Here is a 72,089-nt window from a genome sequence, read left to right as displayed (position 1 = left end):
TAAATATAGGGCCATTGCAATAGGCTTAAACTCCAATTACTACGTGGGCAAATGGGAATTTATAATCAAGGGCTAGAGTCAGCGACAGGGGATGGAAAATTAGTAAGAAGAAACATCAGATAAAGAGGATTCTGGCTAAACTGAGCTAACAGTATTCTTGCTGAAGACAGGCTAGGATGAGGAAATATCACCAGGCAGACAGTGAAGCGTGAAGAACCTGATCAGATATTGAGTGATCAGATATCAAAGGGGCTTTTTGGCTAAACTGACTTATAGTTCTTTTGCTAAAACTGGATCTTACAAGAAAGTACACAGATGACTAAAATTTGGCCTTTAAATATTTAAACCTTAATATTTTCGGGTTGAGATTGAGTATAGTTAGCTGAAGCCATGGAAAGCAAAGCTGCAACTAAGAGACACTCCTATAGAGTAAGCTTGAGAGCCATCTTGGAGTACACAGATGACTAAAATTTGGCCAAGCAGTGAATCTTTGTCAATGGAGGTACACAGAATAACTAATGCTATCTTAGTATGCTTTATTCTAAAAGGTCTGAGAGCGTCCACAAAAAGGAGGTGCACTGTCAATATTTTGGTCTGGTTTATAAAACAAACAAGCATTCATCAGTAGTTTTACTTGCATATGTGCTTACTTTTGACTAATGACAACATCTACCAAAATAAAATACACCTGGTGATTTTTATTGTGTGCACATATTTACAAACTCTTGCTTTAAGTGAGTTATATTATTTACAGCATTTTGCCATGCAATCTTATGGCATGCAGCTTCTGCTATATTAAAATTAGATTAAACTAACTGAATTTTAAAATACTGTGTTAATCAAATTAACAGAGTAAAATGCATCCCAAATACATCTTTTATTTTTTATTCACATTAATACTCTAGGATTAGAGACACATAGTGTTCATGCACTGACGTAGACTTTCACACACACAGAGCCTCAGCCTTAAATGTGGAAAATGATCCTCTTTGGCAAAGAAACACCACTGTGTGAAATTTAAAGAGGTTGGAAATACAAAATATTTGTTTTCTGGAAAAAATAAAAGCCCACATTGCCTTGTTTCCTTCAGGACATGGTAGGAAGCCTTTCCACTCAGGCAAGGGCTAATTGCTCAATAGAAAATGCCAGTGAGTTTCATTGTAATGGGATTCTATCCATCTGTAATTTCCATTCCCAAAACCAAATACTTTCATCTGTTCCCATGTCTTCCAAAAAATTAGTACCCTTGGTGGTAAAGGGAAACATCTACAGATTGTCATTTCATTTTTGAGAGCCATTCAGAAAGAAGGAATCATACCACAAGCTTGGGACCAGGAACAGATTGAATTCATAAAAAAAAAGGCACAAGCCAAACTGTTCATCTCTGGTACATGAAAAATTATCACTGTTGCTGTTAAAACCATATGTTCTAGGTAAGAGGACAGGTTTTGTATTCACTCTGACATTTGTTCTGAGGAATGTTAATGTACTTAATGCTAGTACGTACTTAGCAGTAATTTGCAAATTTGAAAAGTAACCCAGAGTTCAAAAAATGAGTAAAGAACATGAGAAATTTAATCTGCAATATTTCTCAGTTATTATGTCTGTATGTTACAGTATAGGTGAGGACCTATGACATTTGTCAAGGTTTCATAGCTTCAGCTATGCAGACGTAAGCTTTAAAAGAATTTGTTCACCAGTAAAACATCTCCAAAAATTTTAAGCTGCCATAAAATGAAATTAGCAGTGATTTTTATCCTTTCTTATTGACACACAGGAGTCCTACATAAATTCTGAAAACAATTTATTTGTTGGTTATGTGTATGACAAATATATTCTTTATTTATGTAGCTTTTACAGCTTCTAAAACTAACTCACTAAGATATTTTGATGAACAAAAATTTTAATGGTGTCTGATTGATCACCTTTCTTACTTAATGTTATTTATTGCCTTTATGTCCTAAGAAATATTTCCTTGCCCTCCAATCATAAGAAATGTTGTTTTCTAAGGGCTTTATTATTTTACTATTTTACTACACATAGAATTGATTTTTGTGAATAGTGTGAAGTTAGAGTGAAGTTTTATATTGCATTTTATTCTTGAAATAGATATTTAATACACTTAACACCTCTTACTGAAATTATTATTTTTCCTCAGGTCTCTATTTATAAAATACAAGTGTCCATATATATGTTTGTCTGTTTCCAGACCCTCTATTATGTTCCAATGGTGATTTTACCCATTTACACCAATACTACACTTAGTGTAATTACTATAATTTTCTTACTATGTATATAAGTCTTTCTACAAAGTAAAATAATTTCCTCCCATTCTTGGGATTAGCTATTTTTGTTCTTTTCATGTCCATTTATATTTTTAAATCAGCTTATTGTTGACAATAAAAATTATTGGACTTGGGCTAGGGATATAGCTCAGTGGCATAAGTGCCCGCCAGGCAAGTGCAAGGTCCTGAGTTTGATTCCTGGTACCGCCAAAAAAAAAAAATATTGGACTTTTAATTCAGATTGTTAGGAATCTATAAATCATATTGGGGAGATTTAACACTTTATAATATTGACTCGTACAATCTATTAACAGAGTATATCTATCAACAGTAAATCTTTAGGCCTAGTATCTATTCAAATTATTTAGGTTTTAAATTTAATCATTTTTAATTATTAATAACTTAGTATGCTTTTAGATGTTTATATGCATCCTAAATACCTTATATTTATTCCTGAATATTTGCTATTTTATGGCATTGTAAATGATACTTTGTAAATTAGTTTTATAGGGTTTTGTGTGTAGAATATGTTTGATTTTTAAACTGACCATGTATCAAATATTAATAAATGTACTTACAAATTCTAACAGTGTATCTGTATTCTTTTTTTTAATTTTATTTTAAGGATAAAAGGAGGGAAACATTAACAGACATACAACATTTTACAACATATCACAAGCACAATACAGACAATACAGAGTTACAAACAAAGTGGTAGGGAATTAACAATGGTGGTTGTATTACATATTGATATCTTCAAAGTGGCTTCTCATGAAAACAGATATAGACATGCAATACTGGTCAACCAAAGACTCATTGACAGTTTCTTTCAGCATAGTAACAGCAGATAGAAGAACAATCATGTTATCTATCCTGTATATACATACATACAAAATTTCTCCTTTCCCTTCTCTTTTCCCACATCCCAGAAGCCCTTTACTCTTCGGTGGTTTCCTATCATTTCACAGTGTCTATCATACCTCCGAGTTTAAATTAACTCTTTCAAGTTTTACACTAGTGACACAATGCGGTGCTTGCACATGTATGTTTGATTTATTTCACTTATGAGTATGGTCTCTAGTTGTGACCATTTAAATATAAAGGCCTCGAGTTTATCTTTCTTTACAGCTGAGTAATATTCCATTATATAAAAGTACCATAATTTTCTTATCCAATCCTCGGTGGATGGACATTTGGGTTGCTTCCACATTTTAGCAATTACAATTTGTGCTGCTATGAACATAGGTGCACATATATCACTGTGATATGATGTTTTTAGATCTTCTGGGAAAATACCCAGCAGGGGGATAGCTGGGTTGAATGGGACCTCTAAACCTAGTTTTCGGAGGAATCTCCAAACTGATTTCCACAGTGGTTTCACCAGTCTGCATTCCCACCAGCAGTGGAGAAGGGTTCCTATTTCTCCACAGCCTCGCCAGCATTTGTTATTGGTTGATTTCTTAATGCTAGCCATTCTTACTGGGGTAAGGTGGAATCTTAGTGTTGTTTTAATTTGCATTTCTCGAATGACTAATGATGTTGAACATTTTCTCATATATTTATTTGCCGTTTGTATCTCCTTGTCTGAGAAATGTGTGTTCATCTCAGCTGCCCATTTTTGGATTGGGTCTTTGAATTTGGAGGGGCTGAAATTTTTTAATTCTTTATATGTTCTAGATAGAAGCCCTTTGTCTGAGACTTACAAATTCTAACAGTGTATCTGTATTCTTTTAGATGGTCTGTATTATGGCTTATATTTAGAGTACCCCCAAAGCCTCATGTGGTCATAGGTGGGGCTTTTTCAGAGGTGGCTGGATCTAGCGATGATGCTGGGATTAAGGATATGTGCTTACTAAATTAGTCCTCTGATTCATTTGGCATAGCTCAGGGTGTGTGGGAAAACTGCAGGGACAGAAAGAAGATGCTGTTGCCACTTGTCGCTTGCTACTTCTTTGCTACTTCACTATTCTGCTGCCCCCTGCCACCCCCACCCCCACCCTCACCTTGGAGTCAGCCAACTATAGACTGAAGCATGTAGGAACTGTAAACTAAATAAACCTTTCCTCCTTTAACTTTGGGTGTTGGGTATTTTGGTTCAACAATGAGAAAAGGAACTAAGATAGTCTGCATATACAAATCATGCTGTTTACAAGTAACAGTTTTATTTCTTCATTCCAAAATGTGTATCTCCATTTTTTTTGGTCTTACCTTATTGTATCGGCTAAGACCTACAGTGAATGACTGAACAGAAAAGGTATTAATAAGTATTTTTGCCTCTTTCCCAACCTCAAAGGGAGAGCTTCTAATGTTATACTGTTACATGTGATGTCTGCTTCAATTTTTTGATAGCCCTTATCAAATTAAGATAAAGGATGTATAAATAGATTCATATTTCTATTCCTAATTTGACAAAATTATAAAAATCACAGAATGAGTCTTGACTTTGATGAAATGCTCTTCTGAACTTGTTGAGTAATCTTATAAATTTTTTCTCTTATTGTTTTAACAAGTTATGATTCCTCAGTTTTTACTTTGAAATCTTACCTTTTTTGGGGGCAGTGCTGATTGAACCAGGGCTCATGCATTTTAGGCAAGGAAAATTTCAAACATAAAATAGTTGAAGGAACAATTCAATAAATATCTTCATATCTTTCACTTAGTTTTGCCAGTTAGTAACATTTTGCCATTCCAGATCTAGTTAGGTAGTTATTGTCTACCTCGCTGTCTGCCTACATATCTGCCTATCTGCCTGTCACTTGGACTATACCAGTATTTAAAATTATATTGCAGGCAATGGTTTTTTGATATGACACAAAAAGCAAAAGAAACAATGAATAGGTTAATTGTACTAAATCAAAATTTAAAAAATTTAAACATCAAAAGACATGATAAATATATTAAAAAGACAACTAATGGAATAGAAGAAAATATTTACAAATTGAATATCTGATAAAAGGTTAACATTGAGAATACATAAAAATTCAACAAGACAAAAATTTTAAAAAATCTAAAATAGGAAAAAGACTCCAATGATATATGTGACAAAAAAAGTACGTGAAAAGATATTCCACATCACTAATCATTAGGAAAATGCACATCAAAACCACAGTAAGATACCACCCCCACACCTATTGAGATGGTTACTATCAAAGAACAAAACAAACAAAATGGAAAAGAACTGATGTTAGTAAGAATATAGAAAAATTGGAACCTATGAGCACTGTTGATAAGAATTCAAAGTAGTGCTGCCACTACAGAAAATAGTACAGAAATTGATTTTTAAAAAGTTATCATATTACCAAATGATTGCACTTCTGGATATATACTCAAAAAATTAAAAACATGGACTCATATTTATATGCCCAAATTCCTAGCAGCATTATTCACAAAAACCAAAAAAGTGTAATCAGTCCAAATGGAAATTAACAGATGGGTAGGCAAATGTGGCATATAAATACAATGAAATATTATTCAGTCTCTAAAAAAAGGAAATTCTGACACATGCTGCAACATGGATAAACTTTGATAACATTATGCTTAGCAAAATACGCCAGTAACAAAATGGCATAGACTAAATGATTTCATTCATGAGTACATAGACAAACATACAGAGACAGAAAGTAGAACAGTGGTCAGCAGGGCCTGGAAGCAGAAAGGAATAGGAGTTATTGTTTAGTAGGTACAGATACTCAGTTTTGCATGATGGAAAAAATTCTACGGATGTATTTATTTAAAAATGATATTGTACGATTTCACTTTCAGGGTGTCAGTATGAGTAGCTCTGCATATTTATATGCATATTTCCAAATGAAATAAGCTTAATTGATTAAAAGTACATGTGTGTGCATGTGTGTGTGTGTGTGTATGTGTGTGTTGCTAGCAATTGTGAATGAGCTACATTCATAATCTCTGGAATGTTTATTTTTTTAAAAATTCGCTAAAAATATTCTTAAAGGCATATTGCAAATTAAGAAACATTTGTTCAAGAAAATCTACCAAAACTTAGTAAGAATTACAAGAGTTCATGGCATCTGATACAGCTCTTTCCTGACCTCCCCAATTCCAGTTCAGCATAAAGAAAACTCAACACCAGGCGAGTACAGCTAAGAATACAGAAAGAGAAATGAACATAGTCTCAGAGACAGAAAGTAGAACAGTGGTTTTCAGTGCTCCAATAAACCTAATGGAAATCCAAAAGCATGGAAGGACAGAGAGGAGCAGAACAGCATTCAAAGAACTAATGATGAAAAAGTTCCCAAAGTTGGTTAAAAAACTGTATGTTCCAAAAGCTCAACAAACTGCAAGCAGAATGAACACAGAGATACATACACAGACCAACTGTAGTTAAAACACTGAATGGCAAAGACAAAGGGAAAATCTTTGAAGCAGCAGTTGAAAAACAATTTATCACTTACAAGGAAATCCCAGCAAGATTAACAGCTACTTCTCATCAGAGACAAAGGAGACCATAAAGCAGTGGACTGACATATTCAAAATGATCAAAGAAAAACTGTTAACTGATACACCCAGTAATATTACATTTCAAAAATGAAAAAGAAGCAAGTTATCACTAAATAAATAAAAACAGAATTTGTTGCTAGCAGAGTCAATTTACAAGAAATACTCAAGTAAGTTCCTTAGGCTGAAAGCCAGTGATCTCACAGAACAATTCTAATTCACATGAAAAAACAAAGAACACCAGTAAATTAATTATGTCATTAGGAAAGAGTAAATTTTTTTTCACCTGTTGCCCCCGTAACTGATTTGGGAAACAACTGGATAAAATAATCTGTGCATACTGTTGGCATTGTAACATATAGAAATCTTATATATTTCCCAAAAACAGCACAAGAGGATGAGTAGGATTATTGGAGAAAGAAAATGACACCAGATGATTTATTCTAACTCACAAGAACAGATATAGAGAACCAGAAATGGTAAATGATAAGAGTAATAACAATAAATGTTATAAGTACATATTTGTTCTCCTTTATTTTCTCAGTTTCTTTAAAATATATTAAATTATGTTTTATGTTAATTATAGCAATGTATTACCGGGTTTATTACATTTATAGACATACTATACACAGCAAAAATAGCACAAAAGGGGTAGAGAATAGAATGATATAGTTGTAAATGCCCACATAGAAAGAAAGATCTCAAATCAATGACCTAAGAGTAGCCCAAACATAAAATAGAGATAAAAATATTAAAAATTAGAGTAGAAATGAAAGAAATGAAAAAATATAAAAACAACATAGAAATTTAATGAAATTAAATGTTGATTCTTTGAAAAAAAAAACAACAAAATTCAAAAGGGTTTTAGTGAGGTTGAAACAGAGAAAGGACTCAACTAAAATTAGAAATAAAAAGAGGGAATACTCTGAACTGTATATCAATAAACTACATAACTTTGATGAAACACAACTTTGTAGGAAGATATGAACTATCATTACTGAGTAGAATTTGAAAATCTGAGTACATAGATACCAACTAAAAACATTGCACTGGTAATAATTTTTTAGACTTTCTACAAATAAAAGCTTAGATCCAGATGCCTCACTGGTAAATTCTACTAAAACATTTAAAGATTTAGTAGCAATTCTTCACAAAGTTTTCTGAGAAACAGAAGGAAAGGAAACACTTCTCAACTCATCCTGTAAGGTCAGAAATACACTGATGCCAAAACCAGACAAAATATATAAGAAAATAAATCCATAAGTTAAAATCATTTATGAATATAAATGCAAAATTTCTCAATAAGGTGCAAGCAAACTGAATTAGACAACAAATAAAAACTATTATATATCGGGGCTGGGGATTTAGCTCAGCGGCAAAGCGCCTGCCTGGCAAGCGCAAGGTCGTGGGTTCAGTTCCTGGTACCGGAGAAAAAACAACAACAACAACAAAAAAAACTATTATATATCATGATCAAGAGGGTTTTGTCCCAGGAACACAAGGTTAGTATCTGAAAATAAATTAATGTAATATATTTTATCAATAGAATAAAAGGAAAATACTACATAGTCATTGCAATAGGTGCAGAAAAAAATTGAAAAAATCCATCACCCTTTCACAATAAAGTCATCTGGAACTCCACTTCTAGAACAGACAAAAATGTAGGTCCATTCATAAGCTAGAACAACAATATTAACAGTGGCATTGTTTATAAAAATCAAAAAGTGAAGACAACCAAATGTTCATCAATGGATGCGTAGAGAAAGGATAGTAGTACATCCATGCAATGAAATATTACTTATCAATAAAAACAAATTACATAGTGATTATGCTATACCATGAACAAACTTTGAAAAATTGCAGAGTAAAAGAAGCCAATCACAAAATAACACATACTGTATGATTCCATTCATACAAAAAGTGCAGAATAGGAAAGTCTCTATGTGCACAAAGTAGATTGTGGTTGCCTAAGGTTAGAATGCATATAAGGATTTGGAGATGATAGCTAAAGTGCAAATGGCTTGGGGTTATATTAGTTTGATGTTACTATAGCAAATCCCTGAGATAATTAACTTATGAAAGGAAAAGGTTTATTTTGGCTCACATTTTAGAGGTTTCAGGTCAGGGTTTGTTTCTCTTGTTTCTTTGGGTCTCTCATGGTGCAGCATGGCAGAAGCACAGAGCAGCACAAGGGTGTGGGGTACAGCAAAACTGCTCACTTGTTGGCTGGGAAATAAACAAGAGGAAGAGAAAAAGAGACCTGGGTCCCACAGACACCTTTGAGGGCAGCCCCCAGTGACTTGAAGACTTCACACTGGGCCCCATCTCTTAAATTTTCCATTTTCTCCAGCAATATCACATTGGGGACAGAGTGCTCAACACATGGACCTTGGCAGGGACCACTTAAAATCCCAACTATAGCAGAAGATGATAAAAATTTCCTAAAATCAATTGTCTTGACGTTTGCATAATTCTGAATATGCAAAGAAACCCTTCAATTTGTACAATTTAAATGTGTTAATTATCTCATAAACTGTTGCAAAAAATTTATTGTCATGGCATTTTACTCCTAAATACTTCAAGGTGCATCTACTAAAAATGAGTGCTAAGAGTTCTATAAGCAAATAAATGGTGTTCTTCTCTGATTCAAAGGTCCAATGTTCTGCTTGTGTGTGGGTCTGCATGTGTGCATTTTTGCCTGTAGTGTGTATTATTGTGAATATAGGTGTAGGATCTGGTGGTCTCTTGGTAGTCCCTGGGAGCAAACAGTGAGGGGATTTAGAAAATAAAGACAAAAGACAAAAGCTGGGGTCAGGTGGAGTGGCCTCTTACTTGATGGGCAAGCAGACTGAACAACAATAATAGGGACGTTTATTTATACTCTTGCAAAATTAATATCATGAGAGGCACCATTGCTTAGCAACTAATGACTGAAATTGTCCAGGCAGGATGTTTTTCTCAAGACTGAGGTAGCTTGACTGCTTGAGGTGCTCTGGCTCTGTCCTGCCCTCATACATATGACCAATTTCCAGCTCCAACCACTCCCAACATATAGGGTCACATCTCAGACCCTTCACACTTTCAAAGTCAGCAATCCATAAAAAATTTCCATATCCAGATCTGAGATATAGTGCAGAAACTTGCTCAAAAGACTGGCAGAGCTAGGAACTAGATTTTCTCCAGTTTGATCTGCCCAGTTTAGTTCTTGCAAAGAAATGACACAAGAAGTAATGAGTAAAATGATCTCTCCTGTTACCTAGGAGAAAGGCTCTAACCTTGGAAGTGTCTTTCCATCATTTCTACCAGCTAATAGTCTACCTTATCCTTGGAGGATGTGTCCTGAAGATGATAGAGCCACTCTCAGCTCAAGTTCCTGAATGACATGTGGAAAAGAGCCATCTGTTGAGCAGAACACATGCCCTGAATTCAGACCTATGTGAAAAATAAACCATTACCTGTTTGACTCACTGAACGTTTGTGTCCTTTGCTACAGTTGACAATACTACTTCAGCTAATGTAGCAGTCTCTGGAATCACAAAGAAAAGAAAGCTACTGTTCTGCAGCATTACTTTCTATCTTCCAATATAAAATTAAAGGAAATAAATCCGCCCTCTGGAACGATGGCTCGCAGTACTCATCATCTAGCAGGCCTCTTAGTTACTTTTCTCACTGCTGAGACAAAATACCCAACAATCACAAGTTACAGGAGGAAAGGTTTATCTAACTCATAGCTTGTAAAAGTTTCAGTCTGACACTGGTTGGCTCCAAGGCAGGGAGGCGTGGCAGACAGGCATCACAAAGGAGAAACAGTTCATGTTAGGCAGAAGGTAGCAAAGCGAATAAAGGAGAAGATAAGGCTCTTTCTGTCCCTTATGTTGTATCCAGGCTACTGAGATTAGGTCGGTACTAAACCAGCAGTGGACTGATTTAGTAATCACACAGCCTTAATCCCAGTATCACACACTCTAGATTCAGCCACTTCTGCTCCCCTCCCCATGACCACATGAGGCTTTGGGGAACATTTACACCCAAAGCATAACAGCAAGAAAAGTCACCTGAGAAGCCAGGAAGATTTGAAGCATTTTTTGACAAGAAAAATCACCCATCTTGCCAGCCCCCAACCATACACCATAAACCTTCAGTCATCTGTGACATCATCCCATAAACTTACCAAGGAATAGTTCTTTCCTGTATTCCCTATTATCTGTTCTCCCATTAGAACCAATAGCCAGGAAATGTCCTAGTAAGACAACAGGCTGAAGCTAATTTTTAAAAAGTAAATCTACTTAATGTGAGTACAGTTTAAGCTTCCCTAATCCAAAAAATCCAAAATCTGAAGTGTTCCAAAATAGGAAAAAATTTAAGCCCCAACATGATGCCACCAGTGGAAAATCCCATCCCTGACTTCATGTGACAAGTTGCCATCAAAACGCAGGCACACAAAATACTGTTTATTCAGCAGTCACGAAGGGGAAAGACCCAGCCTCATTCCAGTGTGATATATCTTTTGCACACATGCCTAGATTCTTCTACACAAGCACACCCACTGTCGTAGTTATTCCTTTATTGCCAGGACAAAATGCCTGACACATGCAAATTAAAGGAGGAAAGGTTTATTTTGACTCATAGTTTATAGAGGTCTCAGTCCATAGTCAACTGGCTTCCAGGTAGGATGGCATGGCAGAGGGGTGTGGCAGAGGGGAGTTGTTCACCGCACAGAAGACTGAAAGCAGAGAGTAAAGGGAGTGGGGAAGAGATGAAGCCTTCCTGGCCACACCGCCAGTGACCCACTCTTCTGACCAGATCACATCTCCTAACACCAAGCCCACTGTAAACTCATCAGCGCACTAGTCTGCTAATGGTAATGAAGCCCCCATGATCTAACCACACCCCAAAGTCTATCTATGAGTGCATGAGGCTTTGGGGGCACATCTAGACACAAAGCATAACACCACTTATGGCAATAAAATAGTGCTTTTGTGGCCAAGCCCCAAGTGTCTTACTCATTTTGGTTTTTGCTTATTCTCTGCTCTGTGGCGTTAAGATGTTAAAAATATGATAATCTCCAACAGCCAGATTATCTCTGTGGGTGTCTCTGTGGATGACACCTTTGAACTGTGATGAACTAATCTTGGTTCATGTGCAAATTATTTAACATATTATATAAAATTATCTTCAGGCTATATGTATAAGGTACATATGAAGCAAATGAATTTCGTGTTTAGACTTGGTTCCTGCTCTCAATTCTCATCACATTTACGCAAATATTCTAATAGCCAAAGGAATCTGAAACCTGAAACGCTTCTGGTCCCAAGCACTTTGGATAAGGAATATTCAAGCTGTACAGTATTTCTTCCTTTACTGACTCATTGAATTCATAAGCAGATTTGAGTCATGTGCATGAGGCTGTCAGAAGTAATTCCCATGGCTTCAAAACATTTGGCAAGTTTCCATTGACAAGAAATTCTAATGTTCCTTTTTCTATCATTAAAAAAACTATAGAGGAAACCCATTTCTCCACTAGCATTTGGCCTATGCCAAGGAACACTTTTAGATGGCCTAGGATTCTCATAAAGGATCATTTTTAAAATATCTGAACATTGACAAGAAGAGTGTGCACCTTTGAAGATGTATTCCTACATCTAAAAAGTTTCCAGGACTGCTGAAATTATATTACAGCCTTAAAATTCTTTTTTATTTGTTTATGGACAAAAAAGGCTTAGACAGTCAAAATCCAATATAAAGCCACCTGCAACTATATATTTCCTAATATTAACATTCTGTGAAATAAAGTGACATTAGAGAGGGATTAGTTCCTGCTAGCTGCACATTTTTACATAAACGAATGCCTGATCCTATAGTTTCACCACAGAGCTTCATGGTTGCAAATCAAAAACACAGCAAAGATTCATCATGCCTCCTCTTCCTGTGTGCCCTAAATAAACAGTAACTTTGAATCACGATTTCATTACCATAGACTGTAGAATTCCATTAAATATCTGTAGCACCAACCATGTCAAAGTTATGAAAGAAAAACTGAAACCTAATTCTGAGTTTGCCCATTTTAGATAATAATCTACAACTACAGTTCTTTGATCTCCAAAAAATTATAAACATTCAATGCCTTGGAGTCTTTCCTAATACTCTAATGAGAAGGTGGCACATTTTGCCTCCTGTACTGAATTTTAGACTGGAACTCATAAATAATGAGGAGTATCAGTGAAGGCCAAAGTGTCACCTTTCCTTTATTCTAAGCAAAGTCCCTAGGAATGGGCCTCAGAAGAAAAATTCTTGAAGATGTGTGGGAAAGCCCAAAAATATATATCTCTGCATCCCCATAAATATAGTTATATCTACCTACAGCTATTGTGTAAGTTGTATATTATATTACACATGAGACTTTTTAAGAGGTGATTTTTCACATGCATATAAGTTTAAAATAAGACATTTTCTGTATTCAGTAAGTTACTAGCCTCTGAGACCTACAAGGGAAATTCTGAATTGACAAATTTCCTCCACCAAAGGTATGAAAGAAGAACCCTAGGAGGTAATAATAATTTAATAATTTTCTCTTTTGTGTAACCACTCAATAAATGCAAATTTTTTCTTTAACAAAAATCTGTAAGTACATAAAGGTAAATTATATTGGATCCACTGGAAATTTTGTAGCTATTTTCTGGCTAAAGACCAAATATAATATAGTTTCCATAATCAGTGAAATGTAATTGGTGGTCATGTATCTCAATATTCTATTGGTTTTTACTTTTAAAACTAAAAGAAAATTTGCATAAGAGGCACTTTTTATAAGATCTATCAACACTAAAACTTCTCTTTTAAAACCTAGATCTGGTCTGAATCATAGTATGTAAAAGACAGGAAGACAGGTCCATGAAAATGCATGCATTTTTTTCTTTTTTGTTGACTGTCACCCCAGAAATCCATTACTATATAAATAGTTAACCCTGAACAGGAAAAAATCAAGTAACAAATACTGTAAACATATCACATTCATAGACCAAAATATGACTGGCTAAGGCTAAGTAATTTTACAACTGATGTTGCTTGCCAGTTTTTCCATCCTAATATCAGATGGTCATTCAGGATCTCCTCAACCCAGGAGTCTTTATACAACTATAAATTAGTAGTTCTATTACTTGAGACTCAATGGGGCTTCCAAAAAGATTGCACAAGAATGACATATCCTCACTTTGAAGTGAGTACATTGTAGAGTTACTATTAACCTGAATATCACTAGATACAGTTAGTTCCTCCACACTGAAAGGCTTGGAGAGGGCTTCTGTTTATTTGGAATGGTATCATTATCATAGTTCCCCCACCTTCTCCTTCTACCAAATTTCCCCCCATTTGTTATCTCCCTGAAACAATTAACTTTACCATGCAAGCCACAGTGATAGGAAGCACTCCCCAAAGGGGTGGCAGCAGGACGTGCTGGACGAAGCACACAGAGGAGCATTCAAGGTGCTAACAGTGTTCTAGTTTTTCATTTGAATAACAGATAAACTGATGCATTATTCTTTTAATTATATGGATGTTTTATATACTTCATCTTATTCTAAATTTTAATATGGCACAAATTAAATGTCCCCCCAACAGAGTTATTGCAATTTGATTATTTAGTCATCACATTGCCTCCCAGATGCTGGGAAACACTAATCTGCAGGTTTTCCTAATCACTGCAGAAATCTGAGAGTGCTGGGGGTCATGCTACTCATTGTATGAAATTAAGCAGTATCAGAAACAAAACACAAATATGTGTCTACCATTTGAGAAAGTGAACCCCCAACAGAACTGGCGAACCTAAATGGTACATTAGAAGCTTCACAGGATCAACATTTTCCACTACAAGCCTAGCCAAAATTTTAACTAATTAGAAAGTATACTTTAATGCTGGTGTTTTTTTCCCTTGCAAATCAAACACTCTCATCAGCAGGTTTTTTCAATGACCCTTAAAAATTCTGGCTAGGGGCTGGGGATTTAGCTCAGCGGCAAAGCGCCTGCCTGGCAAGCACAAGGTCGTGAGTTCGGTTCCTGGTACCGGAGAAAAACCAAAAAAAAAAAAATTCTGGCTAGCCTTCAAGCACTGTTATAACAAGAATTACAATAAATAACTAGTTTGAATTTGGAACTCCAAACCCACTCTTCAAATTTATTTTCTGTAACAGCCCTAGAAATCCTATTTTATGTCATAGTAGCTTTTGAGGGGAAAGTTATAAAAATGCAAATGAAATGCATATGGAGAGAAATCTTATTTTCTGTCCTTAATTTAATTTTAACTGTGGGGAAATTAATATGTGCTGACAATCCATTGTAAATATGCGTCACATCTGTCCCACCTGTGGGAGATGGCGAGCATCTCCTTCCTGCGAAGAGCGCTTTGTAGACCTCAATGTTAAGAGAAAGAGCACCGAAGGAAAAGCTGACAGCTGTGCAAATGAGCAAAGCTGCAAGTAGCCAGTGGTGCTGCTCAAATGTTGCTGCAACTCAAAATTCTCCATAATGAAGTGGGAAATTTTTAGTCACCTAAAACAGAAAAGTGAGGAATCAGCATAGTTTCCTTAAAAAATATTGGATTCTTTCAAGGAGTCAGAATTAGGATGCATCAATATTGGACAACAGCATAGTATTAACATACTAACAGTAGCAGAGCCATTAGATCACAGGAATATGATGCTCAAAGAAACTTAGAAAGAATATAACTCATATATCCTTAGGAAAGCTCTGGCTTTTAAAAGCTACAGGACCCTCTTAAGGTCATGCAGTAAATCTGTGACAAGTTCAGGATTAGAAGAGTCAAGTCCTCTTAGGCTACCAGTACTCTAAAAACACAAGAAGTTGGGTCTTAATGAACTAAAGAAGAATTTAGAGTTTCTTGTTTGGTTACAAATGGGAATTCTTAAGCAGAGAGTAGCCATTTCATGTTAATGATAAATGCTTTATTACAATTTTTGGTTTAACATTGAAGATGACATGTTATCTTATTGAAATGTCTTGTGGGAAACAGCGCTCACTGGATATGTCTCCCCTGCTGACTGGTTATTGAGACATCTGCTATTTGGAGACTAGTACTCTTATGGGAAGGACAATCTGTTTCATAATGTTTAGTCTGTGGACTCGTTTTACTTGCAACAAATATTTTCATGTAACGCCCAATTTAAAAAGCAACATAGGTATATGGTGCAAAATAAAAGCGAGGAAAGCAATATGATGGTATCTTTAAAAATTAAACAAAGTATGAAAATGTCACAGTGAAACTTGTTATTCTGTAGAATCCATTTGAGTTATATAAATAAACACAAATATATTTCCTCTAGAAAAAAAATAAACAGGATTTCCATGTGACCCGAAATTCCACTGCTATAACTACAAACTCTCCATGGTTAATTGGGATGGTTTACACCATTTCTGAGTATATACTCACAAGAACTGACACCAGGGATTCCAGCAGATATTTGCACACCACTGTGTACAGCAAAACCCAAATCGCTAAAATTATTACTGATTCTACAGGAAGAAAAAAAAAAGATTATGAGAGTACTGTGAACGATTGTGTACCAAAAAACTGAATAGCTTAGATGAAATGGACAAAGTCTTAGAAATGCAAAGCATATCAAGATTAAATCACAAGGAAATAGAAACTTTGGGTAGACATAAATAGTCTGATTGAATCAGTAATCAAAAATCTTCCAAAAAAGAAAATGTCCAAACCCAGTGGTTTCATAGGTGAATTCTACTAAATAGTTACAAAACTAACACTAACTCTCCTCCAACTTTTCCCCCAAAATTGAAGAGAAACACTTCTATTTTTATGCCATAAAGCTTGCATTACCCCAATACTAAAGCCATGGGGAAAAAAACAATAAGAAAAGAAAGTTATCAGTCAAAAACCTTTATAAATATTCATGCAAAAATCCTCAACAAAATACTAGCAAACTGTATTCAACAATTTATTAAAAATTTTTAAAACTATGACCAGGGAGGGTTTATTCCTGTAATTTGAGGAGGTTCAGCACATGAACACTCATCAGTGTAGTAAACCACCCAATAGAAGGAAAAAAGCCCCATATAATTCCCCTTCACTTTTTATTTTAAGACAGGGTCTCAGTAAGTTTCCCATCTTGGCTTTGAACTTGTATCCTCCTGTTTCAGCCTTCTGAGCAGCTGGAATTATAGGTGTGTACCATCATGCTTTGCTAAAAGGAAAGAAATGTTAACAAATGCTATAACATGTATGAATCTGGAGGAAATTAGGCTAAGTGAAAGAATCCAGTTACAAAAGACAAGTACTGTGTGATTCACTAGTATATAGTACGTTAGCAAAGCCACAACAAAAAGCAGAATGCCTTTTGAGAGGCCGAGCAGAGGGAGGAAGGAGGAGTTATGGTTTAATGGGTAGATCATTTCAGTTTTACAGATGAAAAAATTACAGAGATGGATGGTAATTGTAGCTGCACAGAATTATGAATGTTGTAGCACTGAACAGAACATTTCAAATGATTAAGATGGAAGGCTTAATCAGTTATTTGGGAGACTGAGGCAGGAGGATTGCAAGTCTGAGGCCAGCCTGGGCAACATAGGGAGATCTCATCTCCAAAATCAAAAAAAAGGGCTAGAGTAATGAGGGGGGATAAAATATGCCCTGCTACATTGTACAGCATAGATCAAGCTTGAAAACAGTGTGCCAAGTGTCATAAACTGGACATAGGACAAATACCTGGAAATGGTGAAATTCATAGACACATAAAGGAGAACAGTGCTTACCAGGGGCAAAGGAGTAGGAAGATAAGGAGTTAGTGTTCTAGGCAGGAATGATGAAAAAGTTTGGGAAATGAATGGTAGAGATGGTTGCACAATAGTGAATCTCCTCAATGCCACTGAACTGCACACTTAAATGCTGCTAAAATGGTAAACTTTGGGCCAGATATGTAGCCCAGTGGCATTAGAACCTGCCTGGCAAGTACAAGGTCCTGAGTTTGATTCCCGGTCCCCCCCCCCAAAAAAGGTAAACTTTATGTCACAGTGAGTAAGATATTTCTGTTCCAAATCTGGAGCCAGTGCAGAATATCCTCACTTCTAAAGCAGCAGGATATTCCGCTATTCCCTTAGTTGTTTGCTTCTCCCCAAAAGCTCAGAACGAACTGGTGCTGAGGTGTCAAGCACCCTTCTACAACAGCGGTGGAACATTGCAAGGAGAGCACTGTTATCTTGATCTCTGTACCTGAACAAATCTTCATCTCATGTTTTTTGTCACACTTTGATGTTGGCCCCCAGCCAGCAAGCTACCCTGTGTGGCTGTGTAAACTTTTCGTCTTGCTCTTGACCCCAGGGCTGACCTGGCCAGTGAGTGACTCCTGGCTGAGGTAAATGATACGGTGTGGTAATAATGGCAACTGTCAGATCTTTCCCTTTTATCTACCTCTGTCTCCTGTGAAGTGTCTCTCTCCTCCCTCCTACGAGGTATCAAAACCCCCGATAAAGGGGAAAGGAGTTATCTGAAGCTTTGTGTGCTCCCTGTAAGAAATCCAATTACTTACGGTCACGGGAGACATCTTCTTCCAAGTATGTTGGTAAATGACCTAAATGTATAGTTTTCCTTCTGCCGTTAACAGAGCTCTTCTTTATGTCATATTTAAAATCTTCACTGTCCATGCTTCCTTCAATATGAAGACAAAAGTTAGTAAAAACACATTTGTGACCAGTTACAAATCAGAAAAGGCACTGGATATTGTTCTTTTGTTTTTGTTTTTGGCTTTTAAAAAAAATTGTTCCTAGAACTACAGCTGATATAATTTTTAGATGACAGCAGGGCCATAATCCTAGAAAATGTTTGCCTAAGTTCTCTCCTGTCAAGGGCAAGGAAGTAACATGAAAAAATTCAATCCTCATGGCCATTGCCGCAGTCCCCTATGCGAGCGACATGCAGACCCCTGAACACACAGGAGAAAAGCCACAAATTCCACTTTGATGGAGGAGTGCTCAGTAGACCTCAAGATTAATTTTGTTTTCTGAAAAGACTTCAACCCAACCCACCCTTGGTGCCAGCGACACCTCACACGGTCGGGTCCAGCAGGACACCCAGAGGCTCTGTGACCTGGACAGATGTGAGGATCTTTGAATCTTTGCCCCAGCGAGTGCTGCCACTTCAAGTGTTCCCAATAAGACGAAGGAAAGAGCTATTGTCTATTTCTTTGAAGCCTGTTTGCCACTGCTATGTGGGAGATAAGCCCACCAGTGAAACTCAAAAGATAAGAGTTGGAGCACACAAGGCTGCTAGCAACAGATTCCACTGATTGGCTGTGGTCTAAGCCTCTTCTTGGTTTTCTTGGTCAGAGAGGGTGAGAAAGAGCAGGAGATGCCTGTGGCTCCAGGTCAGCACCCCCCTCGGGGTGCACCCCAGACCAACAGCAGGTTCCCCAACTCAACAACTCACTTGACAGCTTCTCAGGCCTCTCGTGTCTGCCTCCTTCCCCTTCCCAACATGTCTTGACTTTTTAATCATATACTCATACGGAGTCTTTTTTTACCTTTTCCCCCTAATCAACTCTATGAAATTTTAATGGCACAAACGTAGTGGATGTCTCTATTCCTGAACTATATTGGTGCTTTATAACAAGAGTAAGATTTCTGCCCCTTTCCAAGAACCATCATTAGCCCCCTTGAGGGCAATGTTGTCTCTGCTGGAAATGCACATCCTAAAACCTTCAGAGAACCAGTTGGAATAGATGTGACTTGAACAGATCTATGTGGTGGGATCTTCCTGTGGCAGACTGGGAAATGTACATTAACTCCGGAGTGGGATATACCAGGTCTGCATGCATTCTCCCCAGTTCCCTGGCAGGAGCAGCTGGTTGAATTTGGGAAATATCCATGATTCTCTCAAGGCTCAGTATCCTCATCTATAAAACAGAGATAATTTCCATCTTCGGTGCTGTAGTGAGGAATAAGTGATGGAATGTGTATTGCAGCAACAAGCACCAATCATATTATGTGCTTAGCAAATCCTGTGTTTTCTCTCTCTCTTCCTCTTAGCTTCCAACAGAAATATAATATTCTAGTTTATGAGAGCTAGTTTATATTCTTTAGTAAGGTTTTATTCCCTTTTCTGGAGATACATTGGATTGAAAGCTAATTTGCAAATGAATGTAAAATATGTTGGTACTACAGCTGGTATGTAAGTGTTAAATATCAAGAGCTAGTAAACTTAATCATACATCAAGGGGAAATAAAAAGTTACACACATACTCAAACTTTACAGCTCACTGCAATTTCTTTGCACTTGAGAGAAACTGGGTGTATTAATCATTTTCTTCTCCATACTCTCCTTCTTCACTGTTCTTTATTTACAGCTCGTGGTGGGGCTCTCAATGAAATGAAACTGCTTCTTTTCTGAAGGTGGCCTCCATCGCTTCACCACCACGAATTTTAAACCAAGTAAACTTCTGTGCTCTTCAGCTTTCTGGAGACAAAATAACAGAAAGAAATCGATTTAAAGGAGGCAAGGCTTATTCTGGATCACCATTTCAAAAATTTCAGTCCACAGCCACTTAGCCCAGTTAATTTTAGGCCAACAGCCATGGTAGAAACAGGTGGAAAGGTACTCACCTCATGGTGGCCAGAAAGCACAGAGAGAGTTTGCTTTTATAAGAAAGCCCATGAAACTGTGACTCCGTAAAAGGATTAGACCATTCCTGAGGTCGAACATCATGACCAAATCACTCCCAAGTTCCCAACTCTGTACATAACTGCACTGGAGACTGTGGAGGTTAGGCTTAATTGTTTAACTTGGTTGGCTTGGAAGCTGCCTGGGGATTTGCGAAGCACACCTCTGTGTGTGTCTGGGTGGGTTAAGATATAGTGCCTTGAGTATTATGTCTGGTTACTGGCCCTTCCTCTCCAGTGCTGTTTCCTCCTCTGTTTCCCAGCCACCATGACCTGAGAAGCTTTGCTCTGCCGTGCCCTTCGCAATGATGCTCCTGACTTAGAGCTAGCTGATCATGGATCTGAATCCTCTGAAGCCATGCACAAGAAATCCTTTCTCCTTGAAGTTGCACATGTCAGGTATTTCATCCCAGGGCTGGAAAGCTGGACAGTAAGGGGCCAAGCTTCCAACACGTGAACAGGGAGGCTGTTAAGATCCAAACATAACAGCTTCTCAGGTGAGACTTTGAAAGTCAGTTGACTTTCTCTAGTCAACCCAAAAGATAGGAGAGTCTTAAAACTTTAGCACATTTGAGATAAACGTGCAGCATGGGAGTGCTTTGGAAGTTTTGTGGTAGGAATAGCACTGCTTAATGGCAGCCTAACTTGGGGGGAAGAAGAATCTAAAATTATTTCAAAATTATGTATTTCAAAAGATACCCATCTTCAAGCAAGTACAAAATGTACTTTCATGCATACTTGAAAGGAAGGAAATCACAGTCATTTTATATAAGTAAATAGACAAGATTAAGTGGCGTTAAATATCAAAAGCTAATTTGAGTTTCTGGCATCAGAGCCCATGCTTCCTCTTCATGTGTGGGTGGTAGAGGACAGATATTCCTCAACTGGATTGTCACGAGCCTGCAGAGTTTGGGGTGTCATCTGTCACCCCTGGGAACAGAGAATGGTGAGTCAGAGTCTCCAAAGAGAAAGCGACCCTCCCCGCAAAAGTTTTCCATTGTGTCATTTTGCCTATAACAGCGGCATATATAATTGATATGACTTTGTTCTTGTCTTCGAAAAAGATAGAGTCTCCTTGTGTAAGCCAGCAATGATGGATAAGCAAGGGTGACAAACCCTGAAATCTCAGTGATTTAGCATCATTGTGATTCATCTCCAGTTCATATGTGGGCTCCAATGACTCTCCAGATCCAAATCCTCTGTGTCACTGAGCCAGATTGCTTGTAGCCACTCATGTCACCCATTCCACCTGCAGCTTCAGCTCAGAAGTGACACCGATCCTCTTCCCTTCTGCCTAGAACTGGTCACTGCTGGAGCTAAGGCTCTGAATGTCCAGGGAAGTCTGGGTTTCCAACAGTGTCAGATGATGGTTTCTTCCTGATTTGGGGGAGGAGGAGAGACTAACTGGAATCACTAAAGGGCTAGAAACCTGTGTCCTTCCAAAATGTATAAGCACAGAAGGATTTGTGCCCTCTGCTTTTGGAGAAAATTCAACACCAGTGGCTGCAGCAGTAGGAGCTATGAGCTTTGCAATGTTTCACCCAGGGAGCAGTCCACTGAATGGTAGCTACCATTAGAGAGATAAACTTTAAAGCCTATCCATGTTGCCCGATACAATAAATATTCATCAGCTGACAAATTCAGCCTCTTGTTTACCTTGTCTACTTCTTTCTCCAATGTATTTCTGGAATCAAATGGAGTGTAATCTCCTAGGACTGTGTTGCTTCTGGTAAAAGCCAGTATCCAAACCCAAGAGTTTATCTGGAACATCCAGACATCTGGGCCCACAGTGAAAAATGGGACGGTCCCAATAAACGCAGATGGCTGGTGAGCTTGTGGTACCACGCACTCATTTTCAGGTATGAGATCAGACACAAGCGAGCCAAGTTATTTTCTTTTATGAACTTTTAATGTTTTTTGGCATACTTGAAAAGTGCAATAAAAATGAAAAAGTGTTCGTCAATATTAGTGTATCTCTGTAGTCCTACTGGTGCACGGTAATATCATCAATTATGTATGGCTCCCACAGGGTAGTGGGTTTCAAGGGAGAGGAAATTGAATACAAAGACTTTTATTCTGGTTTTCACTCCAACTAAGTCATTAGTCCCCCAGCACTCCCTGCCCCCACGCTGGCCCAGGCACAGCAATTTGCTGGCGAAGCCCTTGCTGCACTTTGAATCGTGGTCTTCCCATTCCCGGCAGGCGAACGCACCTATTTTAAGAACCCAGCTTACTCTAAAACAGCCACTCACTTCGCCCAGGGCGGTCAGCACAATTGCATTTTGAGTGTGACACACACGTTTAACCCTTGGGGAGGTGTCACTGCTTGGCATTCCGGCAGCATGGACACAAGGACCCCCTCCCACAGACAGCCGGGCACAGCGGACTAAGAGAAAGTATTTTCATCCTCCACGCGAGCAGCTCACCATCCGCTGCTCTGGTTTTGAGATGCTTTCTGTTTTTGCACCCCTTGCAGGCAAGAAACCAAGCTGAACCCCTGCCCTCTCCTGAAGATGGCGGGGTCTGGGCAGCCACAGGCACTCTTCCCATTCCCAGACCTGGAAACAGAAAGAAACACTCACTGCACCTGGAGCAGAATGGGAAGGGCCAGAGACACCAGAGAGATCAACACAGTGGTGTGGAGTGCTGGCCTGGGGGAGTGCAGAGAGAGGGACAGCGCTGCTTCTTTCTCCAGGGGCTTGAGGGAGGAGAGGCCCCGGCAGGACCTGAGCCTGGGTCCTCACTTCACAGTGCTGGGGTAATAGGGCCTGTCCCCCAGGAGATGCTGAGCAAAGCCAGGGCTCTGCCACCGTAATTCCTCCCGGGAGTCCCACTGTTCTGATTCCCTTCTAATCAGACACAGAGTGAGCTGGTAGCTTTGCCTCCTCTGAGAAGCAGCTCCTGATTTTCCTTGTCCAGCTCACATCTTTGGGCCTTGTGTTTTCCTTTGGCTGCCTCTCCCATCAGCTGTCCCAGGACAGAGACTGTATCTTGTTCACTGCTGTGTCCCGTGTCCCCTATGGTGCCTGGGACACAGCTGCAGATCAGTACATGTCTGCCAGGGAATTAATAAATGAATATTGGTGGGGCTTTACGTAATTGTTCTTTAATCCTACGAGTATTTCTTTTAGAATTTATTTATTTATTTAACATGGATACTCATTAACCATTACTGAGGTTTTCAAACTCTGTATCTGTCTCAGCATATTTTATCAGCTGGGCTTCATCCCTGGGCAGCTGGTAGAGCAGCTGGAAGCCCTGATGAGAATGGTGCAGGGGACAAGAGTCCAGGCCAGGGTGATGCAACTGAGGACATTGAGGATGTGAAGGACTCAGTGGCCGGTGGACCTGGCAGAGAAGAAAGCTTCAGTTTTTGATAATATTTTTAGCATAGGTAAAGCTTGTTTAGTGGAGCACAGCATGGTATTGCAGAGCTTAGATGGATTAGTGGAATCATCTTAGAAGTGAAAAGAAACAGAATAATCACCAAAATTTTTAAATTTCCGAGGAAATATGTAGCAGCATCAGTTTGTCTGTTATGAGAGACACCGCTGTGGATAATTTGAAGACTTTGGTTTCTGGAAACTTTGTCACTTTTCTTCACCATTCAATTCCTGTTTTGTTTTGCAGTAATCAACTCTAAAAACTTACCTTTAAAAAAATCGTGAAGCATGTGGTCCCAACAGAATTCTTAGCAGCTAACAACACCCCAGGGTGACCCAAGCCCAGTACACCAGGTGAAGCCTGGAAAATGAACGCCTAGTGATCGAGCCTCCCTCCCAACAGAGCCTAGCCCAGCCCAAGTGTCCTAAACCCCGTGCGCTGGTGTCTGTGCACTCTCTGGTCCTTTTCTGTAGCTTTTTCACCTGGTTCTTCCAACCAAGGTTACAGACTGGCTAGGGTGTGCTGAATTTGGCCCCTAGACACATTTTCTTTGTTCTTTAGCTCACTCAGCAGTTTTGAAAGCCATTAGGTGGTGACATTTACAAATCCGGTGACCTCATATTTTTAAAAAATCTAGAGTTCTGTCTTCTTAAAATCAGAAGATGTAGCAGCTCTGGGCATGAATTCCTGTATGGGCACACAGAGCTCGAATAAAAGCAACTGACTTTTCCCCACTACTAGAGATTGAACCTGGGCTGTTCTAACGCTAATACATCCCTGCTGTCCTTCTTCCTGTTTGCTTGCTTGCTTGCTTGCTTGCTCTCTTTTTTCTTTCTCTCTCTTTTTCTTTTTCTTTTCTCTCTCTCTCTCTTTCTTTCTTTCTTTTATTTTGAGACAGGGTCTGGCTAAATTCCTCAGGTTGGCCTTGTTACCCTCCTGCCTCAGCCTCCCAAGTAGCTGAGATTACAGGTATGTGTCACTATGCATGACTGCAACTGACTCTTTAATAATAATAATGATAATCCTAGTTAATTGTACAAAGATAGCATTACTGTACCACATACTCTCTTAAATGCTTTGTCTATATTAACTCATTTTATTTTCATATCAACCCTTTGAGGTGGGTACTATAAATACCTTCAATTTCTAAGTATAGAAAACAAGGCACAGTGAAATTAACTAATTTATCCAAAGTCACACGGCTTTAAATGGCAAAGCCAAGATTTGACTCAAGTTGAACAAAGGCATAGTACTTGTAAATGTAGTCTCCCAGATGATACTAGGAATGACCACAGAGTTGGTTTGTTCCTCCCCGGAATGTGGGTGTCTAGAAGGAGACCCTGTTGTAATGAACCCGTAACCATTAAAAGGGGTATGGGATCTGGAGCCCACCTCCTACCCTTGAATCAGGGACCTGGCACATGTCCCTAGCTAGAACTTTGGCAACTTGATTAATGTTTTTAAGCTTTATTCTTATTAGTAACGGAGGGAAATAGTATCTGCCCCTGGATTGCTCAGACTTTACTTATATCCTTAGGTAGGTAAGTGCTGACACACAGAAAGAGCTCAATTCATGTTCATGTCACTATTATCTGGGTAACACTTAGCGCTGAACGTTTCTTAGATGCCTAAGAAAAGTCTTAAACTGGTGCATGGAAAATTTTCTAAGTTTTAATATTTTAGAGTTTAGAGGAAAAAATTATGGCAAAAGTTATATGGCTATTTATCTAAGAAATAGCATTTAAGTACTATTTTAAGTAAAGAGCATCATTCTATAAAATCAAAGAAGTTTCACTTCAGTCCTTCACAAAGTATTTTCAGCAGGTATTAATTGAGAATTTACTGTGCTGTATTCTTCATGATATTCCTAATATTTTTAGCCTAGCTCATAGTAGAAGTTCAAATAAATATTTGTAGAATGAGTAAAAATTAAAAATGAGAAATTGACAAAAGTTTGGTCCTTTTTTTTTCTGTACTGGGGACTGAACCCAGGGGTGCTCTACTAGTGAGCTCTATTGTCAGCCCTTCTTGTATTTTTTATTCTGAGGTGGGGTCTTACTAAATTGCCTAGGCTAGTCTTGAATTTATGATCCTCCTGCCTCAGCCTCCTGAGTATCTGGGATTACCAGTATATCACCACCTCAGCCCACTTTTGTTTGGTTTTATTTAAGTAGAGAAGTCAGAAAACCTTTGGAAAAATCAGTTCACATAGAATAAGCAAATAAACAAACAAAAAAGTATGATCAAAGAATTTTTCCTTGTTAAGATCAGAATGCATTAATACTAATGAAAACAGAATGCAAACCCCTTCTGACATATTTGAAACCGTTTAAAGATAAACATTTGCGCACTGCAAGCCACAAATGGGTTGAAACTCCAGTGAGGACTTTATAAGCCATCTGCTAGTCTCCTAATGAGGCTGGTAACTATCCTTGTTTACAGTTAGGCACCAGGGGTCACGGGTATTTGTTGTAATGAAAGCAGCAATGCATCACTGCGGAAACTAAAAGTCTTTCTTCACACCGGCTAATTACAAATATAATAAAACAACATTTAAAAGAGCTCTTGAAGTCCACAGAGAAACCTAACTTGGCACAACAAGTACAAACTGCAGTACCCGCTGTTTTCATTTAGTGGATCCTGATTATGGACGCCATATCATATTTAACTACTGACAATGCAAAGCCACCAATGGTCCTTTGCTTCAGGTTACTTTATCATGGGATGTTTCTTTATTTTTTATTTTAAAGAGAGTAGTACATGAGAACAAACAAACAAAAAAATAGAACAGTAGCACCATACCAGTATCACGAACATAAATCAAAGCGAGAACATTCAAAGTGATACAGGGTCTCAAGACAAATTAATACAAATCAACAGTGGTTGTTACATTGCATATCGCTGTCCTCAACTACATTGCTCAGATTATCCGATGTAAGAATGAAAGATTGCTCAAACCATTTAAGAGAATAAAAAAATAATTCCTCAATAAAACATTAGAAGGCTGGGGGTTTAGCTCAGTGGCACAGCGCCTGCCTGGCAAGCACAAGGTTGTGAGTTCGATTCCCGGTACCAGAAAAAAACCCAAAACAAACAAAAAAAAGAGAATAAAACATTAGAGATAATAGAGTTTCACTAGAAAAGATAATAGGAGTTCACCACTGTAATTCCATTGCATATTGCTACCTTCAAATCAGTTGCTCAGACCACCAGACACAAGCATGCAAAGTCGATCAGAACATAAAAAATTGTGAGCATTAACTGTTCCTTTCAATGCACCATCAGACAACAGCAATACAGTCATTGAAGCTATTCATATATATATTTATGTTTTGCCTTCTTTCTTTTTTCTTCTTTCCCTCATCCCAGTCGTTCCTTCCTTTGAGCAATTTCTTTCTCTTTCCTATCATCTATTGTACGTTTTGAGTTTTACCTAGTCTTTCAGGTTCTTACACCAAGGAGACAATATGATGTTTACACATGTGGGTCCAATTTATTTCACTTATGAGTATGGTCTCTAGTTGCATCCATTTACCTACAAAAGCCTCAAGTTTATCTTTTTAAATAGCTGAGTAATACTCCATTATATAAAAATACCACAACTTTTTTATCCATTCCTCAGTGGATGGGCATCTGGGTTGTTTCCAAGATTTAGCTATAACAAATTGTGCTGCTATATACATGGGTGCACATATATCGCTGTGGTATGATGTCTTTAATTCTTCTGGGAAAATACCCAGAAGGGAAATAGCTCGGTTAAATGGGATTTCTAATCCTAGTTTTGTGAGGCATTTCCAAATTGATTTCCACAGTGGTTTCACCAGTCTACACCCCCACCAGCAGTGGAGTAGGGTTCCTTTCCCCCCACAGCCTCTCCAGCATTTGTTATTGGTTGCTTTCTTGATGATAGCCATTCTTTCTGGGGTGAGATAGAATCTCAGTGTTGTTTTAATTTGCACTTCTTGAATGACTAATAACACTGAACATTTTTTCATGTATTTATTCTCCATTAGTATCTCTTCATTAGGGAAGTGTGTATTCATCTCAGATGCTCATTTTTGGATTGGGTCTTTGAATTTGGGAGGCCTGATTTTTTTTTAATTCTTTATTTGTCCTAGATAGAAGTTCTTTGTCTGAGGGGCAGTTGGCTAAAATTTTTCCCAATTCATGGGTTTTCTTTTTACTTTCTTGGTGATTTCTTTAGATGTGCAAAAACTTTTCAACAAGATGAGATCCCAGTATTTCCCGTGCAGTTTGGTTTTTGTTCATGGACTCTCTGCCTACCCCAGTGGTGGTCAAGATTTTTACCCTACTTTCTCTTCCAATAAATTTAGTGTTTCTGTTTTAATATTTAGATCTTTGATCCATTTTGACTTTAATTTAGTGCATGGTGAAAGACATGGGTCTAGTTTTAGTCTTTGGCGTGTGGAAAGCCAATTTTTCATCACCATTTATGAAAGAGACTATCTTCCTTCCATTGAAAATGTTTGGCCCCTTTGTTGAAGATAAGGTGGCTGAGTGTGTTTGTAGTTGTATCTGTCTCTTCTAATCTGTTCCATTGATCTTCAGGTCTGTTGTTCTGCCAGTACCATGCTGATTTTATCACAGTAGCTTTGTAATATAATTTTGAGTCAGGAATTGTGATGCCTCCTGCCTTTCCTTTGTTTTCCAAGATTGCTTTTGCTATTCTAGGCCTCTTCTGGTTCCTGATAACTTTCGGAGTGCTTTCTCTAGATCTCTGAGGTATACTAATGGTATTTTAATTGGAATTACATTGACCCTGTGCAACAATTTTGGGAGTATGGCCATTTTCACAATGTTGGTTCTTCCTACCCATGAGCAAGGAATATCTTTCCAATTTCTGTTCTCCTCTTTGATCTCTTTTTTCAGAGTACTATAGTTTTCACTGTATAGATCTTTTACTTCTTTTGTTAGATTGATTCCTAAGTATTTCATCTTTTTAGATGCTATTGTGGAAGGTGTGGTTTCCCTAATTTCTCTCTCAGTCTGTTTGTTACTTGTGTACAGGAATGCTATTGACTTTTGAGTGTTAACTTTGTATCCAGCTACACTACTGAATTTGGTTATTAAATTCATGAGCCTTTTGGTGGAGTTTTTGGGATCTTCTATGTAGAGTATCATGTCATCTGCGAATAATAACAATTTCACTTCTTCCTTTCCTATCCTTATTCCTTTTATTTCTCTCTCGTGTCTAATTGCTCTCACCAGTATTTCCAGAACTATATTGAATAGGAATGGTGACAGTGGACATTCTTGTCTTGTTCCTGATTTTAAAGTAAAACCTTCCAGTTTTTGTCCATTTAGAATGATGTTTGCTGTTGGTTTATCATAGATGGCTTTGTTCAGCTTGAGGTAAAGGCCATCTATTCCTATTTTCTGTAGGGTTTTCATCATGTATGAGAGTTAGACTTTATCAAAGGCTTTTTCTGCATGGATGGAGATGATCATGTGATTTTTGTCCTTGGCTGTACTGACATGGTGTATTACATTGATTGATTTGTGTATATTGAACCATCCCTGCATTCCTGGTATGAATCCCACTTGGTCATGGTGTATAATCTTCTTGATAACTTGTTGTATTCTGTTCGCTAGTATTTTATGGGATGCTTCTTGAGCCATCTGGATTGCGAAGATATTTGCACTGACAATGTATTCATGGAGCATGTACACTCTCAGCAAGACCCACAGGGTGATGTGTGTGTGTGTGTGTGTGTGTGTGTGTGTGTGTTTTAAATAAGGTGCTACTTTAAAGTTCTGCCCTTCTGGTGCTCAAACTGAACTGTGAGTTAGTTAATTCAGTGGAAGTGTAGTAGGTGCTTGGAATCATAGAAACAAAGAAACAGATTGGCTGAATAATTTTTTTATTTTTCAATTGGCAACTTGGCATCCTAAAAATGTAGTCTAAATCCTAATTGTTTGGGTCCATGTACTGTGGCAGTGTGTCTGCTGTCCATTGGAAAAAAATTTAACCTGTTGTATTAGTTGATGACAACTTTATCTGTTCATTTATTCTCAGCATCTCATATTAGGGAAATATAGATAAGAAGGAGTTCTTTCCCAAATTTTTGTGGATAACATTATCAAAACCTGTGGTATCAAATATGAGAAAAGTTGTTCTATTTGTTAAAATTCCCTGTTATGCTCTAAGAAGAAAATCATCCATACCTTCTCATTTATTCACAAGTCTTGTGCATCAAAACTGAAAACCAGCTCCTACATTCCTAGTACTCTGGGAGGGTAAGGCAGGAGGATCACAAGTTTGACCCCAGCCTGGACAACTTAGCAATTTAGTGAGACCCTCTCTCAAAATAAAAAAAAAAGGGCTACATATGTAGTTCAGTGCTAAGGTCATGGATCCAATCTACAGAGCTAGAAAGACAAACAAACACTAAGTAACTAAGATATAATAGCCAAGAAAAAAAATTGAAAATAGAAGCAAAATTAGATGAGCTGATATAGAAAGAGCTGACATGAATCAGATGCAGAGTTGATCTAAATGGATCACCTGAAGTTGTTCTGAAGAAAGTTTATGTGATAAATGTGACATTTGAGATAAGTGAAGAAAGCTGAAATTATTCAATAAATAATATTAAAATCATATGTGAACTTTCAGGGAAAGAGATAGATCTTCAGATCACATGCCAAAATAAAGTCCAGAGAACCAAATAATTAAATGTAAACAATAAACTCTGAAAAAATTATGTAAATGTAAAAAAATTTCATGCAGGTTGATATCCATTCTTACCTGAAATGCTGGGGACCAGAAGCACCACAGATTTTGGATATTTTTGGATTTTGGAATATTTGCCAATGGTGATGAGGTCTTGCAGGGATGCAAGCCAAGTCTAAGCACAAAATTCATTTATACTTCACATACATCTAGCCTGAAGATAATTTTATGCAGTATTTTTAGATAACTGTGCAGAAAACACGGGATGGACTCTTCCACATATGGCACCAGGTTGGAGCTGAAAAAACTTCAGATTTTGGAGCAAGAGGATTATGAATTTTCAGAAAAGAGATTCTCAGTCTGCATAATCTCTGGGTGGGATGAGCAGAAATCACAAAGCAGCGTGTCTCACACCACAAGCTGTCCCTCACTGCCACCAAGCAGTCTGCAGGCTGCTTCCGAGGAGAAGCTGTAAGACAATTTTGTTTGTACACATGCCATAAATTTTAAAGCTAAGATAGACTTTGATTTTCATAGAAATGCTACTAAAGCACTAAAAATAACTAGGGCTTTGAGGTTGCAGGTAGCTACAAACTACGTTGATCATTTTGGAGAAAGCTATCATCTAGTAAATAGGGCCAAACCATTTACATAGTACTGTTTATTACATGCGCTTTTTTATTTTTCTCCCACGTTGCATTTTAACTCTACTTCACAAAATTGGATTGGTGACTCAGAAGGATTTATTGAGGCATAAAAACCATACTGAAATAACATATATGCTGCAGTTCAGAATTACATCCTCCACCTATGTAATAAACAAGACTCCAGAGCAGATGTACAATGTGAATTCGTACATGCTGAGACAAGTGAATCTGTGAGGCTGATGATTTCACACCAGTACTGGAAAACAAATGTGTGAATAGGCAGTAGGCTGATGAATATCTAAAAATTGGATTTTGTTCAACAAGTGGTCCATTCACTTTTTGTCTCTAATGCATTGTCTGTATTGAAATTTTCTCACATAATGGCACAAAGCTGTCTGAACTTTGGCATCATTTTCACACAAGCCCATGACCTTTCTGACATCCATATGAGCTTTTCTAGAATAAAAGCAAAGTATTGCTTTCCAAGTAGGAAACTGATCGATTGCATCACAAAAGGCAAGGCAGAGGTAGTGGCAGTAACAAGTATCAGTGACATAACGGTTGAGAAACATAAAACCAGCCCTTGAAGTTAATGGTCAATATTATGCATAAGAAGAAAGCAGAACAATGCTTGGCAAAATGCCTCTATCAAAAGCCACTGGTGGACATCAAATCAGATCAATGGCAGACAAAGTGAGAGAGTAATTACCTCTGTGCTCTCCTGCTGGCAGATGCTTCTCTGCCCTGTTGTACAGGAGATTCTTGAGGGATGGGACAAAAATCCACAACTAGCACATGTGCAGTACATCTTTGGGGAAAACATTCTATGCCTTCTGATCCTGTTTTAATCTGAAAATCTACACTCTAAATGCAGATACTTTCCTGTTTTGTTAATGATTATTTTGTGAGCTGCAGGGTAATTGTAACCAAAGATGCTCTGGAATCAAAGCTGACAAAGTATCAGCTGTACATGAACCAGAGAAGATTATAAATTTAAGAGGATATACCTAAAGCCAATGTGTCCTCTACTTTAATTACAGAGAATAGTTGGTGGAGAAAGAGATGGCTTTTGATCCCAATGAAGTGTTGAAGGGAATAGCAGAATATATAGACAAAATCAAACTGCCACCATTAAGTAGACACTGTAAAGAAAATGACAGAGTATAGTTTGCTTTACTACACTGAGTTGCACTGTTAAAGGAAAGGTGACTACACAAAATTTCAGTTTTAAGACAATTTTCATGACATCCTTAATACCCAGAATAATCATTTTATGATTGCTAGTGACTAGTTACCAGTAATTTTTTTTTTTTTTTTGGCTTTTTTCCAGTACTGGGAATCGAACTCATGACTTGTGCTTGCCATGACATGGCTTGTGCTTGCCATGACATGGCTTGTGCTTGCCAGGCAGACGCTGTGCTGCTGAGCTAAATCCCCAGCCCCAGTTACCAGTAATTTAATAGGAATATATTTGCTACTACCTCATGTCAAAATTCTCAGTCTTATAGCATCGACTGTGACAGGCTTGTTGGCTCAGTATCCATCTGAGTTGTGAGAGTATGTTAGCCAAAAAGCTACCCATATTTTCAAGGATTGTATTCTATTTTAATATGCAAAACTAGCTGACAAACCTTCAAGTACTTGCTACCATTCCTGAGAACATTAAGTTGAGTAGGAATTCACTCTCATGCAACAGTGACATAATTCTGGGGCAAGACAAAGCACGCCAATAGTTCATTCCATAGAAATGAGAACCAATCCACCTTCCAGATGAATACTGAAATGATACATCTTCTAGATCAATACCTACATACCAAGCACCAAGTCAGGGTTAGTCCAATCTGGTAAAGATATCATGCCCAGAATACCAACTAAAAATTGGGATATTAAGTTTGGGTCTGACCAGTGTTATCTCATGCTATTCATACAGATTTTGCAGGGGCCAAAACGGTGAATTAAATGAAGTTATAAGGAGTTTCTCTCTGAATTATTTAAATCTTTGAAGGAGGCATTAATCCACCTGTCCCTCTGAACAAGACATTCATGATCATGTACAGGGAGAATAACTTAGGAGCTTCTACATGGCTTTTCCTACTCTGATAATTCTTACCTAGTAATCAGAGAATTCTTATTCAAGGGATCAGTGTGAGGGCTCTGCTATCTGCTGAGAGTGAACATTCTGATTGTGTCTCCTGAAACCAATGAGGTAGGAGATCGGCAGGATCAGTGGGGCGGGTGCATCTTCCCAAGAGAGAAGGCTGACTTTGGCTTCTATCATCCATTCTATTTATTTATTTAAAACCAAGGTCCTCTTGAGTTGCCAAGGCTGGGCTTCAACTTGCCATCCTTCTTTTTTTCAAGTTTAAAGTGGCACTAAATTGTCAGTGTGGTCTCTAAATGATGCCTTTGTTAGCTGCCCGTTTATCCTGCCTTTAGAAACACCTCTAGCCACCTCCTCAGATCTTTTCTGTCCTCCATTCCAAATTTGCAGTCCTCACAACAGCTATGACATCTGGTTTCTCACAACAAAGTGCTGCCACATGGTCAGCCTCTGCTGTTTTGAGATTTCATTATCCTTATTGTTCCTGAAGAGCAGTTCTCTTGTGGTAGCTCTTGTCATCCCTGATCTACAGAAGACAGTGCCACTGGGTCTCTCCAAGATGCAGGTCCCCTCATGAATACACCCCTTATCTCATTGATTACTGAAGTATCCTCCCAGGGACACACACAACTGAGCTCATCATCAGAGACCTAGTCCAGCATGTCTGTTTCTCTGAGACTTTTACTTCTTTTTTCTACAGTCAGGCCTGGGAGTTTAATATCTTTACTTCATTTTATGTAGGTGAACATTTTCCCTAAGTTTTGAAATGTTACCCAAGCAGTGTATTAGACACATCTTCTGGGGGTCTTCTAGGGAGTTGACTTTTAAGTAATAGGAGAAGGCCCCTATTTGACAAAGTCCCTCTTATCCAGTCTTACAGTTCAATGCTTGACCCAGCACCGGTGCATGCACACGGGTTCTTGCCAAGCTGTCTTAGTTCACAGTTCTGTGTTACTGTGGCATAGACTCCTCTCCTCCCTGAACACGCAGGTTATCTAACATTTGACCCGAATTATGGATGTTATAGCTAGGCGCAGAGGTGCAGGCAGATCCTGGGAGGACAAGCATTGTCGTATAAGGTACCGCCTTACTTCATAGTCTCCAAGAAATGAGAACCCACTATCTTCTGACAAGGTGACATAAGGCACTTATGCAACCCTAGAACATTCAAAGCATTTTAAAGTTTACAAGTGTGAGTAGATACTAGATATCTCCAACCTAAGCCATAAGGTCCCACTCTTTCCCTATCAAAGGTTTGAGTTGATCATCTTTCCAAATCAAGTATTCTTGGTTCTTTTCTTTCTCATCATAAAAAAGAAACATTTATTAAAAGCATTAGGCTGAATGTGGGGACATAAGGAGATATGATTGCCATCTTTCATGAGGTCTCAATATAGTTTAGCAAACAAAAAAAGTAGGTTAAAACATAAATGCTGGAGCTATTGACATAGGTCCCTTTGCATAATGAGGTCTAGGTTCAGTACCCAGCACAAAATACACTCAACAAATGAAAACAAAACAGAAACATGCAACTACAAAGTAATATTTAAGCCAAATACTTTGAAGACTCTGCTCCTATTCCTGAAGTAAACATAAAAACCTCCATGATTCACATGGTAGAGCTTGCTTTGTAAGGAGCACAACATAAAGTGAAGGTGTATAGTAAATTATCTATTCTCTGGGCCATTCTCACCCAGTCTTACCTTCAGGTTTCTTGTCCACAGACCGGTGTTCACTGTTACATTTCCATCTACTTACCCCTGTGATTTGTCACTTACACTAGAACCACGTCAGCTATCTGAAGTAAGATTCCTGGGCAGCATTACCACTCTGGGACTTTCCTAGTTAGACACTGGCTTCTCAGTTTATTACTCACAGCTGAGCCGTGTGGAGCTATAAAGTCAAGAACAGGCCTATGTTGTGGAAAATCTGGCAACTAGAGAATCTGTTCAGTTCAAGACGTGTTGTTTGTGTTTGGCTTTTAAACTACGCACTGGATCCCCATCTCAGACTGAAAGGAGAGAAGACACTTTAAATAACAAAGACAAGAGAAGATGAAAGCTCCAGGGAGAAAGTAGTCACTATTCAACGGAGCACAGATACCTATTCACAGCAATAAGAAGTCCCTGCTGATTCAGACGGTCCTGCTTATTCCTCTGCAAATGTGCTTGGTTCTCCTGAGCTTTCCCTCCTTTGGCCTTCTACTCAGCATTGTAGCTAAAGATCCTTAGTCTACCTCTCACTACATAGTACATGGCTTGAGAGCGGGAACCATGAGTACACACCTCCCCACGCCCCTTAGAGGACTGGGTGGAAAGTGTTTTCTTCATATGGAAAAGCAGGAACTTCCTGACTAGAAGTATCCACTGTTCACACATATGTAAATCCAGGATAAGCCAGGGAACTAGGCCAAACCACAAGAAGCTGAAAACTGGAATAATTTCTGCCAGAGCAGATAGATAAGCAGCCATGACAGCCAAACACCAAAAGCACTGGACAGGGGCTGGAAGTTCTACGCAAGAGTATGGTTACTGATTCAGAGATCACAGAACCCATACGGACCTTAAGGTTCTGTGCTATAGTTGAGACCCTGAGAGTAGAAGGAGCAGACGGAATTCCTTTCCACTTCAAAGTTGAAATACGTGGGGCTTGGTTTTCAGAGGACCTGGAACATTTGCAGAAGAAAAAGACTTGAGAAATTTGAAACCAAAAAGCTAGGTGCAAAGAGGGTTCAAGGTAAGTCTTGGTCATAAGAATAAGGCAGGAATTCAATTCATAAACAAAATAAATCTTCAGCATAGCAAGGCCTTACCCAACATATTTCTAAGCAAAATGAAGACAAGTAGATATATTTGTAGAGTGCATAGATAGATGAATAAAAATGACTTACAGTGTGACCTTCTAGATACAAGGTTAGGACTCTACATGCCCCACTACCAGGAATGAGGTGACTCTATATTCTAGAAGAAGAGTTGAGTATCTAAGTGGTTTTTTCTGCAGTGATTCTTCCTATTGTAAGTCTATCTGATGACACAGTCAAACTTAAGAGTTAATAGGAAATTGTGTGGAGGCCAACATGTATACAAAAGAACTGAAGGCTGTGCCATTCCAGGTTTACTTTTAACTAGAAATATCGATAACTTGGTCATACATTCACCCTCTCATTCCAGCTGTCACCCTCTCATTCCAACTCATCGGCCCTGTGAGTGTGTCATCTTGGAAGTGGCCCTGCTAGTCCCAGTCAAGAGCCCGCAGCTGATGTGAAGTACAACAGGAATCGGCCATTCCTTCCAGGCTCTGCTTAAAGTGCCAAAAGTAAACAAATAAATCCATTTGTTGATTTTCGCCATAGCACTCTGGCATAATTTGAGACACAGCAGTAGATGCCCAAAGCTATTCACTGTTCCATCGCCCCCACTATTTCCCAGGTCTGCTCCTTCCCCTGCATCCCTCTCACTGCTCAGTGATCTCAGGTCCTTGTCTGGCTGAAGCAGACTCTACCTGGTTTTCTGCCCTTACATGGCTTCCTCCTCCCCCGCACCCCCAACCTCCCCAACTCACATCCCTAAACTATCTATTCTTCAGAGTGGTTTTTCTAAAACATAAATCATCTCAAACTCCACCAGTGGCTTCTCTTTTCCCTCAGAATAAAATCCAGTCTTCTTGACTGAGCTACAAGGCCTTTCACAATCAAGTCCCGTTTACTTGTTCAGCTTCCAAACGTTATCTGTCCTCCACCAAACTATAGTCCTGTGACCACCCCGATAGGCCAAATTGTCTCATGCTTTTGTGCATCGGAAGACGCTCTCTTCACTGTGACTGCCATTGCTCCCATCGCTGTGAGGCTGATGACTGTGGGTACTAAAAACTCAGCTGTGGACCACTTCTTTTGGGAAGATTTTCTTTGTCTTTCTCCTCCTCCACCTCTACTTTTCTCTTCCTCCTCCCTCCCTCTGCTACTCTAGGAGGGGTGACTTCTCAGGGTTCTCAAAGAATCTTCTGCTTACCTCTTTAGAGCTTACAACACCATTATATTATATAATTATTTTCCTTCCTCTGGTCTATTGTTGTAGACTGTCCAGTGGTAGAAATGATGTCGCCTTTTATGCTTGAATCCCCAATTCACAGCACAGTAACCAAGCAGGTTATTAGTTCAAGCAGGTACAGCTCAGAATATTGTACTGAATAAAAGGATATGAGTCATGGTACAGGATGCTTGAAGTTTATTATCCAGTCTCCATGTATTCTGGCTCTGGAAACATTCCACATGTTTGTTGGAAAACCCACTTTTATTTCAGTCTACTATGAGGTTTGCATGGGACCAAGCTGCTGGAAAGAATGAGTTCATGTTGGCTCCAGCCAGTCACTATTTGCTACCTCCCTGGTCTTATGATTGATTCAGAGGTGAGACTTTAACCCAAGTGAAGTCAAAAGAACATAAAGACATTTGCTGAGACAAAGGCTGAGGTTTATGAAAAAAGAAGGCCTTGAATTCTTTATTGACGTCGGTGCTCCAGGTACATGGAGCTTGTGGTGGCCTTCTGCAGTGACCAGGATGGAGAAGCCCAGAGATCCTGGGAGTTGGGGTCAGGAGAGATCACCATAAAAACCTGAGAAAGCCAATTAGAGGAAACAGCCTACATGAATTCTTCTTTCAATCAGGCCACTGGAAGCCATAATCAGGTGAACATCTCACTTATAGGAAATAGTGGCTTCCCATTTCTGCTTAAGTGATAAAGATATGTTCATGATGTAGCAAAAATCAGTCATAGTTTATGATAATCAGCTTCATTATTTATACTCTTACCTGAAAAACTGTGTAGCTGTACATATTACTGTGTCATTGTGGTAGCTTCCCAGCTAGAAGGTCTGCTCTGTTGGGTCAAGGTCTTAGGTCTTCTCCACCAGAATGCACATTTACAGAAGACATTCACTATATATTTAACATATTGATTGAGCAGAAATTAATTGAAAATCAACTAAATGAGAACAAACAGACTACATACTTGTATTTAGAGCAGAACTTACAAAAGCAGGGGGATCAGCCACAATTATTGGGATCTTGCCAGAGACTCAAGGGCAGGCAGAGAATGTTATAGCAAACAGAAACACCAAAACAGCTCCCACAATTTGGAGGCAGATTTATTTACGTCAATAGGCACGATTCAGATCATTCCCAGAATATCAGGCCCTGACCTTTGATAGTCTAGGGCTTACATGGGATAAGCAAACAGAAGTATAGATACAGAACGGTTTGTCAATTGGGGATTGGTTCTTACAATATGCATGCTATGCATCACAGTGACCAGCCATTTCTGAGAAACAAAAGTAGCAGGAACTGTAACCAGAACTATTACCTGGGCAATTAACAAACTGAAATATACTGGCTGGGGGAGCGCATTTTCTGTTACAAGAAACATAAAAGTTTTATAGTGGGAAAAGGGAAAGGATTGGATATGCCTTGCTTGGTGGCTCTTGGCATGGGGAAGCTTCACGCAGACTAAGCAAAAGCAGGGCATCCTATGAGATTGGTTGGGGGCATATAGTTGGCTTTTTTGGTTGGTCCTAAGTTGGAACCCAGGAATAAAATTAGTCCTGACCATTTGCACAATTGTTAGAGAGACTATTGTTTGGCTTCCTGGATTGTTATTGGAGATAGCAATCTGACTCCCTTTAAATCTGACTTTTATCTTAAACTGGCTGCCTAAGCTCAATGTTGCAGTTGTGGTCTGAGCTCTATTTGATGCAGGGTCTGACCACTGTCTGTATGTATAGTCAGTCCCTTGACTGATTAACTCTCCTTTCCCTAACCTACATCAAAAAATAGGCCCCTCAAGAATAGTTGGGAGATTGTTTTTCATGTTAAAAGTTTTCCCAAAAAAATGTGTCTTGTATTTTTATTGCCTGCAGGTCTGATTCAAATCCAATCTGGATCTGGAGAATCAAATCCAATCTGTGATGATATTTAAGGCAGCCTTGAAAAGAAGAAACAACTCTACTCAGATCCATTGCAGAATAATTGTCAATTTGTAGGCAGCACCTAGTGGTGAGAAACTGAAAAGGCGTTTCTCAGCCTGTGGGGTGTGCCTTCAGAGCTGCTTCACATGCAACTGAAGTAAGTGAAAATTAGTAGTGGAAAGGTTCTCTTAGCTAGGCAGAAGTTCTACCAAATTATGGATACATTTCATATTACTAAATAATGATATTGTTTATATACCACCTAAGTAGAGACACATACGCAGCACTAGAGCTTATACTCTTAGGCTGAATTTAAGAGACTTGAAAAGTGCATAAATCCTTTAACAAAAGAGAAACAAGATTCTAGGACAATTTTAACATTTGAAATAAGGGCCATGGATAAAGCTCAGAGGCACAGCGCCTGCCTGGCGAGTCCAAGGTCCTGAGTTTGATTCTCAGTACTAAAAAAAAAAAAAAAAAATTGAAATAATTTCTCTCTTAAAACTAGAAAGCTTGCTGGGTGCAGGTATGCTTGAAATCCAAGTGGCTAGGGAGGCTGAGGCTGAAGGCTTAAGCATCTGAGGTAACCTGTCCAACAAAGGGAGAACCCATCATAAAATAATTAAATAAATAATAAAAATAGAAAGCTTATTAACAAGAAAGGCTCTTAATTACCAATCTGACAATTTTACAGCTACAATTTCACAGTATATGTTCAGAAACTTTAATTACTGGAATTAAAAAGGAGCAGCACATATGGTAAGACTGTCTTAAAATGTAAAGTGACAGATGTCTATAAATACTAAAAATCTGTAATTATCAGTATAGTTCATTAATTATCTGTCATTGGATCTTAAAAGTAGGAGTGACATTTATTCACAAACATTCAGCCATTTAATGAATAAGACATTGTATGAGGAAAATAAGATATAACAAGCTGAGGCCTTTTTAGGATATTATTTTACTTTTAATAATCCAGTAATCAGAAGTATTATTCAGTTTTCAATATACTTTCATAGTGTGAATATTGTAAACCAGAGCTCAATTTGGATTTAAGTATACTTAATTTCCTTGTTTCCATAAACCAGTTCTACTAAATTCAAATTGCTATTTTCTTTAATTCTCTTTCTCATTTCAATTACCTTCCATTGGTCTTATTACTTCTTTTTCTTACTTCATATAAGTTTTCACCTTCTGTTTTCTATTTCTTGATTCACTCAGCCTTTCATATTTTTATTTTGCAACCATCTAAAATTCGATATCAATGATAGTCATCTTGTCCCCTTTTACTTAATTTTTTAGTGATCATTCATTTTTTTCTTTCATGTCTCATTTTATGAATTTTCTACATCATCACTTCCTCTATTATTTCAATTACACTTTCATCTCATTTTTGTGAACACCAGAGGATTACATTACACTATTGTTCCACTCCTCATCTTTTCTTAACATTTTGCCAGTTTGCTTCAGAATTTTATTTTCTTGTAAAATTAAAAAAAAATAGGGTGAAGAAGTCCTTTCCTATTCCTCTGTTAGTGAAAACAAAATGCTATCAAGAACTGATGGTGAATTTTATCATATGCTATTTCTGGGTTTCCAAGATGTTCTCATTTTTTCTTTTTAAATTTGTAAATGTGACAAATAAGACAAACACAATTCTCTAATTTTTAATCTGTCTTCGCATTCTATGATAAATGCAACTTGTTTGTGATATATTCTTTTATTTATATGCTGCTGAAACTCCATTTACCAAAATTTATTTAGGATTTTTGTAACTATATTCACGAATCAGATTGGTTTGTAATTTTTCCTTTTTGTGCCATTCTAATTAATATCGTCTTAGTTCAGAAAATGGGGTGGGAAATATTCCTTCTTCTTGTATTTAAAAAAGATTCTTGGGTCATCCAGAAAACCATTTGTTATTAGCTAAATACTTGTAGAGATAGATTTTTTTCATTGACTAATTTTTAGCTACTGATAAAATGCTTTCACCATTATTGATGTATGCAGACTGTCTCTTCCTTTTCAAATCCTTTTTGACAAGTTGTATTTATTTTAGGAAATTGTCCTCTTTACCTTTTTTTCCACTTATTGTCATCAAGTTGTGAATAGCATTCCCTTTTGGTTTTTCAACTCTATTCCTTCTTTAGTAGTCATTTAGTCCTAGTATATTTATAAGTGTGTATTAGGGACCCCTGCAATGGGCTCCAGGTATTATAGTATCTGGTGAAAAGAAAGAGCAAGAGATAAAATGGCAGAGAAGAGGGGAACTGGGTTGATCAGATGTTCAGGAGAAACAAAAGGCCAGGAGCCAGCCAGAACATGGGTATTTATTAATTGAGGAAAATAGTGAGGGTGAAACCTTTCAGTTTTTGTCTGCTTCATATGATCTTTTTTTTTTTTTTTTTTTTTTTTTTTTTTTTTTTTTTTTGGTTTTTCTCCGGTACCAGAAACCGAACTCACGACCTTGTGCTTGCCAGGCAGGTGCTTTTGCCGCTGAGCTAAATCCCCAGCCCCTTGTTTCATATGATCTTGATTGTTGGTTTATCATAGCTGGCTTTTTATCAGTTTGAGATAAATACCATCTATTCCAATTTTCTGTAGGGTTTTTATCATGAATGGGTGCTAGACTTGTCAAAAGCTTTTCTACATCTATTGAGGTGGTCATATGGATTTTGTCCTTGGCCCTGTTAATGTGGCATATTACATTTATTTATTTGCATATGTTTAACTATTCCTGAATCCCTGGGATGAATCCTACTTGGTTATGGTGTATAATCTTCTTGACGATTTGCTGAATTCTGTTTGAGGATTTTTGAGGATTTTTGTGTCTATGTTCATTATGGAGATTGGCTTATCGTTCTCTTTTTTTTTGGTTGGATCCTTCTCTGGTTTTGGAATCAGGGTAATGCTTGTTTCCAGGAGTGAATTTGGGAGTACTGCTTCCCCTTCAATTTCATTAAAGAGTTTGGAAAGTACTTGTATTAGGTCTTCTCTAAATTTCTTCTAGGATTCAACAATGAATCCATCAGGACCTGGGCTTTTCATTGTTGGAAGGTTTTTAATTACATTTTCAATTTCACTGACTGATATTGATTTACTTAAAATTTTTTATATCTTCATGATTCAGGTTTAGTAATTCATATGTATCTAGGAATCTGTCCATTTCTTCTGTGTTCTCCATCTTATTAGAAAACAGGTTCTCAAAATAGGTATTAATGATCTTCTGGATTTCTGCAGGATCTGTTGTGATTTCACCCTTTTATTCTTAATTACATGAATTTGAGTCTTTTCTTTCCATTTTTTGATAAGATTGGCTAAGGGTTTGTCAATTTTATCTAATTTTTCAAAGAATCAACTCTTTGATTTGTTCATTCTTTGTATTGTTTTCTTAGTCTCCATTGTATTAATTTCTGCTCTGATCTTTATAATTTCCTCCCTCATATGAGCTCTGGGCTTAACTTGCTCTTCTTTTTTTAGAAGCTGGAGGTTCAAAATTTATTGTTTATTTGAGCTCACTCTGTTTCTGATATGAGAATTCACCCCTATAACTTTCCCTTGTAGAACTGCATTCATTGTGTCCCATAAGTTCCAGTATTGGTATTATTGTCATCTTGGCATTATTGTTTAATTGCAGAAAATGTCTAATTCTTTCTTTAATTTCATCTGTGACCCATTGGTTGTTCAAGAGGGCATTATTTAATTTCCATGTGTTTATGAAGTTCTTGTGATTTCTTTTACCAATGATTTCCAAAACTACTGTACTATGGTTTGATAATATGCATGAGATAATTTCATTTCCTTTGCATTACTTAAGCATGTTCTATGTGGTCTGTGGTCTGTGTTGGAGACCATCCCATGTGCAGCTGAGAACAATGTGTATTCTGATGTTGTGGGGTAGAACACCGTAGACATCTACTAAGTCCATTTGCTCAAAAGTCTGGTTCAGTTTGATATTACTTTGTTGATTTTTTTTGTCTAATTGTCCAGTCTATTTGTGACAGTGTGGTATTGACGTCCTCCATTACTATTGTATTAGTGTTTATTTGATTTTTTCATTCCCATTAATATTTGTTTTATATAGTGAGTACACATGGCTTTGGTACATATATATTTATGACTGTTATCTCTTCTTCTTGGATTGTTCCATTTACAAAGATGTAGTGGCCTTCTCTGTGTCTCTTAATGAGTCTTGGCTTGAAATCCAATTTGTCTGCAAATATAATAGCTATGCCTACTTTTTTCCAGGTTCCTGTTGCATGAAGTATTGTTTTCCATCCTTTGACTTTCAGTCTATGAATTTCTTTTTGAATTAAATGTGTTTCTTGTATCAGCATATTGTTGCATCTTTCTTCTTAGTCCATTCTGCCAGTATATTTACTTTGATTGGTGAATTGAGACCATTTACATTGATGGTTATAACTGAGATATATATATATATATATATATATATATATATATATAGAGAGAGAGAGAGAGAGAGAGAGAGAGACCTTTTACATTGATGGTTATAACTGATATAACTGATATAAAATAACATGACAAGGAAATATATAGATATATAGATATAGATATATGTTATTTTCTTTTTGTTGATCCCCTCCTTACTGTTTAATTACTTCCCTTGCCTGGATTCATTTTGTTGGGGTTCATGGAATTGTAGTCCTTATTATTTATTTCTAGAATGTCCTTCAGAACATTTTGGAGTGCTGGTTTGGTGGTCATGAATTTCTTCAGATGTTCTTTGTCATGAAAATACCATTTCTCTATCAAGTTTGAAAGGTACCTTGCAGGGTACATCAATTTGGGTTGGAGGTTGTTTTCTTTCTGGACTTGAAATACTTTACTCCAAACTCTCCTGCATTTGAGGGTTTGTGTTCAGAAGTTTTCTGTGATTCTTATGGGTTTCCCTTTACATATAATTTGTTTCTTTCCTCTATCAGCTTTTAATATTCTGTTCTTGTGTTGAATTTCTACAACTTTGACTATTATATGCCTTGGTGTATATATATATATATTTATCATGGCTAACTAGAGTTCTACATGCTGCATTTATGTGTATGTCAAATTCTCTTTCCATGCTTGGGAAGTTTTCTGCCATGGCTTTTGTGAAGAGGTTTTTTTTTTTTTATGTCATTTGTGCTATCTCCCACTTTTTCATTGACTCTAATAAACCTTGTGTTATGCTTCTTTGTGTCATCTAGCAGCTATTGGATTGATTTTTTGTGTCTACTTCAGTGTGTGTCTCTGTTGTGATTGGTAGAGCAAGCAAACAGAGCCCAGATACATGTTGGTTAATACCAGCAAGCCAACCATAGATTTATGATGGATAGTGGAAAATCCCAACAAGCCTGCACCTGCAGTTCCACTGAAGTTCAGGCTGGTTTTGACTGTGATACTGGAACCTGATTTGTCCAGCCTGCAGCACTGTGTACTTCCTGCCAGCTTGAACTTGGTTCTGCCGCATCTTGGTGCTAGGAACCACTAGATGGAGCCAACTTGAAGCTGCTCTGAGTTCTGAGCTCAGTTGGCCTCTCTCCAAGATGGCTACTGGCTGATTGCCCTAGGGTGTGTGTGTGGGGGGGGGGCATCTGAACTCAAATAGCTCATCATCCACTGCAATCTTCTGCATCTTCTGCTTCAATCCACTGTTGCTTTTGCCCATGGAGACCTCTGGGGTGGCCAGTAGTCACTCTGCAGCTGTAGCTGCCCCTCCCACTCAGTGAGTCAGGGCTCAGGGAGAAAGTGCAGCTTGCCACCTCTTTCTTCTGCAGTGAGAGGTCTTTCTCTTCACTCTCCCCATGGGCTTCAATTCTCACTTCAGATCCTTGCTGGGTCCCAGGAACCCACTTCCTACCTCCTTGTCTTCATCACATTGCTATACTCTAGCATCTAGACACCAAATCTCCAAAAGTCTGTTTCTCTGCTCTTCACCATTCTCCGTCTTCCCAGAAGTCTCCCTTATTTTCTTAATGAAGTTTTGAGTCTTTTTTCTGACTCTAGGGCAAATTATTAAACCACTCAGCTTCAGTAAGTACTACTTATTTAATAGGTTGTTAAGAAGTTTAAATTAGCTGGTACATGTAAGCTTCATAAAATAGTGCTTAGTATATAATAACAGGTGTGATCAAAGTACACAGTGAATGTTTGAATTTTTAAAAATTCATTACAGTAGAAGAGACACTGCCATTTGTGCCCTTCAAAATACTCCTTATTTCCAACACACTTATCCCATTGTTCTTGCTACTTTCTGAAGACGTTCTGAAAGTCCTCTTTTGTGAATATCTTTAGATGTGCTGCTGTGGCTGCCTGATATCCTGAATCACTTCACAGTGTTTACAATAATTTCTGCCAGGTAAAAATATTTCAGCATATCCTCATCCACCTTACTTACTCAATGTGTTACTATATTAAAATAATTAAAGATTTGAATTGATTTGGGACATCAAGGTAGCAATGACAGCACATCTTAAGACATTCACAAAAGAGGACTTTGCGGGGGGACTAATGACAATATGCTTTTTACTATAATAAATTTTTAAAAACACAGAAATTTACTATATTTTGGGCATATGTTATTAAGCTCAATTACTTTTACCAGTTATCATTTCATTTTGGCTTTTTTGGTTATTAGTTTTTGAAAGCCTTTTTTAATTTTCAAAAATATTGTCTACATGTTACTTCTCTCATATTAATTGTAGTGAGATAAGAGAATGCGACCAACATGATAAAAATGTTTTGATACCTATCAACTTACAGTAATTTGTCAAAGAAATTGATTATTTAATCCTTAAATTCATATGGAACTGCAAAAGACCCCAAGTAGTCAGAGAAATCTTGAAAAAAAAAAAAAGGAAAGTTGGTGATAGCACATAACCTGACTTTAAAATATACTACAAAGGAATTGTAATTAAAAAAGGAGAGGAAGGGAGGGGGAAGGAGATGTAAAAACAAGATGTTATGTGCATACACCGACTCCCCACGAGGAATGTAATCATTAAGCATTGGAAACGTGCTAACAAAAAAATACTCCTTTGTTAATTGTCATTTTTGAAGATCCAAGGATCTTGGTGGCTCCACAGGGCTCCTGCACCAATGGGGTGGGGACGGCTAATTTTTTTTCTCTGACCAATTTTGCATGCTTATATCTGGTAATCTGAACAACTAATTTTAAGACAGCAATATGCAATATAAGAACCGTTGTTAAATTCCTATCATCTTGTTTAGTGAAGCTCTGTATCATTTCTAATAGTTTTTAATTACTTTTTATTCTCTTTAATTGTTTGATCAATCTTGTATTCTTTTTATTTTATTTTTTATTTTAAAGAGAAAAAACAATAAAGTAACAACAAAGACAAAATCAAAACAAAGCAAAAACAATAAAAATGATACAGGATTTCAAAACAAGATGGTAATCTGAGCAACTTCGTTGAAGGTAACAATGTGTAATATAACAACCATTGTTAATTTCTATCATCTTGTTTTGAAATCCTGTATCATTTTTATTGTTTTTGCTTTGTTTTGATTTTGTCTTCATTGTTATTTTATTGTTTTTTTCTCTTTAAAATAAAAAGCAAAATAAAATTTTCAATTTGGTTTAAGTTTCAATTTTTTTAAAAAAGAGAAAGTGCTCTCAAAATAGGGTTTCAATCCATTAAAAAAAAAAAAAAGTAGTGGCATACTAACTCATAGTCAAATGGAACAGGATAAAAAGTACAAAAAAAAAACTATGCATTTAATTTATTTTTGACAAAGATGCCAGTGACAAACAGCAGGGAAAGAACTGTCTCTTTCATAAACAGTGCTGGGAAAACTGGCTATCCATACACAGATTACTTAAACTGGATCCCTATCTCTTATAATATACAAAAATCAGCCCAAGCCAGACACAGTAGAGTATGCTTATGATCCTGCTCTTTGGGAGGCTGAAGCATGAGGATCAGTTCAATTTCAGCCCAGGCAATTTAATGAGACCCTGTCTCAAAACAAAATATGTGAAAAGCACTAGCTATGTAGCTTAGTGGTAGAGCACTTGCCTAGCATGGGCAAGGTCTTGGATTTCATCTCAAGTATGCCAATCAAGACAATACAGGATAAAGACTTAGACATAAGATTTGAGACTTTAAAACTACTAGAAGAAAACATACAGGGAATTCTACCACAGCATTAGCCTGGGCAAGGGTTTCTTTAATATGATCCCAAGATCTCAACAATGAAAGCAAAAATGGACAAATCAAATTTCTTCTAGTCAGGTTGAAGGTACATGCTTATATTCCCAGCAATCTGGGAAGCTGAGCCAAGAAGATGGAAAATTTGATCCCAGTCTTGTCAGTTTAGCATTTAGCAAGACCATGTCTCAAAATAAAAAATGAAAATAAAGGGCTGGAGATATAACTCAGTGTGAAGGTCCTGGGTTTATTCTCCAGTACTGAAAATATGTACACACATACATACACATATGTACATACATAAACAGCTCTGTACAACATCAGCAACAAAACCTCAACAAAATGGAAGGCAGTAGGAAAAATATTTGCAAATTATACATTTAGTAAGAAGTTAATATTCAAAGTACATAAAAACTCGGAGCTGGGGATTTAGCTCAGTGGCACAGCGCCTGCCTGACAAGCGCAATGTTGTGAGTTCAATTCCCAGTACCTGAAAAAAAAAAACAACAAAGTATATAAAAACTCAAATAACATATATCAGTCAGCTCTCGTTGCTGGACAAACTCCCTGATACCTGTGATTTAAAGGAAGAAAGGGTTATTTGACTTACAGTTTCAGAAGGCTGAGTCTATAGTCAGCAGCCTTCAAGGCAGGAACATCCTGGCAGAAGGGCATGGCAGAGCAAGGGTGCTCCATCCATGGCATCAGGAAGCAGAGCAAGGAAACAGTGTCAGACAGGAAGGTCCAGGGACCAGATATAGCATCCAAGGTCACACCTCCATGCCCCACCCAGACACACCCACAAGTGTGTTTACTAATCCCTGAAGTGGCTCTCAAGCCAATCAGGGTAACACAAATTTAACCACAACTCCATAGAGAGAAAACAATCCAATTTAAAAATGGGCAAAAGGCCTAAACAGACACTTCTTAAAAGAAAACATAAAAATAGCCAACAGACTCATAATAAAAATGCTGAGCATCTCTAAGCATTAGGGAAATGCATATTAAGATAATAAGATATCACCTCACAACTGTTAGAATGGTTTTTATCAAAAAGATAAAAAATAAGTGTCAGCAAGGATATGGAGAAAAGAGAAGACTTAGATGCTGTTGGTGGAAATGTAAACTATTAGAACCATAATGGAAAACAATATGGAAATTTCTCAAAAAACTAAAAATATGCCTTTTTAGGCATAAAAATATGCTTTCTAAAAAAACTAAAAACATGATCCAGCACTCCTACTTTTAGGAACATATCCAAAAGAATTGAATTCAATAGATCAAGGGGATATCTACATTCCCACATTCATTACGGCGTTATTCACAATAGCCAAGATGCAAAATCAATGGATGAATGAGTAAAGATAACACGGTACGTATATACCACGTAATATTATCTGGCTTTTTAAAACAAAGAATATAATTTTATTACTTGAAGACCAGGGATCAACATGTTCCCTCTTATTACTTGAAAACACATGTATCAACCTAGAGGACATCATGCTAAGTGCAATAATTCAGGCACAGAAAGACAAATACTACATAATTTCACTTCTGTGTGGAATCTAAAAGAAGCTGAACTCACAGGCTGGAAGGGAGTTACCAGTGGCTGAGGGGAAGGGCAGTGAAAGGCTGCTGGCCAGGGAGTACAAAGTTCCAAGTGGAGGAGAAGAACAAGCTCTGAAATAGGAAGTTGGGAGATCTTTTTCTAAAGGATAGGGGAGCAAGAGATGGAGGGGAGGAAGGGAAGGGAGATATTAAAAAAAAGATTTGAAGGAGTAAAAATGATGAAAACAGAGCTTTTGCAAATGGGAAGGGGACCAGCAGTTGGAAGGACCAGGGAAGGAAAGGAGGAATAGGAATGAAAAAACAAAGGCATTAAGAAGTATTATGTACATGTAACAACTCTCCACATTAATGTAATCATTATGCACCACAAACACGTACTAATGAAAAACAAAAAATGGTTTTGAGATACGCTGTGCAAAAAGGTGACTATAATAAGTAACACTGTACATTTCAAATTAAGAGAGAAATTTTCAAATATATCACTACAGGCACCTCGGACGGCTTCGGGAACTTGGGTGAGCTGCTGCTGGCCCCGCACATGAGCTTGGGACCAGGCAGAAACCCGAACAGCGGTTGGGCTGAATCCTGGACATCTTCAGGAAGCCTGGTGAGGCGCGGTGGTGGGGCCTCCCTGACCAGTGAGCAAGGCAGGCAGAATCCCGGGCATCCTCTGGGGCCTCAGTGGCTACTGCCCTCACCCATAGTGCGTCTGCCTTGGCTGGGCTGAATCCCAGACATTTTCAGGAAGCCCGGTGAGGCGCGGTGGCACCTCCCTGACCAGCATGCAAGGCTGGATTGCCCAGAACCCTGGGCATCCAATGGGGCCTGGGTGACCACTGGCCACACCATTAGTGTGTCTAGGGGGCTGGGCTGAATGCCAGACACCTGTAGGAACCCCGGTGAGCCACTCTGTGCCTCCCCCACTAGTGTGTGAGGCACATGGAGCCCTGGACAACTTCTGGGGCCTTGGTGGTCACTGCCAGAACAACGCGCACCCTCCCTGGGAGCTCAGCTGAAACCTGGACAGAGTCAGCGGCCTCGGAGTCCACCCTCACCCTCCCCTTCCAGTGTAGGAAGCAGGCTCTGTTCTGGGCAATATCTGAAGCCCCGGTGAACACGACCTGCATCCCCTCCACTCCTGTGGAAGCTGGGCTGAACCCCAGACAGGCTCAAGAATTCTGGCGAGCTTTCTCCGCTCATGCCAACTGAAGGCGAAAAAGTTAGGGAGCATCTGAGACCCCACGTTGCCAACACTCACCAGCACGGGGGCTGCACCGAACACTGTGGATCTGCAGACTCTCTCCCTGCCGCTCACACACAATCAGGAGAGTGAGGCTGCACTCCAGGGAGCTTCTGGGTCTTCAAAACTGATAAAACAAAGGAGCAAAATGAAATCCCAGACCTCCACACCACCCAAACAAGTCCAGGAGACATTAACACAGCGCAGCCTGGAAGTCATACACCTGAAATTTCTGAAATGATAGCAACTGAAGTAAAGAAACAACTCCATCAGGCCATAGAAGACATCAGATCAGAAACAATGTCTCTGGTGAGGAAAGAAATGACAACAATAATGAAAGAAATGTTCAGCATATCCAAAGATGACATAGACAAGAAAATAGAAGAGCATAGACAACTCATGGAAACCTTCAAGGAACAATATAGAAAAGAACTAGAAGGTATGAAACAGATGCACACAGATATCTAGAAAATTAAAAATTCCATCAAAAGCTTGCAAAACCTTCTGAACGAAGCTGAAGATAGACTTTCAGACTTGAAGACAGCACTGTCACTAATGAACATGAGAGGAGGGATCTCTCAAATATATCACTACAAAAATGTTTACTGAGATAGAAATGTTAGTTTAATCACTTCATATTGTATGTGTGTATATGTATAAGCAAACATCATTGTACTCCATAAATATAATATGATTATGATTTTTCAAAAATATTTTATTGATAAAACATTTTGCTATTTCCCTTGTGACCCTAACATGTTACATGCATGTCTAAAAATTATGTCTATTCTTTAATTGTGGGGCAAAAAGTTTTGTGATATGGCCCTTATATCATATATCTTGGGTTATTAAAATCTTATCTTTATTAAAAAGTGTTAAGTAAAGGGGATTGAACCCAGGGCCCCACACATCCTAGGCAAACACTCTAGCACTGAGCTACATCTCTATCACCTTTTAAAATTTTTTCGCTCTGAAAATATTCTCGCTAAATCACCGTGGCTAGCCTGGAAATTAAAATCCTTGTGCCTTGGTCTCCTAGGTAGTTGGGATTATAGGCATGTAACACTATGCCTGGCATAATTTATTTTCTTGGTGTATCAAATACAGAAAGTGATGTGTTAAAAAACCTTTAATTATGGCAGTTCTTGTTTATTTCTATCAATATTTGCATTTTATATTTGAGGCTATGTTATTACTTGCATACAATTTCAAAATTATGTAGGTAAATTGCTCCTTGTTCATATCTATTTTCTTTATCTCCAATAATGCTTTTTGTCAGTGCTTAGATGTTGGTGTTAGTATACCCCACAAAGTTTAATCTGCTTTGTTTTTGGCTTGGGATGATGTTTGGTTCTTTTTTTTTTTTTTTTTTTTTTGGTTCTTCATTTCAACCTTTCTGTATCATTGGATATCTCTTGTAAACATAATATAGCATGAGTTTTAAAGTGCAATTTATAACTGAAACTATGTTCATCTATATTTGTTAGAATTGCTAATAGATTGGATTTATTTCTACCAACTTTGTTTGTTTCCTTGTTTGTTTTAATGCTGAGGACTGAACCCACAGCATTCCCATTGAGCTGCATTCCCAGCCTTCTTTCATATTTTATTTTGAGACAGAGTCTCACTGAGTTGCTAATTTGCGCTGGTTGGGTTCAAACTAGCAATCGTCTTGCCTGAGCCTCCCAGCATGCTGAAGTTACAGGCATCACCTCCACACCCAGCTTCTATTGTTTTTGTACTACTTTCCACAAATTCCTTTACTTCTTATTTCTCCTTTTCCATTTCCTACTAGATTAGTCATTTTCATCATTACTTCCTTCTATTTCAACTCATTTTAAGTTATATGCTCACTTTTATTCTTTTAGGAATTATCCTTAAAATTTCAAGATGTATATTTGATTTAAAACCAAAAGTTAATCATTATCTTCTGTAATTACATTACTTTCTCCAGTACTTTGGTTGCAACACTGTTTTCATATTCTGAAATTAGCTATTATTACTGTCCTTGTTATTTTACATCCTCCTTTGTAGATTTAGCCAAAAATTTATATATTTGTTGGTTCTTATTCATTCTTATAACTTGATCTTTCCTTCTGAGCACAGTTTTCTTCTCCCTGAAGAGGCAAATTAAATAGTTCTTTCCTTGAGAGTCTATTAGAACAAACACACTCTCAGGTATCCCAAGCCAAGAAATTAACATAATTTTGGGACTTGGGTTTTTTCCTAATCTTTTTCAGGGAGCTTACTGCCTTTCAAGGGTCTCAGATTTATATGGGGCTCTCAGTTCTCTCCCCTGTCAACAGCAGATCCTAAGCCCCCTCTCTGGTAATGAAGAAGTTAAACCCAAATCCTTGTCCTCCAAGGGACACGGGGTGGTGGGGGACCACTGCCTATTCAGACCATAATCTCATGGTTCCAGTATTCAGTCTTGGATGTTTCTATGGGGGAATGTTGTCTTGAGCACTCAACTCCACATTTTAGAGAATAAACTTCTATTTGCCCAGCATTTGTAGAAGTTCTTTGAAATAATATTTTTTTTTTTTTTTTTTTTTTTTTTGGTACTGGGACTTGAACTCAGGACCTTGTGCTTGCCCGGCAGGCACTTATGCTACTGAGCTATATCCCTGGCCCCTGAAATAGTATTTTCAATGTATTAGGCCCACAAAATAAATCTAGAATATCTAGCAATGCTATTGGGATCTAAAGTTAATTTTGGTTCTTTTAATTTTTTGTTAGTATATATTTGTAATGCATAATGAATACATCACAGGAAGTTAGCAGACATACATAACATCATAATTCTTTTTACATCCTCATCCCCTCCCCTCCTTCCCCCTTCCCTCATCTCATCTCCTTTCCATTTGCAAAATTGTTGGTCATCTCAAAGGGAATGATTTTCATGCCTAAATGAAAACTCCAGTACTTACTTTAACTCTTTGCTAGACTTTACTGAAATAAAAAAAATCCCCCTAAATTCTGAATTCACTGAAAGTTCTTGTCTTTCAACAAAATTTGTTAATCAATTGGAGTTTTTTCTGATTACATTAAAATAATATAAATTTTCTGCCTTAAGAAGTAAAATAATAAATCAAAGTGCTATCAGAATGCTACAATAAATCTTAAGCTCTTATTATATTTGCCCCAGATATTTTTCAGATAAAACTTTGCAGATTTAGTTAAAATCCCAATGTAACTCTATCAGTATAAGGCCATCTTTTTCTGGATCATATTATTAAATGAAGCTTCTCTGTGTGACATTATCATATAGACCTTTTTTTCCTCCCAAAAGGCTTCCATACATACTAGAATACATTATGTTAAAATAAAATCTTTCAAAATAACTCAATAACAACTTTTACACTGTGCAGCATTTTCCTCTATTTCTCTCAAAATGGTGAAAAGGTTTTCTTTTTCCAACTGATGAACTTATATTACAGCTTTCCATTTCTTACATAAACATAATTTTACAGAAAAGTTTATTACTGCTAGTGGGAAGTATGGGTTGACTATGAATATTCAAAATACTAAATGGATCATACAAATAATACGTTTCCACATTAGACAGGCAGGTCATCAATAATCTATAACAGCAGACCCCAATTTTTTTGCTACCAGGGACAGGGTTTATGAAAGACAAGTTTTCCATAACCTGGGGTGGGTAATGGTTTTATGATGATTCAAACACATTGCATTTACTGTGTACTTTATTTCTGTCATAGTATTGTACTATATAATGAAATAATTAATTACATAACACACATAATTTAGAATCAGGTAAATAAAGTAATGGTCATGTGTGGGCTAAACTAAGTATAGGTTTTGACTTATAGCCTTCCTCCAAATGCCTAATTTAATTAACACATGCCTAATTATCGGGTTAATAATATCCCTTAGTTATTGCAAGCTGATCAGGCCCACAGTCTCCTGAATGAGTATACGGGGAAGGCTAAATAAAAAGAGGCAAATGGAACAATTTCAGGGCTCCAGAAGGATCAAAGCCCTCGCATAGAGAGATTCTGTCAGGGTTAAGACAAAGATCTTCTCTGGGCGGCCTGTATTTATTTAATTATCAGAAGAAGGGAGGTGAATACTCAAGAAGGGTGGGAACCAATCATGGACTTCTCCACATAAGGTATTAAATTAATCCATCCAGGAGTGAGATGCCTGAGGCTACAGTCTTTATCTAGTTGAGGTTTGTGCAAGGCATCCTTGGCTGTGATCTTGTCTTATCCTTTGAGGCTTTCCAGCTTCATCCGATATTACAGTCCTCAGTAGGGATCAGTGACTCACAGAGGTTCACTTAATAATGGGTCCACTGCCCATCTCCAGGAAAGGGGCCTGGGCCTTAGACAGACTCACAAGTAAACATGGGCAGCCAATTGGTTAATTTAAGTCCTGCTCAGAGCTGCTTCATAGAGGTCTCCATCACCTAATTATCATCCATCACCTAATTATCACCTATCACTGATAGGTTTTTTTACTTGAGTCTACAAGCAATTGATTTACTATGATCTCCATGCAGTCAAGTCTCCTTGCTAAAGCTAATGGGTATTTGTAGCCACTCCTCTGTGCTAACATCACTGCTTCAGCTCCACCTCAGTTTGTCATGCATTAGATTTTCACAAGGAGGATCCCTTACATGTGCACTTCACAGGAGGGATTGCCTTCCTATGAGAATCTAATCCCACTGCTGTGACAAGAGGCTGAGCTCAAGGTGTAAGGAGAGCTATGGGGAGTGCCTGCAAACACAAATGAAATTTGTTTGCTCACCCACTGCTAATCTTCTGCTGTACAGCCCACTTCCTGTGGAGCCTGGGTGTTGGGGACCCTCAGTTTATTAGTATAGGTTCTGGAAAATTCCCTTCCCAGGAAACTTGTGAGAGTATCTGTAGAAGAAAGTTGTTGGGCTCAATTCTCCCTCTACAAACAAGGAACAGTAATTGAGAGAGAGAAGTAAAAACAAAACCAGAAAAGCCCTGCTGTTGCTGTGTTCTAGGACTGATCAAGATAGAGAAAAAACCAAAGTCATGAAAGTCAGCATCCTACCGCATCTGGGTAGTTCTGCAGAAAAAATCACTATAGCAAAACATTTGGGGATCCCCATTCCCACTCCATTTCCCACATTAGGTAAAGAAGCTTGACATATACAGAGCTTCTCCTCTCTGTTTTGTATTATTGCTTTGAGCAATATAATAGATACAAATATAGAATTTAACAAAGAGTTATAAAGCAACCAGGTGGAACCAGGACTCATGTCTAAAAACAGCAGTGGCAGTTGCACAGAGCAGCTGTCCCTGACATCCTTTTCTAATCTCTTCACTCCTTGCCCACAGAGTCCCCCAGAGAGTTCACTACTCTAATTCTTTTGCTCTATATTTCCCCCGTGTAGTTCTTCTAAAGAACAGAGGATTTTTGTGCCTGTTTGTGAACTTTTTGGGGAATATTAAACAAAATCACAATGTTTGTATTCTTGTGAGACTTGTTTTCTCCTTAACACTGGTTCATCCAGGTTGTTGTGTGTTGCTGTACAACACACACCTTTGTCGTTCTTGACTGGTTTACCTTATTGTTACTCTGCCAAGTTTTATGACAGTAACCTCCTCTGCATCCTCTGCATTGACCATCGTGTTCCCCAGCACACAAGGTGTGAATTATCCAAATCTTCAAATACTTCGAACACATCATGGGTCCTGCCTTTGGCACTCAAGAGAACCTGGAGTTGTTTGCAATTTATTTGAAATTTTTGGAATGCAAAGAGTTTCTGGGTTATTCAAAAATAATATTTAAAAATTCTTTTTTTCTGGAGTGAGATGGAATCTCAGTGTTGTTTTAATATGCACCTCTTGAATGACCAGTGATACCGAACTTTTTTTCATTTATTTATTTGCTATTTGTACTTCTTCACCTGAGAGGTGTTTATTCATTTGTACTGGATATTTTTGTACTGGGTATTTACATACCTTTTTTGTACTGGGTATTTACATTTTGGGGGGGGGGGTCTGATTTTTTTTAGTCCTTCCATCTCACTCCTGAAAGAATGGCTATTATCAAGAAGTGAACCAATAACAGATGCTGGTGGAGCAGTGGATAAAACTATACCCTTCTCCACTGTGGGAGTGTAGACTGGTACAACCACTATGGAAATCAATATGGAGATTCCTCCAAAAACTAAAACAAAAGGTTCCACTTGACCCAGCTATTCCCCTTCTTGGTATCTTCCCAAAAGAATTAAAAGCATCATACCACAGTGACATTTGCACTCCCATGTTTATAATGGCACAGTTTGCAATACCTAAATCTTGGAATTAGCCCAAATTCCCATCAACCAATGAATGGATAAAGAAGTGGGGTTTTTATACAGTGAAGTACTACTTAGCCATAAAGAAGAATAAACTTGAGACCTTTCTAGCTAAATGGATACACCCTGAGACCGTGCTCTTCAGTGAAATAAGTCAGACATGCATGTGTAAATATCCCATTGTTTCTCTGGTGTGAGAAACTGAAAGTATAAATAAGGACCAAAATGTATAAAAAGTTGTTTTTATCACTGCAACCATAGCACTCATTTCAGATAAGGCACCTGGTGAGTGGTCAGCAGACTCTAGTGGGTGGTAACACTAACAGTACCTGACCGGTCACTGGAAGCACTGTACAATCACTGGAAGCACTGCAGAGCAGTGTGGTAAAGAGCTATGAAATAAAACACAAGCACAGATCCACATCAGCACCAGTCTTCTTGGTGGCTCCCAGATCCTCCCACAGTGCCAGGCCACGCTGTGACCTCTTGGTTGTTGGAGATCTGCCAGTTCAAATGCCATCAGGGAGACCGGAAAGTCCCCTAGAGCTGGGTGGCTGTGAAATCCTTAGGTGGGAGGTCATGAAGTTTCTGACAAATGATTAGTTGTTTTTGCCATAGCATTGCTTTTAACCTTTTCCTTTCCTTTTTAACTGTGAAATATGTCAAAAACAGATAATACATAAAATATGTGTATATTACTGTTAAAGAGACATAAAACAAACACCCAATAAACCAAATCAAGAAACCAGACTACTCAGAACCTAGAACTTTCTTTATCATCTCTCTGTTTCCTTACTAGCAAGGACAACAATTTATCTGACTTTTTAAAGAGTAATTTCCTTGATTTTCTTTGTAGTTTTCCATTTGTAAATACAATTTCCCTGCTTTTAATTTTATAAAAGTGGATTTTTTATTGTATGTTATTTTTTGACCTGATTCTATTTTGAAATTGTGTTAAATTATAAAACAAAAGTGACCATCTTGACTTTTAACATGTGCAGTTCAGTGACATTAAGTACAGTATGGCTTCACCAGCACCATCCATCCACAGAACTCTCTCTTACAAGACAGAAACTCTGTATGCATTATACAACCAGTCACCCTTCCTGCCCTTGGACCCTGACAATCACCACTACTTTCTGTCTTTGAGAATTTGACTCCTTTACATATATCAAATCGATGTCAGAGATCATCTATGATATAGAAAGGTGAGAATTCTTCTTTTGAAAGCTGAATAATATCCCACTGTATTTATATACCACGTTTTCTGTATCCATTTATTCTCTAACAGATACTTGGGCTACTTCCACCTTCTGGCTATTGTGAACAATGCCACTATGAACACAATTGTAAAAAACAAAATTCACACTTTGATATCAGTTCTTTTCGATGTATACCAAGGGGTGGAGTTTTGGCATCACATAGTAGTTCTATTTTTATTTTTTGTGAAAAGCTGCCATATGCTTTCTACAGTGGCTTCACTTTTTTGTTTTCCCATTAATAGGGCAAAGAGGCTCACTCCAAATCCTTGTCAACATTTATATCTGTATTTTTATCATAGGTGTCATACTGGGTATAAAAGTATACCTAATAATAGTTTTGAATTTTATTTTCTTAATGATTTCTAATGTTGAGCATAATTTCATGGGTTTACTGGTCATTTGAATATCTTCTTTGGAGAAATAGCTATCCAAGAAATATCTATCCAATATCTTCTTTTGCCCATATTTTAATTTGTGTTATAGAAGTTCTTGATATATTACAGATATGAATCTCATATTAGATATGTGACTTGCAGATATTTCTCCCATTCCACAGGTTGCCTTTTCACTTTATTGTGTCCCTTTATGCACAAAAATTTTAAATGTTGATAGAGTCCCACTAATTTATTTATTCTTTGGCTCCTGTTGGTGTCATATCCAAAAGTTTTGGCTGGATCCAATGTCATAAAAAGTTGTCCTTATGTTTTCTTCTAAGAATTTTATAGTTTTACTGCTTACAGTTGTCTTCACTTATTTTGAATTAATTTTGCATATGGACTCACAAGGACTCATCTTCATTTTTTTGCATGAATATTCCATTTTTCAACTCTATTTGTTAATGCTGTCTTTTCCCTATTGAGCGGTCTCAACACCCTGTCAAAAATCCTTTCACCATATTTGTGGAGGTTAATTGCTGGCCTTTCTATTCTATTCCATTGGTATAAATGTGTGTCTTTATACCAGTACCACACTGTTTTGCTTACTGTGGCTTATACAGTATACTTATAATAAACATATAGTAAGTGTTTAAATCAAAATATTTGAGACCTCCAACATTTTCTTTTTCACAAGTATATCGGCTACTTGAAGTCTCTCAAGATTTCATACAAATTTGAGGATATGACCTGATTCATTTGCTCTGCATGAAATGAGAGTTCATTTCTTCCCAGAGTCATATTTATCCAGTCTACTGAGTTATATCCAAAGCCCAGGTTTATGTGTATGTCTCTACTGACAGTTATAAGAGGTCCCATTGCTCCACATCTTCATGAATTTACCAAATTTTTGTCATAGTAAATAAAAATATCAGAAGAAACCTGAATAGCTACCAATAAGTAATTAACTAAATAAAGTATGACACAGTCTTCTGTAAAAATGTTTTATAGCTAATAAAAATGATAGGATGTCTAAGCATTAGTGAGCTATTTACCAGATACTGTTCTAAGTGCTTTGCATATATCATGAAATTTGATCATTACACTAGCTCTATGAGGTAAATCTTATTCTACCCAGGTTACAGGTAAAGAAACAGACACAAAGATATTATTTTACTTGCTCAACTGTACATTACTGCCAAACGGCTATGCTTTAAATTCAGGCTGACTGATTCCATAGCTATCATTAAATAGTTCAAAATCAAATAAAGTAATCAGGAAAAGCAGAACTAAATATCACTGCAAACCAAGAGCTTCCAAGTGGGATTTTATATTAGAATCACGTTCAAGGTTGGAGACTGGCCCTTAGGACCCAGGTGGAAACATCTGCAAAAAACAAACAGGATAGGAAAAAAGTGGTTAAGAGATGTAAAGGATGGTCAAGAACCCCTAATATACATTCCAGAAGAAGAAATGGAAAGAATGGCACATTTGAGGAGCCAAAAACTGAAACTGTAGGTGACCCCACACGGCAAGTGAACCTGAGCAATGTCAGGATGAGATTTAATTCACACAAAGATACAACGATATGAAATTAATGTACATGAAGATAATGAATGAGTCTTAAATGTCATCAGAGGCAAAAATTATTTACAAAGATCAATAATTAAATTGACAGGTGGAATAGATGCCAGAATAAAGTAACACTTTCAAGGAGTCAAAAGAAAAGAATTCCCAAGCTACAGTTTTATGCCCGGCTCACCTATGACAACAAATTAAGTACATTTTAAAACATGTACTGAAAGAAATATTAAAAGTTGCACTTCAGGAGGAAAGACTGTTCCCACAGACAAGTGTGAGTTACCAGAAACAACAGTGATGAGTGATAAAATATTTCAGTAAATGCAATTGCTTATTAACAATGAATAATTAATATTGGGAGTCTAAAAAAAGAAGAATAAAACACAACAGAATTTCTTTCCTGGAAACTAGATGAGATGATTCTAAAATTCATACGGTAAAAACAAAAACATCAGACATTTTTGTCTGGTAATGAAAGGCTGGGTTGTTTAATCAACCCTGCAGCTGAAGACAATTAAAAATACTACATAAAATATTTTTAAAATTCTGACCTGATAAGAAGGAACTACCCTGTGAACATGAGAGGAAAAACAGAAACTCAGAATGGTATGTGAAGCATGAAGACTGCTCTTGCCCAGAGGGTGTCTGACGAATTTTCATTTTGGAGGCTGAAGTGGGTGAGGAGAAAAGAAATGGAAGCCCTGTATCTGCACAAAGAAGGGAGCTAAACATATCATTGTCCTCTTAGAGAAGCCCTAAACAGGAGCAAATCTCTCTTCCCTCAGATGAGCTTCCCAGGCTGATGAAACCTGAGTGGTCACAGGGAACAGGAAGCCAAGAACATGGTCCAAAGTGCTCTCGGACCAGTCATATTCCCAAGGGCTTAGCAGAAAGAAACAAACGGAAAGCATTTTTGCAGGAAACTCTTATCTCAGACCCCAGGAAACCACATACTTTTTAATGGCAATGAGTAATATAGAGTCAAAGTTAGCCAAGTACACGAGGCAGTAAGTCACCATGAATGCAGACAACAGAAACAATGGATCTGTTAGTGGGCTCAAAAAAAAGAGAAAAAAAAAACCAGACGCCAAGACAGAGTTAAATGTGCAAAAGATCTATTAGAAGAAACACCTGTTAGAAAAATGAGCATAATCCAAGGGAGAACTGGAAGAGCCCTCAGATACAGGACAGCATCCCCTTTGCCCATCTGGCAGTAGATGAAGCAATCTCAAGGCCTCATTTATTTATTTTCTTAGATCATTTTGGGCTCAAATTCAGAAATCCTCCTATCTCAACCCCTCAGAGTTCTGCGATTATAGGCTGTGCCACCACATCTGACTCATTATTATTGGCTTATACAGTGTTTGCTAGATTTACTTACATATCTGCAGCTTCCTGTGTTGTTCATTCCTTCATCTCCTCCGGCCTTGTAGATGGTATCATTTCCTTTTATTTATTTAATTATTTGTAGTGCTGGGGATGGAACCCAGCACCCTTATGCATGCTAGACAAGTGCTCTACTACTGAGGCCCTCTGTCTCTCTGTCTCTCTCTCTCTGTCTCTCTCTCTCTCTCTCTCTCTCTCTGCCTCCCTCCCCCTTATTTTGCTAGTCTGGCTTTATTAAATATATGTTAGACCTTATTCCATCTTGTGTGCCTTTTAATCTCTTTTCTGTACCTTAGTCTTCTCTGTTGCATTCTAAATAATTTCTTCTGACCAATATTCAGCTCAGTAATTGTCTCTTTAACTCTTTCTAGCCTGCTGTCAAACTATATTTGGGTAATTAACTTCAGTTACAGAGTTTTTCATTTTTATAACTTCTAGCTATTTCTTTGTTAATGTGATTTTATAGTTCCTGATTCCCTGGACAGAGCTTCAAGCTAGTCTTTTACTTCTTAATATATAAAATTAGTTGTTTTATACTATGCAGTTGAGAATTCTCTATCGAAATGTCTTTTGTGGCGACCATTAAGTGCACCTTCCAGCTTTCTGATCACAGGAAGCATTAATGGCTCACAGCACCAGCCTTTGTACCCTGCTATTCTTGACCATATTCCTGTGGGAAACCTGTCTCCCACAGGCTGCTGCCAGCCTGAGCAGAGCAAGAACTCGAAGGGAGGTCTGTTTCTGAGAGAATGAGGCTCTTCTGATGGGTGACTTGGGTTCAAAACTCCCCACAATTTAAGACTCTTCCCTCTGACCCTCCTTCGTTCTCTTCTGCACAGGGGTCAGAACTGCATCATATCGGTGCTCCTTCCTATTGCCACAGCAGCCCCTCCATTTCCCCTAATAAATTCCTGCATGCCTTGGCGTCTGCTTCTTGGGGAACCTGGACTAATATAATGATACCAGAAATGGTCCAGGAAAAAGGGAATCATAAATTTTAAGGGCCCAGAATTCTATAAAAGAGTCTTCCTGTCTTCTCATTACATATGGCTTTTACCTACTTTTCCCAAGGGATGTTGAAGGAAAATATTTTTTTCTCATCCCTTTGCAATTTTCTACACACAATAAATATTACTTTTTACTATTTTTTTTTTTTTTTTTTTTTTTTGGTTTTTCTCCGGTACCAGGAACTGAACTCACGACCTTGCGCTTGCCAGGCAGGCGCTTTTGCCGCTGAGCTAAATCCCCAGCCCCTACTTTTTACTATTTTTAACATCATAAATATAGATCATTTAAACTCACTGTGGGTTAAATCAGCTTTCTTAAGATTATCTGTGAATACGATCACTAGTAATAAAACTACTAATGATCCTTTTTTCCTTGGGAAAAAAACTGTCTTAAAAACATAATACTCTTGCTTTGAATTCATGATTAGTGTCACTACTGGTGTACAAATGGAGCCTAAGAAACAAAGAGGAAGGAATAATTATTTCTAGAAGGGTCAAGCAAGAACAGAAAAGAATGGACAGTGAACAGGCTTAAACAGAAGGAGTCCCAAGAAAGTGATTGTGTCATACTAAATAAACTGAATTGCAAATGGAAAAAAACAAAAAGGGTAAGTGCAGTACCAGGACACATATCTGTCCCCTGAGTAATAATCATGATGCCTGGCCTCCATGTAAGTTCAACAAATGTTTATTGAACAGAGCAGAACTCAACTCAACTCAATGTAGGGCACACGGAGTAGTTTGGGGGTAGATGTTAGTTATTTATTGACCGCCAGGTGGCAGCAGCATCTCATGACCCCTCCAGTTGTCCCAGCTAGAGCGTGGGTGGGCAGGGGAAGCCATTCTACACGTGTGGGACTTTTGTGTATGAATGTTCGTTAGTTAAGTGTTCATAATTTAAGAAGAACTTGTATGGCTTTTCTCAAATCAGGTGAAGTAATATAAATGGAATTTTGGCCCCAAACTCCCCACATATTTTAGCCTGAAGTCATTCTTCAAAAATTGCTCCCCCCAAAAAAACTGTATTTCTATATTTCTAACTATTAATGTCATTAGAAACACATGAAACCAATGCCATAACAATAGTGTTGGTGGCTTACATTCAGAAAAGAACTATTGCTACAAGATGTTGGCTTTTTAAATGGTAGCTGTGAATTGACCTATTTCCCCAAAAATAATTATTCTACACTTTATTATTTCAGGCTTATTCATACATGAATATTCCTCTGGGTGTCACTAAAATAAAAGTCAAGTAAAACAGATTGAAAACTATATTTAATGGTCCCTAAAGTAACTATTTCTTTAAAAACCTTCCCTCAGTCCATGCTGAAGAATGATGCCAAAACAGTTTCAAAGCTTAAAGCAAGTATTTATAAAGTAAAACAAAATGTTCCTAAGGCATGTTGACAAAGATTTGTGTAAGGCCTTAAGAAGATACCAAACATACCTGAGAAATGTGCTGTGGTTTTGGGGTTTTTTTCCAATCCCATACTGAGGCCCAAACCCAGGGCCTCACACATGCTAGGCAAATGCTCTGCTACTGAGCTACACCCCTGGGCCTGTTTGTTTTCTGTCTCCTTTTTTATCTCAGCATGGATTGCTACACTTGCCCTGGGGGTTAGGGTCACTCTCCATGAGTCCTCCATTCTCTGTGTGCACACTACAGGTCTGAGCCCCTCTCCTCTCGAATTCCATGGCTAAAAGTGTGTCAACACAGTTCCCTTTACCGCCTGGATGTGCAAAACTCCAAAGTTGTACTACCCGCACTGATCTCTCTCTGCCAGCACTCAGCTCTGTCTACTGAACATCTGTGACTGCAAACCTATGGAATCTTAGGGCCCCAAGGACAAGATTAAAGTGAGATTCCATTTCATTTTCAAATGACTAAGAACTTCACACAAGAATGTTAACAATTTATGCAAGGGTCATTAGCTGCACTGGAAATGCATTTGATTGCAGTGACTGGAGTCTTGACATTTTCCAAGGAGAGGTGCTGGGCATGGACCATTAAAAACAGTGAATACGGGACCATGACCAACTTGAAGTTCTAGAAATAACCCTGAGGTGAACAAGAGTGCATGCTCCCAATGGCTACCTTCAGCCCTGCAGATGCATGTGGGTAAGATGTGAGGAGGATCCATAAAATTAAAAATAGCACTGATGAAGAAAATCAGAATTCCTTTTGTTTGATTTACCATATGGGATTTGCTTTGAAGGCAAGATTTTTCAATAGAAGACAAGGGCAATGCACTTGCAAAACATAACTGATTTCTATTTGTAAGATTTCTATCATTGCAACCCACAATGACTGACACTGAATTTGATGGCAGCAGTGTGAAGTGACTGATCTTGTAGAAATAATTTTTTTAAAAATATCCTGGGGGCTGGGGATTTAGCTCAGTGGCATAGTGCCTGCCTGGCAAGCGCAAGGTCGTGAGTTCGATTTTCAGTACCAGAAAAAAAAAACAAAAAAAAATCCTGGAAGGTTTGGGGGGAAAATGTTTAACATCCTGAGAAATCTTGAATGCCAATGGAAATAATTTCAAGCTGTATTTATTAAATTAGGCACATAGCTCCTCCAAGCTATTTTCAGAGGAAAGTAATACATGTGGAAATCTTTGAAGGATAAATATCTGAAACTAAAGATAGTAAAAATAGTGAGGAAGTAATTGTAAAACATTGGGCAAGAGATGAGTTCTGGATTCTCGTGGTAACTAGGAAGCGGGAAAGGTGAAAAATAGGGCTTGGGGACAACAAAGTGATGAGAGAAATAAGCAATGTGTGAAGGATTTCATAGCTTGAATCTCTAAAAAGATAAAATCATTAAGAAAAAAAGACAATAGGAGGAAAAAGCATGAATAAGAAGACGTTTGGTTGGGGGCCATGTAAGAAACATACAGTGAAGATGTCTAGCAAGCACTGAGAAAATCCATGTAGATCTGAGAAGTGAAAATAGAGCTAAAAATTTGGAATTCTTTGACACAAAGTTGGCAGTTGAAGCCATGAAAGTGGATAATGATCTCTGGGAGAGTACTGAGAAAACACCTTGGGTCATTTATATTATGGGGCAGAGAAAGTGACAAAAGGTCCTGTGAAGTCATCTGAGAGATTTCCAGAGAGATGGAAGAACCAAAGGTTCAAGGATAGGGAACTGCAGAACAGAGCTCAAGCTTGGGCAGTGTGTTAGTTTGCAAGGGCTGCCACAACATAGCAGGAAAATAACTCACAGACTGGGTAGCTTTAGAAACAGAAATTAATTTTCTCATGGTGTAGGAGGTTAGAAGTATAAGATCAAAGTGTCAGCCAGGTTGACTTCTGAGGGTCTTTCTCACTGGCTTCTCCCTGTGTCTCCACATGGTCTTTCTGTGTGTCAGCGACCTAATCTCTTCTTATGAGGACATCAGTCATATTGGATTACAGCTCATCTGTGTGACTTTGTTTGACCTTAATCACCTCTTTAAAGGTCCTAAGTTCAAACGTAATCACATTCTGAGGTCCTGGTGGTTAGCCCTTGAACATGTGAATTTGGAGGGAACATGATTGAGCTTGTAACAGGCTATCTGATCTGGGAATTCTCACTGGTCAGCTAAGAACATACATTCTGGCAGCAACAGCTAACCCCTCCTGAGTACATACCCTATACTAGGGCAAGCCATGAATACTTTACACATGCATTAATTCATTTAATAATCAAACAACCCTTGACATAACATACTATTGTCATCAGCACCTCTTGTTCCAGAGAAGGACGTGGAGACACTGACAGGTAACTTGCCCAAAGTCACCCAGCTAGGAAGTGGCAGAATCCATAAGCTCAGCTTCTACACAGTGAATTGCAGTCAGAGAGTTCTTAGTTTGCCATCAGTAGCAGAGAACTAAGTGCAAAGTACTGATGCTGCTGAATAGTAAGTGGGGCAAAAGCTTTTTCCTCTCAACCACTACCTGCAGGCTCTCGGGGGTGTAAGGAGAATTCTAGCAGGTGCCCAAAGCAGCTTGAGAAGTGAAAAGACACAATAATGAGTAGATTGTTTAAATGCCTCAGGCTGAAAAAGGCAACAACAGCAATCCTATTAGGACTTCAAGTATTTGTATTGATTTAAGTAGTGATTCTCACCTATGGGGTTATAGTCCCGAAGGATAGAGTAAAATGCAGTGAGAAAAAATTCAAAATTAAAGATTTTTAAAAGTTTTTGAATTCTTTGACTCCAGGTCAACACCCACCCACCCCCGGTACCGGGAATCAAACTCACAACCTTGCACTTGCCAGGCAGGCACTGTGCCGCAGAACTAAATCCCCAGCCCCCTCCAGGTCAACTCTGATGGAGAACTCTGAGAAGAAATAGATACAGAAAAGCAGACAAAGAGCTGCACTTGTGCGATACATACATGCACACAATTCAACCATGTATGCACAGAAATAAAAAAGAGGAAAAGAAATAAAATTGTGTCATTCCAAAACCCAAAAAGAGAAAGACGATTCAAATTAATAAAATTAAGATGAAAAAGGGATATTAAAACAGATACCACATTATACTCTGGTTTCTCTTCAGAAAAAATAAATAAATAAATAAAAATAAAATAGATACTACTGAAATCCAGAGGCTTATTACAGACTGTTTTGAAGACATATTTCAATACATAAGAGAATCTAGAAGAAATGGATAAATTTCTAGACACATATGACCTACCAAAATTGAGCAAAAAGACATAAAAAGTACTAAACAGGTCAATGACAAGCCATGATATTGAGACAGAAATAAAAAAGTTTCCCAATAAATAAAAGCCCAGGCCAGATGGATTCACTGCTGACTTTTATCAGACCTTTAAAGAGAAATGAACACCAATGCTTCTTAAAGTACTCCATGATAGAAAGTGAAAGAATGCTCCCAAGCTCGTTCTACAAAATCAGTGTTACCCTGACACCAAAACTGGATAAACAACAATAACAACAAACTACAGCTCAGCGTTCTTGATGAACATAAATGCAAAAATCTTCAGTAAACTTTTTGCAAACCGAATTAAACAATACATTCAATACAAAGATAAGATGGTTTTATTTCAAGGAAGCAAAGAAGGTTCAAGATCCATAAATCAATAAATGTAATGTGGTGCACCACATTAAATAGAATCAAGGGTAAAAATCACATGATCAGCTTAATAGACCCAGGAAGAAAAAAAAAACCCATGGCAGAACCCAACATCCTTCATTATAAAAAGCCATGAAAAAACTATCTACAGAAGGCTCTCACCTCAATATAGTAAAGACTCCATACAACAGATTCACAACATACTGAGTGGGAAACAGTTGAAAGCATTTCCTCTAAAATCAGGAATGAGACAAGGGTGTCTACTCTCTTCTCTCCTATTTAATATTCTACTTGAAATTTTAGCCAAGCAATTAGGCAAAAGAAACCAAATGATTACAAACAGAAGAGGAAGAAGTAAAATTATCTCCATTTTCAGATGATATGATCCTTTACTCAGAAAATTCCAAAAATGTTTAGATCTGATAAACATTCAGCAAAGTGGCAGGATAAAAAAATCAACACAAAATAAATAGTTTACCTATACACTAATAATATACTAGCTGAGAAAGAAATCAGGAAAACAATTCCATCCATGATAGCTTAGAAGAATAAATGAGTAAAAGATCAAGGAAAAATCCTAAACAACTAGGTGAAAGATCTCTACAGTAAAAACTATAAGAAACTAAAGAAAAGTAGAAGATGGAAAGACCTCTCATGTTCATGGATCAATGAAATTAATATTGTTTAAATGGTCATACTACCCAAAGCAATCTGCAGATTTAATGCATCTGCCTTCAAATACCAATTACATTCTTCAAAGAACTAGAAAAAAATGATCTTAAAATTCATATAGAAACACAAAAGACTCATAATACCTAAAGCAATTTTGAGCAAAAAGAGTAAGGCTGCAGACATCAAATCTCCAATTTCAAAATATACCGCAAAGCAATCATAACAAGAACAGCATGGCACTGGTATAAAAATAGACACAGAGACCAGGGGAATAGAGGATGCAGAAACAAACCTCACAGCCATTTGATTTTGACAAAGGGTCAAAACATACACTGCAGAAAAGACAGACTCTTTAACAAATGGTGCTGGGAAAACTGTACGACCATATGCAGAAGATGGAAACTGGGACCTTTCTTTCACCCTGTATAAAATTCAATTCAAAATAGATCAGGATCTAAGCAGGAAATCTGAACCTTTGAAACTGCTGGGAGAAAGCATAGAGGAAACACATCAAGACGCATACACAGACAGCAGTTTCTTGAATAGGAGTCCAAAAACTCAGGCAGTAACAGGAAGAGTCAATAAATGGTATTTCATCAAATTAAAAAGCTTCTGCATAGCAAAGGAAACAACAGAGTGAAGAAATAACCTGCAGAATAAGAGAAAAAAAATCTTTTCCAGTTGCTCTTCCAATAGAAGATTAGTATTTAGAATATATAAAAAACTAAAAAAAAAACCTTCATAAACTCACACAACACAAACAGAAAACACCAAATAACCCAGTCAATAAATGGTCAAATAAACTGAACAGACACTTCTCGAAAGAAGCACAGCCAGGAATGTAGCTCAGTGGCACAGCGCCAGCCTGGCAAGTGCAAGGCCCTGAGTTTGATTCCTGGTACCAAAAAAAGGATGAATAGCTAATAAGTGTATGGAAAATGTTCAACATCTTTAACAATTAGGAAAATTAAAATAAAAAATGCATTGAAATTCTATCTCATCACAATCACAATGGCTATCACCAAGAATACAAACAATAAGCCCAGTGTGGTGGCACATGCCTGTAATCCCAGCACTACAGAAGACTGAGATAGAAAGATCTGAAGTTGAAGCCCAGCATGGGCAACTAGAGACTTACCCTGTCTCAAAATAAAACGTAAGAAGGGCTAGGATGCAAAGATCCTAGGCTCAATCCCGTGTACTCACAAATAAAACAGCAACAACAAAAACAATAAATTGAATGCTGGTAAGGGTGAGATGTGAGAAAGGGTGAGGAACCCTCCTACACTGTGGGGACATTAATTAGTACAGCCACAGTGGAAATTAGTGTGGAGCTTCCTCAGAAAATCAAATATAGAGCCACCATCTGATCCTGCTGTACAACTTCTCAGCATACACCTGAAGGAATTGAAGTCAGTGTATTATAGAGAGACCTACACAGCGGGCTCATTTGCTGTGCAATCACAATAGTTACACTATGGAAATTAGCTAGGTGCCTGGCATCTGATGAACAGATAAGGAAACTGTGGTGTCCAAACATGATGGAATATTATACAGTCATAACAGAAGAACCAAATTGTGTCCCTTGCAACAAGATGAATGGATATGGAGATCATCCTGTTAAGTGAAATAAGCACTCAGAGAGACAAATGTCGTGTGTCTTTGTTCATGTGTGGAATCTAAAATGAAAAAAGATACTGCCTGAAAGTAGCAGGGAGACTATTAGAAAGGAGGAAGAGAATGAAGGAGGACAGGCAGAAAGGCCAAGGAGGGGAGTAGAGGGGGCGGAGATGATTAAGTGTGTTATACACATGGTGAATCTGCCAGGGTGAGACCCATTTTTTTGTACAGCTAATACACACCAGTAAAAATAAGCAAATACTTTAAGGATCAGATGACTAAGCATAAATTCAAACAGGACCTAGCAGTGAGGTTCCCTAAAAGAAGCTTGGTAGCATGTCACTTTTATCTAGGAGACAGAATTCCCAAGACAATGGCACAAAAGCTGGGAAACAGTTCTAGAAAAGCATCAGACAAACTTCATTTCTTAAATTCATCTCCAGAGGAGCTTCCCGACCCCACAGGACATTGACTGCAATGAAGGATACAAGGGCTCCTCTGGGAGCACTGAGAGGCAGGCAGCCCTCTGAGCTACAGCTACCGTGCCCTGCTGGGCTCATCGGCACCGAGTTCCCCTGACCCCACCATGGTGGCTGTTACCTTCATTTCCCCCTTTTCTTTAAACCTTTCATCTCTTGGCCCCATCCCACTGCAAGCATCTCATTGGCCGAATCTAGTTCAGTAATACATTGAAAGCATCCAATCAGCTAAGCAGAGTTCATGTTTTTAAAGATCTATTTTCCAGAGATGAACAGTTCAGTCCTGGTTTCTGGATTAGAAACTTCAAATTGTTAAATGTGTTCAGTGAAGTCAAAATATTGCCCCCCACCAGGTAATGTAAATTACACATGCGAGAGAAGCGATAAACAGAAGGTGGCAAAGAGAGACAAAATCCTTAGCAGAGGAAGATATAAAAGATAATGGAAAGTGAACTAATTCTGAGACACACCCAGACCATTGTGTCAATACTCACTCCAGTTTTGAGGTAGGAGCTTTCGTTCTCATGTAAGGAATAAGACAATTGGAACTCAGAGTAAAATGACACTGGGGTCACCAAGCTAGTATGTAACATAGTTAGAAATCTGGCAAAGATCTTTCTGACTCTAAAACCCAAGGTAGGGGGCCAGGGAGATAGCTCAGCAACACAGCACCTGCCTGGCAAGCACAAGGTCCTGAGTTCAGTTCCTGGCACCAAAAATATAAACAAATAAGTAAAACCCAGGGTAAGCTACATAGTTGCATCTAGTGCTCCAAAGAAAAGTTGTTGGGCACATAAGTACCAAGGTAATAAAACCAGAAAAGGAGAAAGAGAAATGTATGCGTGTGTACACACACACTTTACGTTCCTCCAAATTTATGTACGTGCATATTGTCACGATGTCACTAATAGGAAAGGAAGGAAAAACTACAAGAGATCCTGAAATAGCAGTCGTACTCTCTAGCTGCACCTTTTTTATTTGTTTGTTTAGGGTTTTTTTTGAAGAACTGGGGATTTACCACAGAGCCTCAAGGCCTTTGCCACATCCCCAACTCAGTATTTAAATTTTGAGACAATGTTGTAGTCGGGGTTTGCAAGGAAAACAATATAATACAGGACACATAATTTATAAGATTAGTTTATAGTAATCACCCAAACAGTCAAGTTCAAAAGAGTGCAGGAAATCTGCCCACACACTAAAGACGCAAGGATCCAGCTGAGGGCCTGGATCCCACAGAAATGTCCTACATCAGTCCAGCTGAAGACCTAGAGCCCATGACAATGCCCCCCACAAGTCCAACAGGAGGCTTAGAGCCCACAGCAATGCCTCATGCGGGCCTGTTTCACTGATCTGTGCTAGGAAGGCCCAAAGGTCAGTGGTGGAAGTTAGAAAGTCTGTGCCAGCAGGATGAAGGATCTGTGCTAGCAGGCTGAGGGATCTGCACTGCAGCCAGGAAGTGATGCTCAAAGTAAGAACCAGAGATCCCTGAAAAGTACCGCAGCCATGCTCAGGGACAAGGTCCTGAGCTCCTCCCACAATGACAACAGCCGAGTCCATATCAGGAAAGCCAGCACAACAAGCTTTTCCAAGACATTGAGCAGTGCACCATCTTCCCCTCTGGAGCCAGGAAGCAATACTCAAAGTAAGGACCAGCACTCCCCCAAAGTGGACTATAGTCATTCTCACCAACAACATGGTCCCAAGCTCCTTCAACGATGAGAGCAGCTGGGTTCCTCAGGAAAGCCAGCATGACGAGCTCCTCCAGGAAACCAACAGCCCCCTCACAGCATCTCTCCAGTTCTATCTCTTATGCTGCTGGTAACAATCCCCAGGTGGGCTTCCCACACCCAGCACCAAGCTTAGTCAGTTCAGCTGGGGGTTACACATTGTCCACCAGTTGTCAGTCCACTATAGACAGGCTCTCTCAAAGTTGACTAGGCTGGCTCAGACTTACAGTCCTCCTGCCTCAGTCTGTCAAAGTGCTGGGATTATAAGCATATGCCACCATGCCTGGCTCCAGCTATCTCACTTCATGGACCAGAGTTGTGGATCCAGGTGTAGCCCTTGCTATGCCTATTCCTCATACCTATGCGAGAATGGTGCTGGCCCTGGACGCTTGCAGAGACTCACAGGTGAGGGGTT

The sequence above is a fragment of the Chinchilla lanigera genome, unplaced genomic scaffold (assembly GCF_000276665.1).
Source record: "Chinchilla lanigera isolate Chin_1 unplaced genomic scaffold, ChiLan1.0 scaffold00002, whole genome shotgun sequence".
Lineage (NCBI taxonomy): Eukaryota > Metazoa > Chordata > Mammalia > Rodentia > Chinchillidae > Chinchilla > Chinchilla lanigera.
The sequence above is the reverse complement of the archived record's forward strand: the minus strand, read 5'-3'. Positions refer to the sequence as shown.